The sequence below is a fragment of the Mesocricetus auratus genome, unplaced genomic scaffold (genome assembly GCF_017639785.1).
Source record: "Mesocricetus auratus isolate SY011 unplaced genomic scaffold, BCM_Maur_2.0 Super-Scaffold_100010, whole genome shotgun sequence".
NCBI classification, from domain to species: Eukaryota; Metazoa; Chordata; class Mammalia; order Rodentia; family Cricetidae; genus Mesocricetus; species Mesocricetus auratus.
Window position 1 is genome coordinate 17628653 of NW_024429194.1, and position 70961 is coordinate 17699613.

The window sequence follows — 70961 nt, forward strand, 5'->3', positions numbered from 1 at the left end:
ATGGTCCCTTCCAAATAAACAACCCAGAAAACTTTGCAAAGGTATGAGACAAGCAGGATGGCCAGTGACAAAGAGGCAGGAGTGGGGTGAGGGCAGCAAGGGCAGCAGTGGGGGTCTTCAGGCAGGAGGGCTGGGTTATATGATGAGGCTCCCCTACTCACACCAAGGACATCCTGGATGGGCCATGTCTTCTCATGGGAGGCCCATAAGACTGGGGACAAAGCACCAGTGGATGCGAGCTGACCCGTGGGGCCCAGTAGGTTGCTGTCCATCTCACTCTGTAAGAGGTATAGGGGCATGGCGGCTCTGCTTAGGTGCCTGGGAGAAGTCAGGGTTTACAGAGATCCTAACAGACAGTCCAAGTTGTGGTAGGGGCTGTTCTAGACACTCCTGGTCTCTACACACAGAAATCAGATCACCTCCCCCAGTGTGACAACCAAAGCATCCAAGTACTGTCAGATGCTGAAAGCTATTTCTTTAACTGAGCTCAGTCATTCTGACTCGTAGTCACGGCTTATGGCGGATCCCCCCAGTGGCTGGGGATGAGGGAGTGGGTCCCCCGGACTACTGCACAGCGAGTGAGCTGCTGCATTCAGCAGATGACTCAGGGATGTGCTGGAGAGAGGTTAGTCTTCACTTACCCTAACCACATCCAACCATGGCAGGAACCCAGACATGGTAGACACAGAACAGAAAAAGGCCCAGGAGCAGAAAGCAGGCCAGGTCTCAAGAAGCTGAATGGAACAAAAAGATGCAGTATCCTCCCACAGTAAGGCTGTGGACAGGAGGCTACAGAAAGGGTCCATGGCTGGGGCCCCCTTCAGGCCTTGGCTAAGGATGTAGCAGGCTGGCTTGACCTGTTCTAAAGCAGCAGGCAGACTCCTGTTAATACACCACCTGCATCCTGGGATCCACTCAGGACTCAGGGTCGTAGAGATCTCAGAAACAGACCCCAGTTCTGTCCTTTCACGGTTTGGGGTCTATGAGTCTGAAATCCAGGGGATAACAGCTCTGCCTCTCCCAGCCTCTGGGCCCTGGCTTCCTTGGCTTGTGGGAGCCTTGTTCAAGCCTGCCTCTGTCCTCACATGGTCTTCCCTCCAGATCTTTGTTTCCCCTCTCCTTGTTACAAGGATGCCTGCACTGGATTCAGGGCAAGCTCTAAACTCAAGATGATTTTATCCTGACATCCTCAACTAACTCCATTTCCTAAGCAAGGCTTGTTTCCAAGCCAGGACACCATCTGCTTTCAGGGCTCCTGGTGTACACTGCTCTTCCAGTCACAGAAGACAGCATCCTGCTAGTGGGGAAGCCAGGCAGGGGCCACAGTCTGGCAGTAGTGACAGCGTCCCGCTTGGCTTTCTTGTTCTGCTCAAGGGAACGGCTCGTAGTGGCCATCCCTTCCTCCATCTGAGACATTTACAGCACAGAAAACCAGAGGGGAAGTGAGCATCAAATCTAAGCAGTAAGTCACACAGAGGCCCAGACGGCAGAAAGGACTTACCTGAAACATTACATCTTCACTACGGCCACCCGGGAGCTTCTAGACCAAATGCTGAGCGCTAACCTCATCCCCAGCACTCAGAATCCAATCTTAATTGAATCCACACCACACCTAATCACTTTAACTATGATTTTCCAGCAGAAAGTGTTGAGAGGAACACATTCCTTTCCTCGTTTTAATCAAATTTCTTAAGTTTCAGTGAATGAGCTAGTAGAAGAACTTCTGAGAAAGGAGCAAGGACCCACCTCCAAATCTCTCCCCTGACCGGTTAAAGAGGTGGGAGGAGCCACCTCCAAATCTCTCCCCTGACCCGTTAAAGAGGTGGGATGTGCAGGAAGACTGATTCTTCCTGTGGTTAAGGGGGCATCAGAGCTAAACTGCAAGGAATCAGCAAGTCCTGTGGAGCTAATGGCTACGGAGAGAGCAGCTCAAAACCCAAAGTCAGAAAAGCAGGAAGTATGTAGATGTTCTACAACAGACATGTCCCCAGAGAGCAGGCCAATGACAGGATGATAGGTGTCCCATGGGCACCCAGGGATCTGCAGGCAGCACAGCCACTGTTTGCTTAGCCCAGAGCCATTTTGCTGCCTGCTGTCCACACCCTTGCCCTATGTATGGCTGTTCTCCCTTCTCCTTCGCCTAATTCTAGCTGGGCCATGACTCCTTGAAAACCATTCCATGCTTTCCCAAAACCTGGGCTGTGATACTCATTGCAGCATCCGGGCAGCACCAATGTAGTTTCTACCCCGTATGGTAGCTGTGCTTTGCTCCCATTGCTCTGAGACCCAGAAGCCAACACCAGCTAGCAAGACCATTGTCCCAGCACGAAGACACACTCAGCAGGATGGGCCATGCCAGTGAGCGGGAGCAAGCTTCAGTAAGTAAGAGTAGCTGAGGTTGGACCACCCAAGGATGCCACCACCCCAAAGCCTCTGCTGTGGGTGAGATGAACCTGAGGGCTACCCCATGTACATCAAGCACCCCTGACCACTTCAGCAATAGTCAGTCAATGTTTCTGGTCAAAGTTTATCAGATTTTCTTAGGCATGGCTGTTCTCATCTGCATCATAAGGAATGTCTGATATAAAATGTTTAAAGCACTGGTATCCTAAGACCATCTGCATATCAGTATTTATATTACAATTCCTAACAGTAACAAAATTGCAGTTATGATGTAGCAACAAAAATAATGTTATGGTTGGGGGTCACCACAACCTGAGGAACTGTATTAAGGGGCGGCAGCATTTGGAAGGTTGAGAACGGCTAGTTTAGAGGTTGATAGTCAACCCCAGAATGACACAAGTCATTGGTGCAAGCCTCCGTGACTCCATACCTCTTGTGTCTGTATGTCTGTAAAGTGAGTATCACACTGACATTACCGACTTCTGCTACCAGTTCGAGAAACAGCCAGGCTCCCTTCTGCCACCTTTGCAGAAGCAATCTCCGTCTATATGGCTGAGTCTGAGGAACACCTGTGTGGGAAGTAGCATTCTCTCTTCAAATGAAAGTCTTAGTTTTATACCCTGGAGCCTTCCATAGTTGACATTTTACCCTCTTGGCGCCTTTGCCATGACCCCAGTACGAGGCTCAATCTGAGCATCTCTTTAAGGGTTCCAATCTTCTGACAGCCGCTTTGTCCACAACTTGAAACATGCTCACACTCCTTTCCCAGCCAAGCAGCACACTGCTTCTTCTGCTCTGCTTCTGGTTCTTGTTCTTCCCCGCAAACTTGGGTTCAAATGACCACCTTGTCATCGCCTGGAGCTATGCCGTCTTGAAATGTTCTCTGCCAGATTAACTAGTCCATTGCTCTTGAATTCAGCTTCATTCAAATGTTTAACACGTAGGCAGAATGAAGCCAGATTCTTCACCTAATATACCACTTGTAAGCTCAGACCCAACTCCTCATAGCTGTTCTCACCCAGAACTTCATGAGCACACACTTAAATGTCTGTCTTTCTCTCAGCACCCTGGCCTTACCAAATTCCTGACAGAGCCATCCAGTAATCTCGGGTCACAGCATACTAGGGCTTCCCCAAGCCCACACCTCCAAACTCTTCCACACACCAGCTCCAAAAAGCCCAAGTATCACCTGGTGAAGCTAAGTCACAGCAGCAGCCTCTCTTGTCTGGAACTAATTCTCTGTACTGGTTTTTGTCCAATTTCTGTGACAAAATACCCAGCAGGAGCAATTTAGGGGGGGACGAATTGAGATTTCTCATGATTTCAGGAGGGTCTCTGTTCAGGGCCTAGATCTCTGAAGGCAGAAGGAAAAACGCCTTATGGTAAAATAGTTGACTTGCTCACATACATTGCAGTGAGAACAGAAGCTGGGATTAAAGGAAAATTAGGGGTTGAAATGTAAAAGTCTGGAGCATGGAGGAAGGTGAATTAAGGGGGTCTTATCTGGGTATGAGATAACTAAGCTAATTAGACAAGGGGATGGACAAGGCTACAGGCAGGGAAGACAGTCTACTGCCCAATCCCCCACCCCCACCCTGCCACCACCCTTAGGAACACACAATACACCATTGTCCTTTCAGATAGCCTTGCTTCTAATGCAGATTACGGTGACTAACTGTAATACAAGTATGGATGGTTTCTAAGAACAAAGAGTCGGTACACCATCTCGTAGACAAGGAAGTAACCAAGAAATATTGCCGCTACATCTTGTTAGAGACGGTAGGGTTAACTCTCTGGCACAGTGAAACTGCAAATTGATCAAGCAGCTATGAGAACATAGTCAAATTAGCATATATCCAGACACCTGCAAAACCGGTGGTGGCAACATCAGCCAGGGCTAACAGCCAGCAGACAGTCAAGGCTGGAGACGGGCTGGGGAGGATGGGGCTTCAACGACGCTTCACCCTGTGGGCAATGCAAGAACAGTGCACACTCATCACTGTGGTTGGGCCTGGGGCATGTGCAGAGTGTGTGGGCCAAGCCAGCAGCTGCTTCACAGTCCCCAGAGAGCCAACCGCAGTGTAGATTACCTTAGCTGCTGTCCAGTTTCACCCCACAACTCCTAGACAAAGAGATCTGATGGCTTTTCCTTTCCTGGAGACCTCTCCCAGTCCAGAGTTTCTCTTGTTTTTCCTTTACAGTTTCTCACTCTTCTGTAATAATTCTTGTATTGGTTCCTTTCCTGCTGCTGTGAAAAAAACACCAAGACCAAGGTACCTTAGCAAAGGAATGGTTTATTTGGCCTTATGGTTCCCGAGGGTCCGAGTCCACTGTGGCGGGGAAGCAGCAGCACTGGCAACCAGAGCAGCAAGCTGAAAGCTCACAACATGAACCACAGACAGGAAAGTGGAGAGAGCAAACTGGGAAGGGCTCTCACAGTTCACCCCGCAGTGAAGTTCTTCCCTAGCGGGGCACATCTCTCAGACTTGCCCGAACAGCACCACCTTCTGCAAACTAATTGTTCAAGTGACAGAGCCAATGGGGACATTTTCATCCTAACCACAGTTCTAAAAAAACTCTCACTTCTCCTTCACATACTCCCATGAAATTCAGTGTCCTTAGTCTTCATTGGTGTGAGACTATAAACTTTGATCTTTGATGACTGTGACAGCTTAGCATCTTAGATCTCTGAGTCACGCGCAGGTGGGCTTCTCATTCTGAAAATCCCTGTATCAACATGGCATACTTCATGGCAGCAGGAGCAGGAGCCAACAGGTCTTTTCAGTTAGGCAGAACAGGAAGGACAGACTGCTTGGTGTGTGGGGAGCTGGGCAAATGAAACCTTCCAAGGCCTCCTCTACTGACCTGCTCTGCCAGCCAGACCCCATCTTCTGAAGGCACTCAAACCAGTGTCACTCAATGGGGACCAAGCCCTGAAGATGTGGGCCTGTGAGAGACATTTTAGATTTAAACGATAACACATGTGTTCCCCACACTTGGGTAGCCCTGGGGGGGCTTGTTGGTAGGGCTCAGGTTTCTGGGTCAGTCCAGGCCAGGACTTTGTGGAAATTAGATTGGATGGCATCTGGGCTCAACCAGGCTGCTAGTCAGGACTGTGGTCTAATCTGCAGGCTCATGGGAAGGGATTCATTCCCAAGCTCACTCCTGGGGTCACTGGTGTAGCTGTTGTCAGGGCACTTTAGGTCTTGGAAGCCTGTGTTTCTCCACAGGGCAGCTCATAACACAGCAGCCTGGTTGCAGATTTGCATCAGAAAAATCCCAGCACTAAGGAGGGAAAGACAGGCAGAAAGCTAGACTTAGAAGTGACAGTCACCCCCTTTCCACTTTGGTAATAGAATGTGAAAGATGGCAAAATAAAAATAGAACCACTCTGCCACATGAGCAAAAAAGCAAATGCTCATGTTTATCACAGTGCTAACACACACACACACACACAGTCACACACACAGTCTCACACACACACACACTCACATATACACATGTGCACACATAGTCATATACACACAATCACACACACAGTCACACACATACAGTCTTATATATGCACACACAGTCACATATACACAGTCACACGCACAGTCACACACATAGTCACATACACAGTCACACACACAGTCACATATACATAGGCACACACATAGTCACATACACACAATCACATACATACACAGTCACACACACAGTCACACACATACAGTAACACACATACAATCATATATACACACAGTCACATACACACAGTCACACACAGTCACATACACAGTCATATACACACACAGTCTCACACACACTGTCACATATACACAGGTGCACACACACACACACACACACCAGTATTATTCAATCATGAAGAAGAATGAAGTTATTTCATTTGCAGGAAAAAGGATGTGGCAGACTGGAGATTGTCATGTGACAGATCAAACTAAGACAAACTTGGGAACTAAATGTCACATGTTTTTCTACCATATAAAAGTGAGGCTGTTGGAGATGTCGGGGAAAGGAGTGTGCAGTGGGCTGTGGAAGGGCACCAGAGGAAACAGCAGATCGAAGTACATAATATTCATGTATAGAGAAGGCCCTGGGAGGCCTAGCACTTTGTAGAATTAATTTTGGCCAATGAAAGCTGTGAGGTTGTGAAAACGGAGTTGCACACAGGATTGCTCAGTAGCGACTTCCACAAATACTCTGCCAGAAGCATTTTACCCACGAGGCTGCTGTGGTGGTTTGAATGAGGATGGTCCCCATAGGTTCATATATTTGAATGCTTGGTCCCTGGTTGGTGGAACTGTTTGGGAAGGATTAGGGGCGTGGCCTTGTTGAAGGAGGCGTGTCACTGGGGGTGAGCTTTGAGGTTTCAAAAGCCCATGCCATTTCTAGTCAGCTTTCCCTCGCCCTTGTGCCTGTGGATCAGATGTAAGCTTCAGTACCACGCCCCTGCCACCATGCTGCCTGCCACTGCGGCCATGGACTCACTCTCTGTAACTGTAAGCCCCGATAAACTTGTTCTTCTATAAGTTGCCTTGGTCATAATGTCTCTTCGCAGCAACAGAAAAGTAACTAAGATGGCCACTGCAGCCCTATGGAAGAAGCCATTCTGTGAGGACATCTGTCCACCTAGCAGATGTCTGCTTGGTGGCATACTAGTGGCACCTTGGTTCTTGATCACTGGGAAATTATTTCAGAACATCTTGTTTTGCCATTAAAAATGCCTCTTCCCCTCTGCTTTTAAACACATTCGGTCCACTGAGGCATACTGCAATGTGCTGTAGTACCCACATCAACACTATTACCAAATGAGACCGATTTCTCTTGATTTTAGCACCACGTCCTTTACCGCTTGACAGAAGCAAGCCATGTCCTGAGCACACTGAGGGCTTGAACACTATGGTGACTATTCGAACATGTCCTACCCTGGTTTTTATGTAGCTCACCCCCAGCTAACAGCTTCCTCCAAGAGTGGTGAGCTCCTAATACTAGAATATTCCTGAGAGCACCAACATGGAGGGGTATAGACACCATGGGCTTAATGTGTAGCTCTTTCTCTCAAAATAGCCTCCCCACTGTCTTCATTCTCGTGTCTTAGAACCTCCTGTGGGTCCTGCTTGATGAGGGGCTGTATGACAGTGGCTTGGTGGTATTTGAACAGGAAGATCTTCCAGTGTTCCATTCCTTATTATCATGAGGCAAAAGGTGTGAAGATTTTCAATTTTCTTTTTAATCAAGACAGCATCCTCTGAGGAATACCTGCCAGGTCATTCTGAAGAATGCTTGAAAAGTCCCAAGTCCTGGGGAGACTTAATTAAACCTGTGAAAACACAATGGGGACCACCCATGCCGCCTGGTAACAGGAGCAAGCTGGTCTCCAGCTGCCATGAACCCCAAATGTGGTCCCTGTCCTTCAGACCTCTTCCCCAACTTGACCTTTCCTCTCACTCCCTGCCCCAACGGACCCTATGACCCTCCATCCCAGGATGTGCCCTGCCTCCCTGGTCTAGCCTCTCCTCCCTAGTCTAGACTCTCCTCCCTGGTCTAGCCTCTCCTTCCTGGTCTAGCCTCACCTCCCTGGTCTAGCCTCTCCTTCCTGGCTGCTTCTCTTCTCTCAAGGCTGGAAATTACCCCCACTAGGGCCACCTCTGAACCCCAGAACACTGTCTAGGGCCCTCATGGGGACCAAGAAAGAGCTCAGACTGAGCATGGACCAGGGTATAGAGGGAGGCATGATACTAAAGTAAATATCTGTGAGATAAATGGAGCCCAGATGCCCACCGGCAGGAAGCACTGGGGTAGTGTAATGGGAAGGGTACCAAGACAGGCCTGGGCATCAGACCAGGTGAAGACAGAGTGATGATGGGAGCTACAGGTGCTCTATGGCATCTTCACTACCACACCTGAGGTCTTTGGACATCAAACAAGACCTCATGTGCTACCCAGGGAGATCACATATCCCTGACAATCAGGAGAGGAAAAACCGTATCTCACATGTGTCTAGAGCCTGGTTGCTTGACTAGCAGGAGACAAAGCCCTGCCCTCTGGGTGACTGAAGTATTTAGCCCCAGAAAGTGATGGTGAGGGGACATGAAGGCCAGGATTGATAATAGTCCAGGACATTCCAGGTCAACATTGTGGCCAACCAGCTCTGCTCCATCAAAGAGAGAAGAATGTTCCAGGCCCCACCATGCAGCTGTCTCCCTCAGTCCTTTCAGCACCGCCTACAGAGGCTCCAGGTCCTGATGTGGTCTCATTCCCAAGCACAGCTCCTACCAGCACATTGTCTGCACTGTGCCAAACAAACAAACAAACAAACAAACAAAACCAGTTGAGTGTAGTCCAGAGTCAGCACTGATCCCAGAGGCCAGAGCAAACCTGAGAACCTCAGGGCTCCTCAGGGTGCCTTTGGCTTCCAGCTGGGCCCTTCCCTCTTGGAGTCTGTTTTCAGAGAGGACGTGTCTTCCATGGCATTTGGGGCATGGTCTCAGGGGCATCATGGCAGATGTACTCATGACTCTTGGTGTGGGGTTTTCTGGGCTGCCGAGTGCTGTGTGACAGGATCTGGAAATAGCATCATTGCACATATTATCACCTGGAAAGAGGTCACTGGATGAGGGTGACCCTCAGGCCCTTTTAAGAGGAAGCAAATTTGTCCACAGATCTACACAGACAGAAGAACACCAAGGATTCTGGGAAAGCCCCAGCATCACTCTTCCCTGGATTCTCTGACAGTTTCTTTCAGACTTCTGGCCTCCAGGACTGTGAAAGAATAAATTTGAGTTGTTTTAAGTCATCCCGTCTCTGGTAGGCTATGGCAACCCCCCAAAAACAAATACAAATATCAATGGTGGGTTCCATCCACAAGCACAGAGAGCATGAGTAAGTCGGCAGGGTATTGCTAGCCTAGAGGCCCCCCAAGGAGCATTTCAGGAGGATCTGGCCGAGTGGAAGTTGACCAAGGAGGGTAGACACAGAGACATCAAGGCAAAAACAAAAAAAAAACAAAACAAAATAAAACTGTACACCCCTGAAGAGTGAAGATGTAAAGACAGATGGAAATAAGAGGAAGCAGGAGCAGTAATTGTTTTTGTATTAGTCATCTACAGCTGTGTAACAAATGACCATCAACTTAGCATCATGAAACAACACACACTTACACTCTATGCAGGTGAAGGTTCCAAGCACAGCTTAGCGGTATCCTAATTCAGACTCAGTGGAATCCACAATCCAGGCATCACCTAAGGCTGGAGTCAACAGAGGCTCTTTGGGAACAATCCACTTTCAAGCTCACACATGACTGCTGTTAGGATTTAGGCTCTTGCTGGCCACTGGATATGCCATCAAGCCCTTTATATACAGATCTTTATATAGGATGGCCACTGGAGAGTGCTCAGAGGAGGTGTGGGCAGCATGGGGGGGCATGCAGGCGAGAGGGAGGGGGAAAGCAAGGAAGAGTGGGAGAGGAAGGCTAAGAGAACCTCCAGGGATGAGCCAGTCTTCACATGAGGATTATACAAGAGGAATACCACAGGCAGGGTCAGAGGCAGGCTCTGGGAAAGAGGACACCCATGGGGACCCTTCCAAGAGCAAGGGATATTCGGCTTCTTTACAATAAGGGGAGAAATAAGGCCACGAACAGAGAAACAACAATCAATGCAGATCTGTCTGCAAGCCTATTTTTTTCAGTCAATATGTTATGGATCCTTCTTTGTGCGGTTCTCACTGGTGAAAACAGCTCCATAAATCTCTGTCTGGGCTTCCCACAAGACTGTCAGCATTTCCAGTCCCAGGCTCAGCAGGGACAGGCCATCACCCCTCAGGTCTGCCGCATGTACTGTCCACAGCACTGTGAGAATGCGCTTTCAAGGTGACAAGCTCACCCCTGTCTTGGGACGTAAGAAAGCCACGCCTCCCAGTTTTCAGGACTCCTCCAGAACTGCAGGTGGCGCTAGAGAGGTCAGGCAGACATTGGTCCCTTTCCAGTGTGAGCCCCTTGTTGCTCATGTGCTTATGCCCCCAAGTCCTTCTGTTTCCTCTGCACTCTAATTGGAACCTGTGTACCCCAACCTCATCACCCCACACCTAGGTCCCACCCTGTGGTCTGGAACTTCTTAAAGCAGCATGGAGACCACTCAGGCAACAGTTTTGGATAGTCCCTGACTCAGTCTAAACCCTGACTAAACCTTGGCCGCAGCTTTGGAGAATGGGGTATCTGTATTCCCCAGTTGCCTTGAGTTATTGGGTGAGTGCCCCAAGATGTTCACTTCTGTGTTGTTTATGATGCCAGCAGAAGTGGAAACACCTTGTCAGCATTTCAATTATCCTTTAAAAAAATAAAATAAAATCAGGAAGCCAAATGAACAAAGCACACTTGAATGCCACTATCAGAAAACATGATGTCATAACATACGTAGACCACTCAGCCCAACGGCCTCTTCCTTTTGAGTGAACATTTGAACCATATGCTGGACCTTAAAGCGAAGCGCCGGCTTTGAAAGATGTAAGCCTCAAAACCACGCACCCCACAAAATGGAGTTAATTCAAATTCAGCAGCAGAGGGAGATACAGGTATTTGGGAATTAAGTAGCACACTCAAACAGCCCATAGTGTAAAGAAGAAATTAAAGGGGAAGAAATTAAAGGGGAACGAAACAAGTATGGAAGCCCAAGCTGTCTGCACGCACTTTCGGGCCGTGTGCAAGCACTGCTAAGTAGGACTTTTGAGCACCAACTGCCCAATACAGGAAAAAGCAATCGTAGACTGATGGCCCGTCCCTTACATTAAGAGACCAGAAAAAGACTAAGTGAGCCCAGTGTGAACAGAAAAGGGGGAAACCAGGATTACAATGGAAATCAATGAGCTAGAAAACAAAACAAAAAAAATAGAGGGAAAAATCCATAAAGGCAAACACTGGTTCTTAAAGTAGATCAATAAAAGTGATAAAACATCCAGTCAGATGTATCAGGAAAAAAGGGAGAAGACACAAATTACCAATGTGAATAATGGGGAGGTGGCATCATGACAGATTCCACAGATATCAGAGGATAATAAGGGACCACTGTGGCTAACTTTATGCTGATAGATCTGACACCTTAGATGACATAGACAAATTCTTTGCAATTACCAAAGCTCACTCATGGCAAAAAAAAATGCATTTGAATGACCACTCCTTAATTAAATAGATTGAACATACAGGGAAAAGTGTGTGTGTGTGTGTGTGTGTGTGTGTGTGTGTGTGTGTGTGAGACTCAAATCCAATAGCTTCATGGAGGAACTTAGCCAAGTGTGTGGAGGAGACATAGTATCTTTCCACAAAACTTTTTCAGAAGACTAGGGGAAGTGAAGGCAATATCATCACAATACCAAATCTGAGGTCACATTAAAGGAACCAAACCTAGTGTCTCCCAAACGTTGGTTTAACACTTTGAAAATTTAACTGCAAAAGAAAGAAATGAACAAATCATGTTTATGCCAACAAATGTTGATGATTTATTTAGTAAAATCCAGTTTTTGTGATCGATAAAAATTCTGAGGTGGTGCACTCATTCAGGAGGCAGAGGCAGGCAGCTCTCTGAGTTCAAAGCCAACCTGGCCTACAGAGTGAGCTCCAGGAGAACCAGGACTACACAGTGAAACTCTATCTTGAAAACCAAAAACAAACCCAAAAAAATCTCTGAGAAAGCTAGTTGTAAGACACACCCATACTGAGGGTATTTAGCTAAAAGAAACTGCACAGTTTCCATCAGGCTTCATGTGGAAACCAAATGTTTCCCCCGCTAACACCGTGTGCACATATACCCTGCTCTAGTCCGTGTTGCTTTGTTTTTCTCCACGGTACCCACACGCAGCCACTTCACCTTTAGGGCATCTTTGTCCCGTCTTTGGACAGCTCCCACCTGTCTCTGCCTAAGTCCAAGGCTGTGCTCACGGTCTGAGCTCTACTGATGTTAATCAGTGTCCGAACTAAAAGCGGGCTTCTAGAAGAGCTACTCTAGTATGAAGCTAAGAGGCAGAGGGCTGGCCATGCCTTTTTCCCCAGTGCATGGTCCAGAAGCAAAGCCCTTCCTCCCACCCTTTCCAACTCTCCCCAAGACAACAGATCAAAAATGGGGGCAGTAAATGTGGAAAGGGGCAGATTTATCATCATTTTTGTGTTCACTGATCTTTTAAGAAAAACAAGTAGAAAAGTTTAATAAATCAGAATTATTATGGCTTAACTTTCAAACGCCAAGAGTTAGTAAGGAACAAACAAAGCTAAGCATAAAATTGTCCACAATCAGGGTAAAATCTATCCCCTGCCTCTTAGTAGTACTGGGCTTTGAACCCAGGACCTCACACAGAGTAGGCAGGACCTCTCTTCTCAGCTGCACCCCAGCCCCCATTTCTCTAACTTTCAAAGATTTATTTTATTTAAATTTTGTGCATGTGTGTAGGAGATGGCACATGGTTGCGGTGCCCATGGAGTCCAGGGGCATTGGGTTCCCAGGAGCTGGAGTTACAAACACTTGCAAACTACCTAGTGGGGGTGCTGGGAACTGAACTCAGGTCCTCTGCAAGAGCCGTAAGTGGTCTTAACTGCTGAGCCGTATTTCAGTTGCTATTTCCTTAATTTTTATTTCAACTCTTAGTTAACGCCTAAATAGGATCTTAAATATTTTTACATTTCTTTTATGTGTGAGCATGTGCACATATGAAGTCTTTGGAGCACTTGAGGAAGTCAGAGAGTAACCGGTAGGAGTTGGTTCTCTGCTTGAACTATGTGGATACCTGAAATTGAACTCAGGTCATCAGCCTTAGTGGCAAGCACCTTCACTCACTGAGCCGTATTGCAGGCCCCCCCATAGGCTCTTATAGCATTGTCCAAAGTTGCAAATATGGAGGACGGGAGTTCAGTTACATAAAATAAAGTATACATGCACAAAGAGTGTCTCGGCAAGTGTTCATGCCATTGCCCAGACATGGATGGGGTTTAAGAAGAGGATTTCCATTTTTTTTTATTACACACTCCCATAAAGTTTGAACATCTTGAATGAGGCATGTGCTACATTTACAGTCGCTGGGTAAAATCACTTTTCCCTTGTAAAGAGAAAACTCATCAGAAGGTAAGTGAGAGAATAAAACAAGTATAATTATTCTAGACCTCTCAAACAGGCTAAGGAGGTAGCCATATGAATGACGTAAGAAGCAGGAGACTCAGGACTGGAGAAATGGCTCAATGGTTAAGGATACTGGCTGCTCTGCTGGAAGACCTGGGTTTGATTCCCACTACCTACATGGTGACTTGCAATTTTCTGTAACTCCAGTTCTAAGACTTCCAATGCCCTCTTCTGGTCCCCATAGACACCACAGGCACACACGATGTAGAAATATACACGCAGGCGAAACACCCATACACACATTTTTTAAGTAGAAGACTTCTTGTGTATCAAGCCTCTTCATTGGTTTAGTGATGTTTGAAATACACATATTGAAACCCTCACTTCAGGATGCCTGGCTTGCCCTTGGTAAACAGTTACAGGGGTCCAGTCAAAAGTGACAAATAAGGAAGAAAACCCAACCCTTTCCAAGGAGGGAAACAAGGTCTTTCTTCTCATCTGTTGATGGAAGTTGTTCTTGCCCAGGAGGCTGGTCCAGGAAGCAGTGAGTGGGGGACAGCAGAGGATGGGGTGTGAATACTGGGAGGTCTTCTGGCTTGAGCACATCCATTAGAGGTGTTGAGATTGGAAGCCTCTGGGGCCAGCAGCTGACTATTATCCCAGAGGGTCAGGAGCTAGATAAGGTTGTGTCAGAGATTTTGGTTTTGGTTTTGGTTTTCAAGACAGAGTTTCTCTGTGTAGCCCTGACTGTTCTGGAACTCACTCTGCAGACCTGGCTGGCCTTAAACTCAGAGATCCACTTGCCTCGAGTGCTGGGATCAAAGTGCACTCAGAATTTTTATTGGGCATCAAAACTGGATTTTACTAATAAACCATTAACGTTTGTTGGCATAGACATATGATTTGTTCATTTCTTTCTTTTGCGGTTAAATTTTCAAATGTTAAACCAACATTTGAGAGAGAGAGTAGTTGGTGGTTTCCTTAGTGTGACCTAAGATTTGGTTAACCACAGATACAGTTTAAAATAAAAAACAATTAACTTAGTTATATAAACAACTGCTTCCTTAGCTCTCAAAAAAAATCAAATTCTCAACTGACTCAATACTGTTGACATAATAAAATGGCAAAACGTATCTCATCTTAATAAACAGTCTTGAAATCACATTCTAACCACTTTCCACTGAAGACAAGAAAATCAAACATTTGGCATTTTCAGGAAATATCTGATCTCACTGCAGTTCTATTCAGAGCAGAAGGAAGGAAGCTATATGACCACCCAGTAACACACCCACCTCAGAGATTGTCCCTCCGGCCATTTGTCCTGAAGTTGCATGTGTGGGCTGAGTAAACCCTATTAAGAATTTAGACACCTGCTTAGAAGCACGTCTCTTATCCTGCCCAAGGGCTTCAAGAAGAGCGATTGACTCTGGCCCCTTATCTGGCCATCACATCCAAGTTCTACATTCCTGGGCCTCAGAGATGCTATGTAACTTGTCACCCAACTGACCAGGACACCTTTGAGAGTGAGGGGCGACTCTTAGTAAACAGGCTAGCCTCCAGCCTACAGGTCTGCCCACGGGGGCAGAGGTCTGCCTCCAGCCTGCAGGTCTGCCCACGGGGGCAGAGGTCTGCCCACGTTTCCATGTTGTTGGAGCCTCTGCTTCATCCCTATGTCCCTGCCACAGCTGTGTTTGGAGCAGCCCTGTGGAGGAACTGGTCACATTACTGGGACAGAGGTAGGGTTGAGCATATTGAACACGAGTGCTCCCTCTTCTAGGTCCCCAGGACCTCCCCACCCTGGTCTGCCATAGTGGAGCATAAAACACACCAGCATGGGGCTAGATGCTGACTCCTCCCTAGTTCAGATGGGGCTCTGTTCTCAGGCCTTCAGGTCTCAAGGTCTGACTAAATGCAGAGAGAAGTAGAGGCCAGAGAGAGCCTATGGGCCCATGAATAGCTGCGTCCTCTATTCTGCTGAAGTTCTCCTCCCAAGGTGATGGTCCAGAAAACAGGGATTCTGGGGAGGGGTAATTATGTTGTGGGGGGGGCGCCCCGGGGTAGCATCCGGCCCTTACAGAGATAACTCCAAAGCTCTGCCTTGCTACCACGAGGAAGCAATGAGGAGATACTGATTGTGACCCAGGAAGTCAGTCCTCACCTTTCCTGGGTCTTGTACTTTCTGGGTTCCAGCACCGTGAGGAATGGATTTCTACTGTTTTTCCCCATTTTTGTGACTTCCCTGAACTAAGAGCCCTCCTGGGCGAGGGAAAGAGAGCAGCTGCCTTTGACACTGCAATCCCAAGTGATTCCCAAGAGGCTGGGGCCCTCCTGTGTACCCACAGGCCCTCCTTTGTGCTCATGGTCCTCTTAAATGGTCTCTTGTGACACCAGGCCTCAGAGAGAGTCCTGATTTCTCCTGTACCCTGTTGCGATGTCAGGAAGTTGCTCATGTACTGGTTACCGAGTTCCAGGGCTCTCTGCAGCGTGCTTCGAGGACTGGCTCCAAGAGGTGAGGTAAGATGCCCAAGGGTGTATCACCAGTGGCTCCCTCACTCAACAGACTGTGTGCCCCACTGTGCCAGGAAGCCTGGATCTCATGCCCACCTGAGATGCGATCATAGGAGATAGCCTGGGCCATGCCTACATCCTCATCCTGGGAGCTGTGGTTTATATGTCCCAAGCAGATGTCCCTGATGTGGTGGGCCTCAGCTCCTTGGAGGAACAGAAGCATCTCGTGTACCGTGTTCTGGGCACACAGCCCAGGTGGGACCAGTGGGGAACATCTGGTGCGGGGCTAGCCCAGTCTGCTCCCTCTGACCCAGGCCCCACAGACACATGCCTCCAGAGCTCCCGGCGCTTCTGAGTCTGCTCCAATCCCTTTCTCCTGCTGGCATTTTCTCATTTGAAGAGGTACAGTTTCTCACACCCCAAGCATGACTGGCACCTGCTGAATAGGGGTGCCATGAGGATGCTAGGGTACCCTGGGGTGCATCCACAAAACTCAGTTTCATCCCTAGTATATGTGTGCATGAGGAAAGCCTGGGCTGTTTCCTGGGGACCCCAGGCTAGCGTGTCCCATATCAGAGTCTTGCACAAGACAGCAGTGACCCTAGAGAAGTTAAAGACGTGACCTCAGGCTCAGCATGCTGTAGGTACTTGGACGTGGCAGACTGTCACCTCGTTATCCCAGGTGACAGAAGAAGGCAACCTTCAGGCCCTGACCTGGTCTGAGGTCACTCACCACTCTGACATTGAACTGGTTTTGCAACCAATAGTCTGTGCCTGGCCAGATGCCTGGGGACATCTGTCCTAGGATGCTTCTGCCGCTCCTCCTAGGCCACTGTGGCCAGGCTCTGCTTTGTGCTGCGGGTGCCTGTGGACAGACCTGCATTGGAATCTCTTCAGATCTCAGGAGGCCATAACTGGCTCCTGCGTGTCACAGTGTGGGGGGACATCCTTGCCAGTGAAGCTGCTTGAGAAGCAAAGTCACACACAGTGTACTGCTGTGTGGTCCCTGCCAGCCAGCCCTTCATTAATCACCAACTGGGCTTGACACTGATCTCTCACCCCAGGCCCCTCAATCGTGAGGGGCTGGAGTGACACGTGCCACTGAATGTAGTGTGCCCTTAGCAGAGAGCTGTCCTCATTCTCTTAGCAGTCTCCACCTGGGATTTATGGCTCTCCTCCCTCTGCTGGCCCCAGGCCACAAGAGCAATTTCACTGTGACTGAATTTGTCAAGGCTGGTGGCGGCCTGGGAGAGAGAGAAGGCGGCCGCCATTAAAGTCACTTTTGCTCCAGGGTCATCCTCAGAGCCTGGCAAACTCAGGGGGACCTGCTAGAAAGTTCTCCAATGATGGGATGGGGAGTGGACGGCCCGAGAAACTGAGGCTTATGGAGAAGGACCTGCTCTGGACATGTTGGAACAGGAGGCCAGGAGATTTCCTCCACGTTTAATGTTCACTGGCTCCTTTCTGGTCATTTATCTGGGGCTTTAGAAAGGCCTGCCTCTGCATGCATGCCATGGGCTGCCACCACACTATGGTACTGGTTCCTCTTTCCCCCTTGGCCAGCAGGTGGCTTCCCTGTTTATCCTACCATGGAGCCTGCAGGAAAGATTCAGGGTTTATAGCTCAGACAGGTCCTCCCCTCCTGATCGCTCAGAACAGCACCAGTTATGGAGTGACCTCACCATGGGGAGTCACTGAATCCAGGCCTAGATGCTGACACATTGCTCCTGTCTGAACCTCAGAGTCATGATGTTTTACAGATGTCCCTGTGCCATTTACTGTCCTTGTCACTGTGACCAAATGCCTGACAGGAAGTAACTTGAGAGAGGAAGGATTTACTGGAGCTCACAACTTGAGGGTTCAGCCCTCCCCGGGTGTAGGAGTGGCTCATGGTTGGAGCTGCAGAGATTGCTCATTTGGGCAGACCAGGGAGCAGAGAGAGACTGGACAGGAAGTGCTGATGGGTGGGGCTAGCCTTTGGGGGGGGCACAGTTTAACCCACAAGGAGGAGGCACTGTCTGTCCAGGGTCTCCAGGACACCTGGGTTCAGGCACGTTCTTTTTTTTTTTTTTTTGGTTTTTCGAGACAGGGTTTCTCTGTATTGTTCTGGAGGCTATCGGTCTAGCCCAGCCTCGAACTCACACGTTCTTGACCTGGGTAATATGATGCACACAAGCTCATTATCCCCTTTCCCTCAGTGTCATTTTGAGCCCATCACCCACTAAGGCTGTAATCTATCTAGATTACAAAGAGGCAGGCTCTTATCTCAGGAACCCTCACTCTTCCAAGCCCACACTTTCCCCACCATCTCTTTCCAAACTATGTCTAGAAGGTTCCAGATGGTGTCTCTAATTCTGGAGGCCCCGTCTGTAACCTTGCTGTAGCACTTTTATCATTCTTCCCTCTCTAGTTTTTTTTTTTTTTCTGGCCTTGGCTTCCACCCTGCATGGCCTTCACAGGCCCTGTAGCCTTATCTCTCACAGCATTTGTCCCTTGTTACCGTCAGCCTGGATGCATTAGTGACTCAGTCTAGAACAAGCGCAGAATTCTTGGTGTGGGCCGGGCATGAGGACTCCTGTGGCATCCAGGACATGGGAGCCCTGTCTGCATGAATGCCATGGCACTGCCCGTTTCTCACGGCTGCTTGGCCTCATCCTTCAAGTGGAATGAGCCCATCAGTCACCACACAGACCATCAAGTCAAGACAAATTAGCTAAAAAATCAATTTTCTAAAAGACACCTTGCTGATGGTCAAATGAGTGATGGGCTGTGGCCTAGGGTACCTCCTCCCGGGAGCCCGCTCTTTGCGCTGCACAGTGTGGGTGGCCCAGTTAGGAAGAATGAGGAAGAAGAAAGGTGATCCCCACCCCGCAGGCAAAGCCAGGGCAAGGGCCCACCATGGACACAGGTTTCCACCTGGCAAAGGTTGCTGGGAGTCTGGAAATAGCACCAAGGAAAACCATTGGCATCAGATACCAGACTTCTAGACGGCTGCCAGGAGAGAAGACCCTGGCCTTCACACTGTTCTGCCTTTTTGGTCAGAAGCCTGCCACAGACCAGCCCATTCTCTGTCCCCTCTTCTCCCAGGGGTCTCCTCCATCATTGTGAGCCACCCATGACAAAACACACAGCACTTCTTTCCTGGATTTTGTGTCTGTCCATTGAAACCCATGTGGACTCCCTGATGGACTCTGCAGGAAGCCATCCAGCTTCTATCGCTCCTAGAAAAGATGCACCTGCAGCAATAATCCAGTTTCTCCTGAATCTGGGGTCTCCATCCAAGCTCTTCTGCATCAAGCTGGCAGAAGCACCCCCCCCCCGCTGGGGCTCAGAGCATGGTCTCATTCTGTGTGCCTCCACGAGAAAAGAACTTGGATGGCCCCCATTCTTTCCTCCCAGGCTGGGTGGGTCCAGCAGCAGCTACAGCTCGGGTCAACAGAGGGCTTCCCTGATGATCATTCAGCTAAGCCATGGAGCCCAGGCTATCGTACCCATAGGCAGGACTGCACACAAAGCCTCAGCATGCTCTCTCAAGCTGCCTCAAGCATGGTATCGAGACCCCCCCGGGGGGGGGGGACAAAACCCTAAGCAGAGTGTCTCGGCTGTTAGAGAGGGGTTTCTGGGCTGTTTGGGGGTGCAAACATGACAAATGACGTTGAGCCTGATCCCCGCCACCGGGGACTCCCCCAGCCCTGTTCTGTGACATCCCACCTCTGAAGGTTTGAGGCCCCAGGACCACATTAGCAGACCATCTGCACTCCGCAGGGGATGCAATCCTCTAACATGGAGGGGATCAAATCCTCAGCTGGAATTTGCCCCACAACTTGGAGACGACTTTTGATTCCAACTCCCCTCCGTCCTCTGCTCTGGAGACCCCAGATCATCCATGTACTCATGGGACCAAAGCTAAGGGAGTATCTCAGTACCTGGGCGGGGAAAATGCTCATTTCAAATATCCTGCCATGATTGCACCCATTCTGGGTGGGTTTGCCCATGCGGGGGACTGTGGCTGGTCACTGCCCGAGTCCCACTGTGTCGAAGAGCAAAGAATGATGGGTAAACACCACAGGATCACTAATGGGTGGGTCAATATGCCAGGAAAATGTTCAGCTCTCCTTGAAGAGTTATACAGCACAGGGAGTGCACACTGGTGTATCGGGTAAATGTATGTATGTGCACATGAGCATGTATATGGATATGTATGTGCACACATGTGTGTCTGTGTATGTGTGTCTGCATGCATGTGTGCCTGTGCACACTCTGAGGCAAGGCCATTTGGAACAAGCTGCTTCCTTGTGGCCGAGATGTCCTGTCACATGGGGTTAGTGCTGATCTTGTGGGGCGGGTTCCATTGTTATGCGGGAAGCTCAGCTTTTCTCTCTAAAGACAAGGAAGGAACGGCCTGGGCTGGCTTGGCAGCTGTTGTACCACATTCCTGTGGCTTTTCTTCCTGGACACTGCTCAGAGTCAGAAGGGCTCTGAAAGGGCCTGCAAGATCAAAGCCAGCAGGAAGCCCGTATGGAGACAAGCCAAGTAGACTGGGGTGCAAACCCTGCACCCTAAGCTTTGAACTTTGTTTGTGGAGCCTAGAATGGTGATAGGGTGGAGTGAGCAGTTTGGGTCTCCTGTGCCCTGTACTCAGTGATGCTGACTCCAACCCCAGTGGTTCCTGAAACCACAGCAAACGCAGTCCTTTGTTCTTGGGGACCATGCCCTCAAACCCCGTGCAACCGCTCATTTGATCCTGAGCTCAGAGGTCTCCTGGACCCGAGTGACTTCCCCACGACCTCAGGGCCACCTCCCAGGCTCAGCTTGTGCTAGTCAGCCTCCCCACTGGCTTGGCTGTGCTGATCAGAAGGTTCCAGGCATGTTGTCCCCTCGGGTGTAAATATGAGGCATTCAGAGGAGCAGCTTCTCATGGCACAGGGTCGTGGATGAGGACAGCAGGAATGATGACTTCTCAGCACCTTCATAGCATGAGAGAAAATTCTACTGTCCCCAGGGCTGTGGGGACTTAACAGTTAGAGAGCAACTCTCCTAAAATTGCCACCATTTACCTGGCGGTGGGGCCACACACTTGGCAACTCAATTAACACACACAAAATACTTCTTGCCGGACACACGTGCCCCACAATACCTCACAGTGGAAAGGAGAGTGGGGCCATTGAACAGAAGTGCCATCTAGGCCTGTGGTTGTCCCTGTCCCCAGAGGGACAACAAAGGCCTAAGAGAACAAGGCTATCCAAAGATCTCCCGATGCCATGTTGAGTCACGTCTGAAGACCACAGCCTCAGAAGATGGCCTGTGGCCTCCATTCCACACCCTTCCGTGGCACTGAGGGCAAAAAGCAGGAGGCATCTCATTCAGGGTGAGGGTCCCTAGTTAGCATACTGTTGACACTTTTGTTATTAATCACAATTATCCACTTGTCCTGAGCTCCCTAAGAAGATTGGGGTTCTCACAGCTCTTTATGAACTTCATATACTCTGGAGTCTGGGAGTGTTGGGCAAGATATATCAGTAACGTGTGACATTCTAGTGGAGTGACACCAGACATCAATTTCACACACAACCTTTGCCTTTGGAGGAACTCTTCCCTTGTTATGAGGCTGTCTCCAAATGAGAACCCTGCATTTCCATGTCCTGAAGTTCCCACCACTTATAAAGTGAAAGACTCCCAGTCGCATGCTGGCCCATGGCATGCAGACGTTGTTGTTTTTGTGGACATATTAATGACCACTTAACCAATTTTTAACTATTTTCCAGAGTTCTCACAGTCCTGCCCCTTCCTATGCAAGTCCTCATGAAGTCGTGAGCTATTGCTTGTCTTTGCAAAGTGAAGTAACTTCAGGCCCGGCTCCACAGCACAGGGCTCAACCAGGACCAATGGCGCCTCACTCCCATCCCAGGCTAGGTCCCCCACCCCCTCAAGCCAGCTCGGTCAGGTTCGTACACAAACCTGTAAACAAGTTCCCAAATCCACACTGAAGGCCCCCAACACCCCCAGATGTCCATGCTAGCATATAAGGGACAAGATGGGACAGGATGGTAAGGAGATAACAGGCTTAACTGGTTCCCCTTAAATGCCAGAGGTTGGCCTTGCCAGGACTTTTTGGTTTTGTTTCGGAAATTTTACAAAGCCATGTGACTCATGAGCACACTGCATGACTCTTTGGAGCATCAGGCAGGTTTTATGTCTCACGAGGTCAGGGTGAAACTCCTGACCCTAGTCATCTATTTAAGTAAAGCGACCTCACAAAGGAAAAGCAAGAGCCTAAGACGCACCTCATGCTGTTCATGGCATCTTGATCAGAGCCGTGAACTAGGGGAAGCATCCAATGCCCATCTCCAGGGGACAGCTAAGGAAGCGTGCTGTGCATATGGTGGACCACCAATCTCGGTGTGTCCCCAATGGTGGGGTGGTGTTCCCAATCTCGGTGTGTCCCCAATGGTGGGATGGTGTTCCCAATCTCGGTGTGTCCCCAATGGTGTGGGCAACAACTGAGGCATCTAGGTTTGTGACTGAGTGGAGCCCCTGGCATCCAGGGCCCAGAGGACGTCAGGGGCAGCAGTGCGCTGCAGTGTACAAGGCAATTCCTCCACAGAGGACCTGTCTGCCAAGGGGATCCATGAGCCGGTGGGGGATACTGGTGGCCCATGGATCCCCTTGAGTACCATCACCCTCAGGAAAAGTGAGTGAACCTAACAGTATGTGGACCTGTCAGACATGCAAAATGGATCAGCCAGGGAGAAATGCACAGAGCACACAGCCAGGCCAATACCACAGAGTGTTTATTCAGATGGGGTACACGGGACATGGAAGGCTATGGACTGCATTTCTCTGTTTCCCTTTATAAGGATTTCTCCATTTGCAGTGTGCACACACACCCTCAGTCTGCCTCAGGGGCTAGAGGGTGATGTTGATGTCTCCCTGGGAGATGCGTGCTGCTTTCAAGGCCCTGGGCTGGGCAGGAGCCTCCCAGCCCTCCGCAGAGACAGATTTAGCAAATGCTTCAAAGCACATCCAGACCTTTAATTCTCAGACACGGTTCCTGGCTTAGCAGGGCTCTGCCCAGAGTGAGTCTCCTGATGCCCCGTGCTGAGGGCTCATAATACCTGCTTCTTGGATGAATCAACGGATCGCAAATCTAGGACAGTCAGCCAGAGTGAGACGGGAGACCTGCTCTTTCATCTCTCCGTTTCCACCGGTATCAGGAGAGGAGAGCCAAAAAGTCAGCGAGGAACGCGGTGGGTGGTCAGCAGGAAGCGTGGAGGAGACTGGTGCCAACGCCAGGCTAGACCTGCAGAGGCCGAGCCTAGGGGCCCCCAAGGGCAACAGGACAGACCACGCTGCCCAGATGCCTCAGTCAGGCTGAGAAACACGCTGAGTCCTGATTCCCATAAATCTGGCTTTCATGTGGCGTTGAATAGGACAAACAATGGATCTATTTCAGGCCACAGAGAACTGGCCCAGCCTGGGGCCCCTCTTGCAGTTGGGAGACTCAGCACAGTGGCTCTGGAACCCTGGCCCTGCTGAGAGCCCCAGGAAGCCAAACGCCACTGAGTTTTAGGTACTGAGAGTCCTGGAGTCTGTTGCTGGGCCGGCCCCATGTTTAACCACAGGAGGATGTGGCCAAGGTTGGCCACTGCGTATTTGCTCCATCATGTGGGTACTGTTGGCCCTTAGTCTGGGGTCATATCTCCTAAGGAGAGAACCCTCCGTGCCCCAAGGCAAACCAAGGCAAGTCTGTTTCTCCTCCTAGATAGCCACACCCACAAGCTGTCTCAGACCCAGGTAGGAACTTCAAAGGGCCGAATCTGCTGGCTGCCCTCTCCTGGTTCTGTTGTCAAAAGCTTGGGCCCCTACTCCAGAAGGTCACATACTGGAAGACTTGGGCCTGGCAGCCCTTTCCCTAAGGGAGATGAAGAAAGGGAGGTGTCCCTTAGTCAAGTATCCTCTCTGAAGGCAGACACACAGAAAATCCTACCTGAGAGCAAGTGTGGCTAGGCGGGGCATTGGTTAAGAGCTGCGTACTGGACCTGGAATGCTCAGCATCAGGAAGCAGAGGTAACAAGGCCTATTTGTGAGAAAACCAGTGACGTGTGGGCCAGAGACTGCTACCTTGGACTTCCATGGGTAATGGCCCATCAATCCACGTCTCCCCCTATGACAGGAAGATCTGTCCCCACAACAGGGTCTGCCTACTTACATTCCTACTTACATCCTGAGCTTGCAGGTCCTTCCCAGGACCCCTCCAGCCCACTCCACAGGGTCTGGATGCTCCTGGGACTCCTGTAGCCTACCCTACCAAGCCCTGGGGACATTCTTGTCCAGGTCCCAGAAAGCTTTTAACCTTCCCTATTGTATTAGAAACATGGCAGGTGAGTCACTTGAGGGGCTGGAGGAAGGGCTCGGTTATAACAAGCAGATGTTTTTTTTTTTTTTTCCAGTAGTCTGGGTGGGAGGGCCAGGTCTGCAGAAGGGTGTCTAGGGAAATGGGCCTGCACAGCCCTGGCTTGGTGCCACTCCTAATGCTCTGAGTCTCAGGTATCCTGTGCCCTGACTGGGATCTGTGGTAGATCCTTGGACCTGAGTCAGCATGTCCACTTTGGTGATGCCCCTGGAGGAAATGTCTCAGGCTTTATCTTCACAGCCCACAAGTCAACACCAGCCCTTCCTGAGTCCCTGGGAATCTTTCCCCATGAGGCAGAGAAATGCAGAGGATAAAGATTCCTGTGGGCAAAAACACACAGGTTATGTGAGGCCTGTCTCTCTGTTGGGGGTCCCAAGTGCCCGCCCACATGCTAAATATTCGTTGCTGGGAACCCCATTAGCCTCTCAGGGGGGGGGCAGCTCACAGCTGTTACTCAGTTGTGGCAAACTGAGTAACTTTCTAGTGAGATGTCTGGCTCAGTGGCTCATTTAACCCTTTGGGTCATCCCAGAGCCACCAGTTAGAACCCTCGGAGCTTCCTGTGTGCAGGGCAGAGCCCACAACATCGCCTGCATCCTGGCTTCAGCATGATCCTACCGTTCTGCCTGGGCTGGCATCTGGATCCACTGGCTATCAGCAGCCCAGAAGCTCCGGGGGATCTGGGGGTAGAGTATTGATTCTGGACTCTGACCTCAGGCAGCCCACACCTCCTTGCTGTAGATCACCCTGGCTCCAATCCCAACCTCCACTGCAGCTTCACCTCTTCCCCTGCTCTATGGGGAGCAGCGATAGATGCCTGCTTGCCTGTGTGCACTGTAAGTGGGTACATACCTGCGCATGCGTATGTTTGGAAGATAGTTTCAGCTAAACTGAATATTCGAGGCACAAGCAGATCTCTGGAGATGTTTGAGACATAAAACGTAACACTAGGGAAGTACTCATCGACTGCTTGGATTCAAATGTAACCATACATCCTGTATTTCTCCCAGTCACTCTGCTGTACCCACAACACTCCCCTCCCAATCCTGTCTCATCCCACCCCAGGTCAGGTCACCTTTGTTTCTGGAGACTCTGGGGTTGACCTGGGACCTGTTCAGAGATTATGTGGTCAGTTCAGGAAAGGAATGAGATGTTTTAAAAGAAGGTGGTCACATGCTTGAACATTACAGATCTGTAAATCAGTCTTATGACATGGAAGGTGGCTTTGATCCTTGGAGGACACAACCCTGTCTTGGGGGCCAATTGCACGGTATCCTGTGAGCATGGTGCCCCCTGGAGGCCGTCTCAGAAACACGCGCCTCAGAGTCCTAGTTTAGGTTCCTCGGAGCCCCTGCTGCAAGCAGCCTGGGACCTGCTGTCTCACTTCAAACCCTTCTAGATTCCTACTGTTTCCTGTCTCGTAAAGCTGTCCCACCCACATCGACTGTGGTGTGTAGGGACTTCCACCTCTACAGGCTTTCCACGTCAGCTCAACACTGACCCAGAAGTCTCCCTTTTCATGTTGATAATGTATCCGTTCAATTACGCTTTTTCATTAAAGCAGCAAGTCCTCTATAGGACACTGTGGATTTGAGAACAAACATAGGTGACATCAGAAGGCTGTCTCTCCCTTTGTGGGAGCAGGGGCTGCACTTCCTGAGGGAAGCATGTTTGCCAGTGCATGTTTAGAGGGCCAAGGGACAACACGGCAGCCTTCTGAGGCCCAGCTCTGTGTAGTCAGGTGATGTAAGACCACTCTCCTGGGCTGTGTGTCCAGTCGGAAGACTCCCCAGCCCTGCCTGTGAGTCAGACACTATTCTGACAGTCTCTGGGACACCCAGGGATTCTCGGGCTCCCAACAGCACCACGCAAGCAGGAAGACAATGTTCCTGACAGAGGACTTGGGGCAGAGTGACAGGCCAGGAGACGAAAGGAGAAGCTGAGACTGCACAAGAGGGAGGCAATGTTCCCAGCTGGGGGAGGGCAAGCTATGAGCCACCCCCTCTCAGGACTTACACCAGCCACAGTCCAGTAAGCAGGGGGCTGCCCTAAGATCAGTTACAGCCTGAGGCTTGGGGACATGGACTGTGTAAACATATTAAACCAGGCTGACTGTTCGGTGGGGAGAATATAGGAGGCAGATTGGCACGATGGACTGTGACCTCGGGACTTTAAATTATGAGCAAGTGTCTGTGCCCAAGTTGGGACAGGTCAAAGTTGATGATCAGCTACTCTGGGCTCTGCCTTCTAGGAGAACAGACTTGAGTTGGGCTGTTATTTGGGTATCTGTGAGGCTTGAGAACTAGCCAATAGATGATATGTAGTGTCCCAGGGATGAACAGCAGGGGGCGCCATATACCTCTTAATCATTCCCAATCTTGTCATTCCTTGCAACCACAGACCCCTTCCCAGGTGACAGCCATGAAAGGTAACAGGGTGGCCGTTGTCCAAAAAGACTGCCTTATACGGTCTAAGCATCTCCTGATGCCAAGCAGGCAGAGACTCCTGAGGTCTTGGATGTCCTGCAGGAGATCCTGCGTGGGGCAGGGGAGCAGGGACTGTTCCTCAGACACTGGATGTCTTCCAGGCTCAGGGCAGTGACTGGGCAGCCTTCAAACTTGCCCACCCTATATGGTATCCTAGTCCATCCCCTCGGGAGCTTGTGAGGGTACCAACCCCTGCCGGTGCCCAGAGTTGAATTTTAGAAGGACTCCTAGCTGCTATCAAAGGATGAGACTCATTGTTTTGGGATTCCCACCAAATGTGGATATACAAACCCCTGGGAGGCATTCGTTTTCATTGATCAGCCAATACATCTTTATTTGTAAGTGTTCATTGCAATGAGTCATTGGATGGTTCAAGGCTCAGAACCAGGGCTATGAGTTGGCCCACGCCAACATCCACCACATCTGTGAACCACTGGAGCACGTGCAGGGGCTGCACTGGCACCCAACATTTAAAAAAAATGAAGTGTACTTATTGTACTCGTGTTTGCAAGTGTGTCGTGGGCGTGGAGGAAGAGGAGTCTCTCCTTCCACCCTGTGGGTGGTGGGAATCGAACTCAGGTCATCGGGTTTAGCAGCAAGCACTTCTACCTGTTCAGCCATTTTAGCGGTCCCCCTTGGACTTACTTTGAGTGGTCTGCAGGGTAACAGGGAGAGAGAAACAGATGGGTGGTGGGGTGTTCTGGGTGGCAGTGGCCCTCCGGGTGGGCCAGGGAGATAAGGCATGTGAAACACTCAGGTAGAGAGAGAGTGTGTCGGGGGAGGGGGAGAGAGAGCGTGTGGGGGGAGAGAGAGTGTGTTGGGGGGGATGGGACGTGGGGAAGGATGTGTGTCCCGGGAGGTAAGGGGCCCTGGGAGATCGACTAACCCCTGTAAGCCAGCGAGAGTGACGGGGAGCTGCTGCTGGCAGGGCTGTTCCATTTAAGGTCTTCTTACGTAGAAGTAATGAACTGAGAGTAATACACACCCAGAAAGGGAGAAGGCAGACAGGCATCCAGCCAGTTTCCTTTCCCAGACCCATCACTGCTTACTCACAGTAGACTTTTCTAAGTTCAGTCTTGTGTTAGGAAACCAGCTTTGAAGGTAGCACCTATTTCCTTCTACGCCGTGTTTCTACCACGAGTGTCTTTCCGTGGCACCTTCAGAAACGGGCTCACCAGGGGTGGGCAGTCGACTGCCACACCCTGATGGGCGTCTGATGGCCAGATGCTCAGGCTCAGGGTGTCTGCGCCTTCGGGCTCTGACTGGACCCCCTTCCCTTGGCCAGGCTCCCTGTGCCCACAGCTGGGAGCACAGCTGTGCGGTCCCGATTGTCCTTGTGGATCACACACACGGAGGTGGCTCATGGACCCTGACGCAACCGCCCTGACAGAGCCTCACCTCTTGCAGCACGGGAACCGGGCTTCCGGAAATGAAACCCAGAGGCTTTCTGCTGCACGGCTGCGTGCCAATGTGACCGGACTATACCCCTCTCTGGGTTTCTGGTTGGATTTAAGCTGCTACTTGGGAAAGTGTAAGCCATGAATTAGTCATGAATTGTTTGGATGAGGGACAATTACAATGAACCTCGGGCCACACAACTCCAGAACAGGGTACCAGGATCCTTGAGAGTCCCAAAGTGTCAAAGAATAGAGATCATTACCCTGGAAGCAGACCTTGTATCCAGCAGGGTGCTAGGATCCCCCCAGGGGCACAATGGATCCCTTTAATGTGGACAAAGGCTTTGCACCCAGCAAGATGTTGAGACCGGGGGTGGGGTCACAGGGCTATACTTACTTGGACATGTGGACACAGGCTCTAGCAAGGGACAATCACAGTAGCCTGAGTTAAAGGGCCCCCGTTAGCTGCTGATATCCCCTTGGCTGGGCCAGTGCCTTCCCCATTAGAGTCTTGGAGGAAAGCTCTGGTATGGGGAAGCGGTCCAGCTTGGTTTCACAATTTCCGTCCCTGGCTGTTCTGCCGATGTCCTGGGTGAGGGAGTGTTTACAGGATTACTGGGAAGGCTATGGGATCACAGGGGATCCATAGCACAGGCAGGGATCTCAGCAGCTCCCTGTCACATTTAGAGTAGGGAGGAGGGACATCAGATGTACCCATGCTGAACTCAGCTTTGAAAACGGATGGGTTTTCTCTGTGGTCCGATTCCCCCAGCTGCTCCCCAGCTCCTCCCTCCAGCCAGCGGGAAAACAGAGACTCACAGTTCTCTGCCTGGGGATGAAATATTCAGTTTGATGGCTCAGGCGGGTGACTTCCTTCCCTGTCCCCGACCCTCCTATAAAGAGGAGCCTGAGCATTGGCAGTGGTCCCACAAGGCTGCAGATCAGGCCGAATAGACCAACATCAAGGTACCTCTGGGAGGGTTTGGACTGCTCTCTCTACAGACAGGGTGAATCTGCTGTGTGTGTGGTAGGAATGGGGATTGGGGTGGGGGAGTCATCTCTTAAATAGTCAAAACTTTTAAGATCCCACCCCAGCATGGCTTAGGGAAGCAGAAACAGAAGTAGCTATGAAGATGCTAGTGCTCCCAAGGGAGGTTCACTTCGGGGTGGCAGGATGGGTTAGTCCTGGGGGCAGCAGCAGTGTCGCTGACTTCCTCTTGCTGCAGGTGGTCCCGAGTACATACTCCCTGCACCTCGGTGAGGATGTACCGTGTGCTGTGGTGTCTGGCCCTTGGCATCCTACTGGGGATTCCTGCAGGTGAGGGGCCCCTCTGGCACTGGCCGGCCACAGCTCTCCTGCCTCCCCCTGTGTCTCCTTCACACTGCCCTTGTCCTGGTTTGCAGTGGTTAATGGACAGTTACCCTAGGTGATGAGTCTCCTTTGCTTTTGCAGGAGCCAAACCGATGCCAGAGGAAGCAGGTAATTTTTTCAGTCTCTTTCCTTTCACTGGCATAAGTTACTGGTACACACGTGTGGGTGGGGAGCAGAGGTTGCCTTGCCCTGGCAGACACGGAACAGCGGGAGGCCTAGCTCTCCTGGGACTATGACAATGCAGGTGCTGTTGGCAGCAGGGAGCAGTGCATGCTGTGGGGCCCAGGGCAGCATCAGGTTGGCCTTGTGGTCTGCCACATGGGAGCTGTCAGGCAGTAAGAAGATGAATGAGTCCTCAGTGTCCCACCCTCAGCCTGGGCTTAGACCCTGGGGCCCCTCATGAGTCCCATCTCAGCCCAATCCCGCCAAGGTGGTCTGTCCGGTGCTCTAGAACTCCGGTGCTGTGTTCTTTGAAGCCTCATCCGGCATGCTGCCTGAGTCCCTCACCCATCACCCAGCTACCCTCCCTGCCCAGCATCTCCCCAAACAAGAACAAGTCCCCACTTTGTTCTTCTGTCCCCCACTTCTCCTCTGTCCAGGTACCCTAATGGGCAAAAGGTATAATCAGAATGCAGACCCCATTCCTACCTGGGAAGGTGTCATCACAGTGGCAGGCTCTGGGGAATACCACCCACTTGCCTTGGCTGTATAGGGGGTGTTCTGGCAGGGGTAATGGGACAGGCCCTGAGGTGGTTACCTGTATCTTCCAGACCCCTACACCCAGCCACCAGCCATGCCCTACTGGCCGTTCTCCACCTCTGACTTCTGGAACTACGTGCAATATTTCCAGACCCAGGGTGCCTACCCACAGATTGAGGACATGGCCAGAACCTTCTTTGCACACTTCCCTCTGGGAAGCACCCTGGGCTTCCATGTTCCCTACCAGGAGGACTGAGCAGTGTCCTCCAGTCTGCTGCCTGCCTGGCTGCACCGGCTGGGGCCTAAGGTGATCCAGAGACACGGTGATGGGCAAGGGATGGGACTTGCGCTCAATAAACTCCCCGTGAAGATGCATGACACCCTGTGGGTTTCTTTCAATGAGCTGATGTGTGCTATATCACTCTGTGAATTAACTGGGCTTCGTTCTGATGGCTACTGGGCATGCCTTTAATAAAAACATGCATGATTTCTACTCATAGGAGTGTCAATCAGGGCTTTAATAAAAACATGCATGATTTCTACTCATAGGAGTGTCAATCAGGGCTTTAATAAAAACATGCATGATTTCTACTCATAGGAGTGTCAATCAGGCCTTTAATAAAAACATGCATGATTTCTACTCATAGGAGTGTCAATCAGGGCTTTAATAAAAACATGCATGATTTCTACTCATAGGAGTGTCAATCAGGGCTTCCATCCTTAAGTAACACCTTGGTCATCCTATCCTCATAATGACCTGGGTATGTGCTACGGTGGCCCCAGATTGTAGGTAAGGAATCTGGAACAAACACACCAGTTCCGTCTGACTTGTTAAGGCCATGTGCCTAGCTGGGCAAGCCAGACAGCATCCCAGGCGGCTCCTTCCCTTGGCTGCCTATGAACAGCAATCACGTTAGGGCCAGGCATCCCTACTTAGTACACAGCATATCCCTGAGAGAAGCAGAAATCAAGAAGCCATATCCCTGTCTGAGAGGGAGAGTGGTAGCTCACACTTGGTCTTTGAGGGTAAGATTCCAGGCCGAGGCTGCTGGGGGAAGGGGATTTCACCCTGGGTAGTCCTGTGGGTGTGAGAGGATGTGTTGATAGGCCTCCCCGACACATACAAGTCATGCAAGCCACGACCACGCTGGCTGATGCCCCCCCCCCACTAGTTGGGAGAGAAATTGAATAGGAGGTTCCTCTTGGCTGCCACGCTGTCTCTGCTTCCTTGGCTAACCTTCACTTGGGCATCTCAGGACAACACTGACTTGGCATCTAAGGTTTTCCAATCATTTGCTTACTTCTCCCAGATCCTGCACAGTCTACTTAGGGGTGGGGGGCAGTGACTTCCCAGGCCGCAATTGCCATGATATCTGTGCTAAGTCTGTTTCCCTGGAGCTGGTGTCTCCCGTGATATACATTCTCACTCTAGCAGCCCGGATCCAAACCCCTTGACTTCTCGAAGTTGTTAAAGGAAAAACAGCACCATCACCAACAAAACCCCCACAAAAAAAAAAACCCAGTCCCTGAACACTATAAAATCAGAGTAAGGGGGATCATCCAAAGCCACATGACAGGTATAAGAGCCACAGACTAGAGCTGCAGGGAGAGACTTGGCTCAACAACATCGGGAAATAGCGCCTGACAGGCGAGGAGTGGGCTGGAGGTGGATAGGAAATGACTCAGGAGTAACTCAGGGGTTTCGCTGCAGGCAGGGTCACACGGAACTGTCTGGGGATAGTGAAGGGTGACACGGAGGGCAGGCAGGTATCAGTTGGTTCCAGGCTTCTTGCTACATTAACTTCACAGGGGTATTTGCTAAACCTGGATCTTACAAGGGAGTGCACAGAGGGTCCTAGAGGAACATCCAGGAGCCTCACTAGAATCTTCTAGACTGTCTGAGTATCTCAGGCTTTCTCTCCCAATGATCCCCCTCCAACCCTTTCTCACCTTTCTTTCGTTCTTTAAAAACCATGGCACCGTACAATATAGCACCCCAAAACGTACCCACCTCTCAGCCTCTCAGCGAACAGTCCAGTGATATAATGGACACCCCCGGGACACACACACACACACACACACACACACACACACACACACACACACACACACACGCCTCTAGAACTCTTCACTTTGCAGATCTGAAACTGTCCACTCAACACCTGCCACTCCCAAGTCATCACACTGCAGCATTTCTAGGGGTTTCACTGCCCTGGAGATCTCGCATGAGTGGGATCACAGCGTTTATTTGATTTCACTTCACAACATCCTCAAGGCTCATCTAAGCCCATGGGTTAGAAATCCCTTCTTAGGTAGGACTCCACAATATCCTACCACGTGGATAACGGCTGTTTTGGTGTTGTCTGCGGTCACGCATCCATGGGTACTGGGCTGCTTCCTCTTCTTGGCTGAGGAGATCCTGAGCGATTTCCGAGAGAATCCAGGCTGGGAATCTAGGTCACGGCCACTGTGCACAACTTTTGGATTTCTGCAAACCCTAGCAGCCTGGGGGTCCAATACCCACTCCTTCTCGCTACCCTGTTACTGCCCGCGGTTTCTGTATAGTAGCTATTCTGATGGTTTTGAACTGCATCCCCGCTGGAAAACAGTCTCCTTTCTCCACCGGCCACTCGTGCTCATGGGGTGTTGCAGGTCCTAAACTGGTAATCTGTTAGGCGGGAGAAAGCTCAGGTGCCCAGGAGCCGGGTCGGCGGGGCACCACCGAGGCGCGGTCCTCCGGCGTCTAGACCAGTTCGGAGACACGCCGGAAGTGGACGGGGCTGGCCGGAAGTGAGCGCAACGCCGCCGCTCGGAGATGAAGCCGGCCGTGGATGAGATGTTCCCCGAGGGAGCGGGTCCCTACGTGGACCTGGACGAGGTGGGGCTGCGGCAGTGCGGAGCGGGGCGTGGGGGCGGGAGCGCAACTCGCAGACACGCGCGGGAGCCCGCGCCCTGGGGGAGTCCAAGGCAGCTGGCGGCTGGGGAAGCGGGGGCTGGCGGTGACAGTCGCAGGGCCGGGGTCGGTGTTAGGTGGATTGCAGCGAGGAAGTAGGGTTTGCTCGTGGGCAGTTCTCTGACTGGGGCTCCTGATAAATCTCCCCAGGAGAGAAAGCCCGAGCGAGACCTAGGCCGCCAGCTCCAAGCGCCGGGGAAGGAAGGGCAAGGGGCGGTGTGTGGCTTTCGTGTGCTCTGCGCTGGGACTCGTGTGTAGACGCACGGAGGTTTGGAGCGGGCTTCTTTCTTCCTTTGGCCTCCGTCATGGCCACGGAGCGGTTTTACCTGGGACAGGGGCTCCAGTGGGGTGCTTGTGATCAGGAGTGTCAGTCAGCCCCTGTGTATCAGAGCCTCTTGCTCCCCGGCAAAGCTCAGCGAGTACAAGTGCAGCCCCTGCCCGTAGAGAGGTCAGGTATGGCCAGGAGAGGCCGACTGCAAAATCCTTAATAGCAAGGGCGTGTGTGTGTGTGTGTGTGTGTGTGTGTGTGTGTGTGTGTGTGCGCGCGCGCGCAAAATCCTTAATAGCAAGGGCGTGTGTGTGTGTGTGTGTGTGTGTGTGTGTGTGTGTGTGCGCGCGCGCGCAAAATCCTTAATAGCAAGGGCGTGTGTGTGTGTGTTGCCCTACAGAAGTATCCACGGGATTTTGGTTGGCTCAGTTGAGGCTCAAGAGAGGAGCCTTCCCTGAGCCAAGTGGTGAAGGGTGTGTCCTGTTTTCGTGTGGACATGGATGACAAGAGCCATGGGAGCAGAGGGCATGGAGGGGCGGGAACAGGCAGGGCCTCATCATGAAGCCTGCAGAATGAGTGGGCCCTGCGATCCAGTGCTGAGACAGTTGCGGTCAGCCCCGGCTCCTCAGTAGCGCCCCGGCAGTGTGCCAGCCTCACAGTAGGAAGACTGCCTGTGGAGGTGGGTCCCCACAGGAGGGTGTGGAGTTTGGGTTTGTAGGGAGGCAGTAGAGAAATGGAAACAGGAAGAATTAAGACTTGAAGAGGTTCTGAGTGAGGTGGGGGAGGGGGCTTGGTCAGGATTTCAGAGGCAGAATCTGTGTGACTTACTGTGGTGATGGGGTTGGGGAGGGAGCAGTTTCTAAAGGGAACAGAGGAGCCGCTTGAGAACCAGGAGGGGGTTGAGCAAGTGGCCTTGGGGCATTAGGGCCCAGGCAGGAAGGGGCCAGCTGTCCAGAGTGCTGCTGCCTGAAGTCTGTGCTCCCACCTTCTGGGTGACTAAATGGCACAGAGTCCCAGGAGCATAATCGTATCTCATAAACCAGGTGGCTGCCCTGGAAGGTCCTCCCAGAGCGGCACCCCAGACCTCGGGCTGGGGTGTCACTGTCCTATTGGGAACACTGCCTTCTCAGGGGAGGGCCAGAGTAGTTATTTGACTTGGTGCTGCGCTTCTGTATCCTGTGGCATGGTGCGGAAGGGACTGAAGACTCCAGCAAGAGCGCTACTCACTGCAGTGCCAAGGAAGACTCAAGGGACACGGGACCTCGAGAGACCTTTAAAATAATTTGCTCAGCTTCCCCATTCACACTGCCCCCTTTGTCTGGAAAATTCTGGCTCTAGCTTGAGCATTCTTCCTGTCACTCACTGTTCCGTTCCAGGGAGCAGGGATGGGTATGGTAATGAACCTACCACCTGCTTTTAGAAAACAAACACGCAATGAATGTCCTTACCTTTCATTCTCCAGGCCGGAGGGAGCACCGGGCTCTTGATGGACTTGGCAGCCAATGAAAAGGCAGTTCATGCGGACTTTTTTAATGGTGAGTGTGGCAGGATTGGGTGCCAGGCTTAACCTGAGTTTCCTCTGCAGTGGGCAGCTTTGTGTCATGGATAATTTGGATCATGGAGCAGTGTAGCCCAGATCTTATTTCTTCTCAGTACTGTGCCAAGCGTGTGGAGTTGCCTGGCTGTTAGCTCTGGCTGTCAGCCCTGGGAAACCATGAAAGAAGTCCCTCCCCAGCTCACTGCCCAAGGTTGACTTTGAGCACTGGTATGATAACATATGCAAATGGACACAGTGATTATAGCCTGTATCCCAGACCTGGGCATAGGGACCTGCATGGCTCTGTCTCCCTCTACTGCCTCCTATTGGTGGCTTGTTTCCTGTTCTTTCCCAAGTCACACCTGTTTGCCCACCTGGAGTCTCGTGTCCTATGCTGCCTATGCAGAGAAACAGCTGGGCTCTGCTTGAGCTTGCCCTGTGTCTGAAGTCATGGCTCAGAGCTTTCTTGGTTACAATATTTTACCAAGCAAATAGTGAGAGCCGACTGTATGTGACAGGGCATGTTTGGTACCTCTTGTTCCTCTGATTTCTGAAGGCCTCATTCCTGCTGGTTAACCCTCACATAGGATTCACATGGCAACTGGGAATTCAGGATACGTTTCCTCCTGGGAGGGTAGTAGAATTTCTCCCCTTTCGTCCCACCTTAGCTCTGCGGTGCATGGTCCTCCAAGAACCAGACTCACCGTGCCGTGTTCTTTTCTAGCTTCCTTGGGTCCCCTGGAGTCCTGGGCCCAGATGGGTTGGGGGCTCATTGGCATGTGACTGCTGCTTGAGTGGGGACGCCATCTGTCGCATGGTGCTTTCCTCCCTGGGGACACGGCTTCTCCTCCACTGGTGTCAGAAGTGGGGAGAGGTGCGACACATAACACTGGAGACTTGGAAGACATTTCTCTAAATTCTGTTGGGAGCCGATGGTGCAGGGCTAAGACTGTTTCCCTGCGGCACTTTGGGAGGCTCCCGACTGCAGGGTGTACCGCACTGTAGGGCTCATTCTGTTGAAGTAGGACTCCTTCAGAGTCCCGCTCATCTGTGTCAGCTCATGGTACTTGAGGGACCATCTGTGCACTGTGTTCACGGCATGTGACTGTGTAGGCAGCAAGTGGCCTGGCCTGCACTGTCAGGGAGCTAACATGGACAGTAGATTCCCAGTGAGCCATGCCGGACAGGGACGGAATATGAAGGGTCCCTGTCTGCTCCTGCCTCCTCGCTGCCTGGGTTGGAAAGTGGGTGCTGTTCTACAGTTTGTGCCAAGCCCCATTTATTGTGGGAGGCCTGTGAGACTTCCCAAACAGACTGGCGTTAGAGCTGCTGTCTAGTAGACAGTGGGTCCTACCAGTGAATCTGATGCTCTCTTTTCCCTTACTGCGGTTTATAAGCAGTGAAGGGTCGGTACAGGCTGCAGACAGGCGGATGAGGGCCCTAACAAGCTGGGCAGGGTTGTGTGTAGAGCACTGTCACAGGTTTTTCCAGGTGACAGCAATGATGTCAGGACAGTAATCACCTCAAGAAACAGTAGCTCATGCCAGGTCAGGAGGTGGGGAGTGGAGCAGTCCTTCCCGGCCGGAGCTGCGCTGTGGACATTGCCTTTGCCCCCAACGGTCTAGTGTGGGAACACAGGAGGCTTCCTTCCTGTCAGCTTTGGCCACTCAGGAGATGAACTCTGCACACTTGCACTTTCCTGGTGCAGGGATGGCACTGCTGTCATCACACAGGTGACCCTGATGTCCTCACACAGGTGACACTGATGTCATCACACAGGTGACACTGATGTCATCACACAGGTGACACTGATGTCCTCATGCTCAGTATGGTCGCCAAGTTTTAAAATTGCTGTGCATGTGTCCACAGCACCCCTGTGTGATTTTTAAAGTGCCTTGTAAATTAACTTGTGATTAAGAATACACTGTAGACCGTACTATCCCGAGGTCCGTCTGCTCCCCTGGCTGGATATGGTTGAGAGCCTGCACTGGGGAGTCTTACTGTCTACCACTGTTGTCAAGTTCATCTTGAAGCATTTTCCCCACTTGCTCATCCTGTACCTGTTGGTGTTATTTTTTATTTCACAGATTTTGAAGATCTCTTTGATGATGATGATGTCCAGTGAGGCCATCCAGTTATACATGCTCCACATTTGTGACGTGTCTCGAATTTCTCAGGACAGAAGCAGATGATCGTAGAGACCTTGAAGAGATCACTGGAAGTCAGGACCTGGTCAGCCACAGGAGGGGGACTGTCTGGACCAACTGGGTGCTGCTGTCTCTGAGAATGCTAGCCCCTTGTCCGTGTTTAAATTAAAAGACAGTACCAAAACATGCAGGGTAGTTTTAATTCCTGTCTTTTGTGTGAATGTTGCAATCTCCCCCTCCCCCGTGTGACACGTGTCTGCCCTCATAGCAAGTACAGCATGCCGCTTTCCACTGCAGCGAGTGGGGATGTACTGTCTGTCAGCGTGGGCTGTGCAGGCGTGTGCGTGATTTGGAGGCCTGATGAAGGTGCCCGTGCACGGTGGAGACCCTCTGCACCACGTTTGTCTGCACCCTCCTTTTTAGGGCTCCTCCCAAAGGAGGTTGCAGTCTGTGGGACAGTTGTAAAAGACCTGTTAGCCAACGCCACAAACGGTTGAGACAAGTGAGGTCACTGTTTTGTATTGGTCTCACAGTGAAGGCTTGAGTCCTTTACCCAGTTACATGTTTACCTCATTCAGAACAGGAGTCGCCAATCCCTATTGTCCTTACTGGTGGACAGGATGCTGGTGTCTGAGGTGTCTTCTGGGTTGAGACCCCCAGTCTTCAGCAGGCAGGAAAGAGGTGAAGGAGAGAGCTGTGCAGTAACTACTCAGTGTGCAGAGAGCCTCGTAAAAGACACGACGTGGCCCAGAGACTAGTGCAGTTGGAGCTGCCTCAGGGCAGTGATCTGCACGTGTGAGCCTGTTTCCCTTCACAGCAGACTCCGGCTCCTTCCGTGCTGAGGAGAGGAGGGCGCGCCCTCCCCTCTGACCAGTCAGGGTCAACTCCAAGTGAAAGGAACTTGAGCGTCTGTGCTGCTGCTGGCGTCTGCTCTTTTCAGTGACACACTTTCAGGAAGGCTGTGCCACAGGGGGACACTTGGGGGCATTTTACCTGGCCTCACACAGTCTCACAGCTAGCCAACAGCAGGCATGCCTCTGCTATGGGAGACGAAAGTACAAACATTCCATGAGAGGTGAGACCTTTTCTTACCCAGGGCAGGGGAGCAGCAGGTGACCCCACTCAGTGGCAGCCATGATTTCTTTGGGGAGTGTTTGCTGCTAACAGAGTTTTGTGGTCCTTGCCAGCCCCTGCCTGAGGTGAGGGTGCTAGAGAAGTCCTGGGTGGGTCACGTGGCCTTGACCGTGGTGCAGAAGAAAACTCGTTTGGTGTCACAGTCTGTCTGTGCCACAGGTAAGGGCTTCCCTGCCTGCAGCTTTGACGTGGGTTGGGTAAAGCACCCATCTCCCTGTGGACTTTGCACCAGGATCAGCACCGTCCGTGTGAGTGGGAAGACTAATGCGTTACCAGCATGTGGGAAAGTGCACGGGAGAGCAGACCAACCTCAGAGCTTGTTTTCATTTATTTGGCCGTTTCGTTTTTGAGACAGGATTCATTAAATGTGCCTGGTTGTCCTGGAACTTGCTGTGTAGACCAGACTGGTCTCAGACTCACAGCGATAGCATCCTGAGTACTGGACTAAAGATATGTGCTACCATGTACAGCAAGCATCCAAGTTTGTGACAAAGGAAAGCTGAGCCTGTTGCTCTGCTAACATAAGCCGTGTTTTTAGAAGAAGGCCCTTCCTGGATTTAGAAATTCCTGCTGTGATTACTGCTGGGAACCTAGAAGAGGTGCTGAGAAAAGTCTCAAAGGCCTTTTGTCCCTCCAGAGCCCAAGGCTGGGCCTTCAGGAACTGTATTGTCCTTTATCCACCATGACCTACAGGACACAGGTGGGGGTGTCAGCCAAGGTCAATGGAGCCACACCCCTCTCCAGGGAGCAGGATCAGGACCATGAGGCACCACGGGCCCTGTGTCCTCTAAGTGTCCATCCCTGCATCAGCTAGTGCAGGTTTGGGGCAACCCTGAATTGTCCCAGCTACACCGCAGGTTCTGAATAATGGTTCCCTGATGAACAGAATACAGTTGTAACACCTGTTAGGTGCCTTGAGGAGTCAGTGTTGTGTGTGGTCGGGTGGTTGTCGCCTCAAGGGCAGCAGCCGGGAAGTCTAGCGACAGTGACTGTATTTGAGGGAGGACCTTGCCCCCTTTCCCCAGCATCAGGCCAACCATCCGACATATGGTAGGGTCTCAGCAAATGTCTGCTAAATGTAACCACACAACAGTGTGCCTGATGTGCATGGGATTTACAAACCACGTCCTAGGTCCTAAGGAGGAAAGAGATGCCAAGCCTTGTCCCAGCAAGAGCAGATTCCATCTGTGGTGCCTCTTAAGTCACCTCCCAGAGGCTCTGCCTCCTAACACTTCTGGGGTGGGGTCTCGGCGTCAGTGGGGTGGAGATGGAGCACCGTAGCAGACAGTTGACCTTGGAATTGGAGACTGTGCAAGCATGGACAGCCTGACACCAGCCTAAAGGGGACAAGGAACCTACACACACCTGCAGTGTGCTGCCTGGTCCAGGACATGTGAGAGGTGCTGGTTAGCAGGGTCCTGAAGCTCAGTGCCTGTGTCCAAGCCCATCACTGTCCCTGCGATCTGAAGCTGGCCTGTCCCCCTGAGCTAAGGTAACAATACCATTTTCCCTGTGGCTACAGAGTTGGCGATAACTCGGGTAACATTCAGCAGCATCCTGCACATGGCAGCCAAGCACTGTGTAATAGCTGCTGCCAGCACATTTATGTTTATGAGTACAAGAACTCCATGCTTACCCTTGGCTTCCCTGTAAACTCCTGAACCCTGAGAAATCCCTGTCCTTTCATGGGACACTGACTTGCCATTTGACCCAGGTTGTCCAGGGTTCTGAGGTGCCAGACCCCATACTGTGTTTTCTCTCCTCAGGCCAGATGGTGGTTGGTTTGGAAGTCACTCTGGAAGCAGGTCACAGAACCAACAGATAATATTCTTTAGAAAAGTAGACTTAAAGCGGCACAGAAAACAATAAAAAGGTGTTTGCAGAACAGCCTGTTCATATGGCAAATACTCAAAAACGGCTGGTAAGGTGTAAATGTTCTGAGAAGATGAAACACCATCCATTGTTGTTGTTAGGGAGGGGATGAAGTTATGAATCTTCACGCAGCATCTGCACGTAGGAAGCTCAGGGAGAAATGGACAGCAATGCTATAATGGCAAGACACTAGTTTCCTTACCACAATGGCCAGGTTATCTGGATAAAACAACAAGGAAAGCCAACCTAGACCGGATATACCCGAGAGGCATGCGCGGAGCATCTCACACAGCAGCAGCGTGGACACATCCTTCCCCCATGCTGAGAGAAGTGTCTTCTGCAGGTCTGTGTGGAAGCTTTGCGCAACAGTGATGGGCACCAAAGGCGTGGTGCCACTGACACAGCGTTGCAGGAAAGGGACATTTCTTCCAGAGTTTCACGTAACAAAGTGAACCAAAATGAATGCTCAGCTGCTGGATAAGTGACATGTGGCCACCCTGCACCCACTGAACAGTGAGCTAGACCGCTCACTGTATCACAGAGGGGACTCCTTGGGCCTAGGGTGGCAAAGGGGGGATACAGAGGGAGATGCATTACGTGACATTTTTACTTGTTTACATGTACTAAAGTGTACACTGCATAAAGGTATATGCTTCTTGGGTGAGCATATATAAGGTATACATGTACACAAAATTCATTACTTGTACAGCCCATGTTAGTCTATGGGCTGTGATCACAAACACACATGCGCTTATATGTGTAAATGCACACTAATGTGTTATTGAAGTTTTTTCTCTTTTGGGGGCCCGCTGTCCAGCTCCCAAATGAATCACTCACTGAGGCTTGTTCTTAGTTACGAATGCCCAGCCTTAGCTTGGCTTGTTTCTTGCCAGCTTTTCTTAAATTAACCCATCTACCTTTTCCCTCTGGGATTTTATCTTTCTTACTTCTGTATACCTTTCTTCTTACTCCGTGGCTGCTTGGGTGGCCCCTGATGTCCTCCTCTCCTGTGTTGTCTTGCTCCTCTCTCCTTGTCCTCCTGCTGCTCCCCGTCCTCTGCTCTCCTGTTTATACTGCCTGGCAGCCCCTCCCATCCTTGCTCCTGCCCCTCTAGTGCCCGTTCAGCTCTTTATTAGGACCACCATGTGTCTTAGACAGGCACAGTAACACCGCTTCACAGAGTTAAACAAATGCAGCACAAACAAAGTCACACGCCACACAAATGTTCCTAAAAGGTCATGCTTTCAGCCCCGAGGAACCACGCACAAACCCAATGTCAGGCATAAGAGCTTGAGCTCAGGGAGCAGGGGCAGGGGCTCCCACCTGGATGGCACAGGTGGCCCCATGCAATCAGAAGATGCCTTAGGAGAAGATGCTTAGTCCGGAGGGAGGAGGAGGACAGAAAGCCAAGGTGAGTGGCCACCTGGGGTGGGCCGGGCAGTTCTAGGTAGCACCCAGGCTGGGCCTATGTTTTCTTTGGTTCCATTGATAGCTAGAACAGAAGGGAAGGCTGACCATCGGGGGCGAGCTCTAGTATGTGCTGTGGCTCAGCACTCAGCGGGACTTGAAGAGGTACATTGGACAGGCACATTTTGTCTGCAGGTGCGCAAACCCTCTGTCCTAGCCAGTTTTGTCTGGATGATCTGGCCATTGCTCTGGAAGGGACCTGCAGAAGGAGGAGGTGCTCTGGAAAGCGGTGCACTGGACTCCTGTGCCCAGTGTTGTCTGCTCTGCTCACACTGTGGCAGTACAGAAACGACTTTCTGAACTGCAGGTCTGCACGTTGGGGCTTTCTGTATGGAGGACCAGGGATATTTGTTCTGGTCAGCAGTCTCTGGCTGGGTGTTTTGTTTTGCTTAGATTTGCTTTTGTCTATTTTAACTTCAAATTTTATTTTGCTGAGACTTAATTTATACTGTTATTTGGGAAGCTCAACCTTGTGTCCCCAACTGTGCCGAGTGCAGTGGCATAAATGTTGGAATAGCCTGTAAGAACTCTCGCTGAGGTAGGAAAACCACAAGACTCACCATGAAAGTAACATTTGGGGCAATTATAGACTTATTTATTTATTTATTTAACATCTTACTGATGAGCATGGCTCCAAAAGATGTCATTCGTTGCAAGTCAGAGTGGAGTCTAGCATTTGTCCTCAGAACACTCCAAGGAAGGGCACGATGGACTCCCTTTGCAAATGGGCACCCAGCCTCGTGCTGAAGTGAGCAGTAGGATAGACTGTCTTTGGCTGCAACGTCTGTCTCCATAAAAGACTAAGGGTCTGCTCTCAGTCAGTGACCTGAGGCAGGGCATCTGCCTCCCCTACCTGTGCTCTCTTGTCTTCACTAAAATGACTGCAATACCGACTTCAAGTCACTGACAATGTCTGCTCAGCTCTATCCTCTCGAGGAAATGGGCAAGCGAAGACTCCAAAGAGGTGTTCACAGTTCATATATCTGACATGCTTTGTCAAGAACAGTGTGCCTGTGTCAGAAACTATAAATCAAGAGTAAGCATGTGCCAGCTAATGAAAAAGTGGCAAAAGATGTTTTGTATATAACTCATTTATATTTATAACTCCATATACACGTCCAGAGAGCTTCTGCATGATGCCCAGACCCATCAGCACCAGCCAAATGCAAAATAAATTGACAGTGAGGGTCTAGTCCACATTGATTTCAACAACCTAAGTATAAAGGTAAAAAGATGGCACCAAATATAATGATGGAGTCGCCCTTGAACTTCCACAGCTGGTAGGAGTTTCATTGCCTATGATCAAATTGAGACGTTTCAGTTGCTTATATAATCTACAGACCACTTTCCCGTATTTTCCTAAGAGAAATGAGGAATGTTCGTGCACTACAGAGATTTCCCCAGGGTGTTCCACAGGATAAACGTGGAGCCCTGAAGAAACCAGGGCCGGGTTAGGTGTCTTCTGATGAAGATGTTAAAGAAAGTCAACAGCCTTTAAATAGAGGTGCTTGACCTGAACATTCCCTTGGAGGTATTATCTCCAGCCCTTTCCTTTCATAGATCATAAAAGTTAATCGGAAGTGGATCATTGATGTGAAGCTACATTACTAAAACAAAACAAGCAAAAAACAACCAATGGAAAACAAACAAAAAATAAAGCTTCATGGCTGTCTTAGCAGTGGACAAGATTTCAGGACTGAAAATAAAAAAAAACAAAAACAAAAACAAAAACAAAACAAAAACAAACAAACAAAAAAACCCTGGTTACTTCAATCTAAAAGTTAACCCTCTTCAAAGAACACACATGTTTGGCACAAGGCTGTGCCCTGTGCTGGAGTCCCTATGTAATGAGCCTCAGCTGAGCTTGGTAGTGAATGAGCCCAGACCTTACATAGCTTGTAGCCTGGTAGCAGCCCGTCACAGGTGACCAGCCATGCCATGTTTGGATGGGGGTGTCCGTCGGACAGCAGGTGGGTCCTCCAACTTCTCCTGCTCTCTGACAATTGGAGCTCTTGAGCCTGTTCTGGCTTTGAGGGTGTCCCCTGTGCAAATGCTCAGTTAACCTCAGCTCAATAGAAGATTTTCTAATTTAGGAAAGTATAAAAGCAAAAAATATTTTCACTACTCTATAATATCTCAGTAAGAAAATAAACACCTCCATCCCATAGGCTCAGTACCAAATATATATATATATTACACAGGATAGCCAAAATTTTAAGTGTGGCAGTTATAAATGTCAGGTTACCCCCACCCAGCCAGGAATAGGATTTATCAGGTTATTATAAAGCCAGATATGCCCTTCAATAGGGAGAACTTTTACTCTTAGACATTTATTGAGGAAAAGTGGAAATACTGTCACAAAAGGCTTATGCATAATACTCACTATTTCATTAGTGTTCAAAACTGAGAAGATGCCCACCACAGATAAGAGAATTCACAGAATGACACAAGTACTTGGAACAATACACTCTGGAATGACCAATGTGCTTTGGAAGGAATTTATAAGCTTCTATAATGAGATGAGAATAAAAGCACAGCTTTCTAGAAACTTTGGGGGCACAGAATAGGCAGCAATAAGAAGAAAGTTCATAGCATGAGTGTTTACATTAAAACAAATTAGAGAGATCTCAAATAATTAACCCAAGGACAAGCCAAACCCCAAAGCCGTAAATGACAAGAAATAATGATGACCAGAGAAGAAAGAAGCCTAGAAGAAATGAGGAAAAGAAGAACACACTCCAACATCAGAAAGGTCACCTATGACAATGCCATAGCAAACAGTTTACTAAATGGAGGAAACCCAAAAGCCCATTCTCCTTTTATTAAACACCACTTGAAATCTTAGCCAGAGCAATAAGACAAGAGAAAGGAAGAAACAAAAAGGATACAAATAGGAAAAGAAGTCAAATTATCCCTATTTGCAGAAGACAAGCTCCTATAGATAAAAGACTCTAAAGGGTCCAGAAGAAAATTCTTAAAACTTTCAGCAAAACAGCAAATATAAAGTCAACATAAAATAATCAATAGCTTTTCTACATAACAGTAAAACAATCTTATTTAAAAAAATAAAGGAAAGCCTATACATGGCAGCTTAAAAAATCACCAAAGCTAACTAAAGAGGTGAAAAATCTCTATAATGAAAACTTTAAAACACCAAAGAAAAGAATTGAGGAAGACTCTGGGAGATCGAAATCCTTGCATGTTCACAACTTGTCAGAATTAAAGATATAAAAATGACCATGTTAATGAAAGCTACACAATCCTCATGAAATTCCAATGATGTTCTTCTCAGAACTAGAAAAAGGACATAAAATTTGGATGGAAGCCAAAAGACCTTGACTTGTGGAAGCCACCATAAACTGAGAGCAATTCTGGGGTCGCCACAGTTACTGATCTCAAAGTATACAACAAGCCACAGTGACGAGCCCAGTGTGGCGCTGGCACAAAAGCAGACAGATAAACCAATGGAACAGAATAAACACAGGGTTAATAAACCAATGGAACAGAACAAACACAGGGTTAATAAACCAATGGAACAGAATAAACACAGGGCCAGACGTCAACCCGGTCAGCTGCCTTCCACCCAATCTCAAAAGACAAAGATACCTACACATGCTATTTGTCAGAAGACAAAGATACCTACACATGATATTTGTCAAAAGGCAGTCTCTTCAACAAATTGTACCAGGAAAGCAGGACGCTCCACATAAACCAACAAAATCTCTCATATCGTACCCAACTCAAATTCAAAATTAATCAAAAACTTTAATATAGGAAACTTCAAAATGGCTAGAGAAAAGTCTGGGGAGACACTTCAAGATGTAGGCATAGGTAAGGACAACTTTTACAAAGAATTCCAGCAACACAGGAAATAACCCCAGGGATGGACAAGTGGGATTTGATGAACTTCAACAGCCTCTGCACAGCAAGCAATGAGCAGACCGAAGAGATGGCCTCAAGAAGCGGGGAAGAATCTGTGGCAACTGCACACCCCACAGAGGGTTGATATCTAGAATCTACAAAGAGATCCAAAATCCATCTAGTCAGCAAACACACAAAAATGGAGCAGACAGTTCTCACAGGAAAAGACTCAACTGGCCAATGAATATTAGGAAAAGCAGTCAACTCCTTTAGCCAGCAAGGAAAGGAAATTAAAACTATGTTGAGATTTCATCTCACCCCGCAGAATGACTGTAATCAAGAAAACAGAGGTAGGGGAGGGGGAAGGAATGAGAGGAGAGGAGGGAGGGGAAACTGCAGTCGGGATGTAAACTAAATGAAACCCTTGAATAATAGACGAAGAAGAACAAATTCTGGGAGGCTGGTGGGGGAGGGGAGGGGAACACTTGCACGCCGTGGGTAGAATATAAATGGGTGCAGCCGTTATAGGATGCATGGGGCTTCCTGGAAACTAAACAGAAACGCTACACAGCCAGGTAGATCCCTCTTGGGTAAATAAGCATGGGCTCCAAGTCAGTATACAGTGAGGTACCTGCGCATCTGTGTTTACTGCTGAGCTGTTCACAGTAACCAAGGTATGAAAACAGTCTGGATGTCCATCAAGAGACGAATGAATGAAAAAAACTGGGAACATGCACAATGGAATTTTATTCATCTGTAAAGAAAAATAAAGTTATGACATTTGTAGAAAACTTCATGGAACTGAATATCATTCTGTTAAGTGGTATAAGCCAAGCTTGGCTATTACAGTTTTCCTCTGGTGTGCAGAATACATAATGCATACATTCGTATATACATACATATATAGATGTGTGTATATATACACACATACACACGATTACATACATGTGCATGAAAGGGGGCCTTTCAGGGTGGAGAGGGGAACATGTGTAGGTGATAGGATGTATATTGGGAAAGCATAATGGGGACTAAGGATGAAAGGGACCAGCTTGGGGGACTGGGGTGGCATGGGAGAATTGAGTGTGATGATGTGTATGTATGTGTGTGTGTGTGTGTGTGTGTGTGTGTGTGTGTGTGTGTAGATATTATATATAGGTCACCTTTCTATTTTCATATGTACATAATATATAATATATATGAATATATGTGTAAGAAAATATCACAATGAAATCCTTTTCTTTGTATACTAATTACAATTTAAAAGACATAAAGCTAAACAAGAATCATCTTCAAAACTGAGAAGTGGAAGCAAACTAAATGTTCATGGCAGTTGGATGAACAAATAAAATTATGTTAACACCATATCAGATGCTCTCCAGAGCTTATAAATGTCCAGGGTCAACTTTACAATTATGCTTTATGCATAGACCGATTTCTACAACTGATAGACTTAGCCTTCTACTATAAAGCAGGCACTGTATTACAGTCAGATAGTTTTGCTCAACTGCAACCTTGTAAGGTAGCTCACCAATAACTTTGCCAAGTTAGAAATGTTAAATGCATTTTTAATTTATGACATGAAAAGCTTGGGATGGTTTAGTAAGGATGCAAACTTTTGTTAAACTGGGTGGGGGGCTCTGTGATGGAATCAACATAATATAATCTTTTACAGAAAAAGCAATCTGATGTTACAGTCCATTACATGCATACTTAGGAGAGTATTATTGAGAAACAAAAGCCAGTCACAGAGGAAGAACTGCACGCTTCTATTCACAGCCAGCTGCGTGACACGAAGTGTGCAAAATGAGTGTGTGTGTTGGACTCAGGGAGGGAGTTCACCTTGCGGGGCAATGTCAGGAAGTAGTGTGAGCACACCGGAAGATCTGAGCCCACACTTCCTTTTGACCTGGTTGTACTGACCTTGCTGAGCTATTACAGATATGTTCCGAGTGTTTTTTTATATACTGCAAGTCTCTATATTTGTATATATCACTATATATACATATACACTGTTTAAAGTGCATTTGTATGTGAAGTGGATGTCTACACTTCCTCACACAAGTCTTCTAAGAAGCTGGGAGCCCTATCTGTAGATTGATCTCTGAGAGCCAAGGGGGAGCAGGAGCCTGGGGAAGGATGTAGCTTAAGAGGAACCACCCCCAATCCCGCAGATTCCAGCTAGAATCCTTTAAAATTTTAAAATTACTTTTAATTATGTGCACATATGTGTGTGCATGGGTGTGTGTACGTGAGTGCAGGTGCCCAAGGAGGCCAGAGGTCAGACACCCAGGAGTTAGAGTTTCAGACTCAACATCCATGTCACACTCATAGGTGCTGGGAACTGAACGCAGGTCCTCTGAAAGAGCAGCAAGTGCTCTTAACCATTATCTCTCCAGACCTTTCTTAAAAGTGGTGTCATTTGTTAGGTATGAGACAGCCCTAGCTGATCTAATCCTTCTTGACCCCCGCCTAGCTAGCCAGAACGACTTGGCCATTGACTAAGCTATTGTTTGGAAAGATCTCCTGGCAGTATTGTGTTAGATGGGCTGAAAAGCAGCAGATGAGGAGAAGCAGTTCAAGTTACCTGTCATAAATGACCAGTGGAACAGGCATGTGTTGGAAGCTTAATTGGGTAGTAAACATTTTGTTTACTGCCAAACTTAATCAAGATAAAAATGTACAACTTCTCCTATGGAAGAAGCCAGGACATGACCCAGAGAAGCTGAGAAGCAGTGTAGAAGATCCAACCCTGCTTTGACTTGGGAATGGTTGAAGTTCTCGCTAGGTCTTCTTGTGAATGGAAACCTCAATCCTTTCAACCTCTAGTGTTCTGCATGCAGAGTAAACTGCTCAGTCTTGTAGCTTACAGTAGGTCAATGCTGTGTCCATGAAATAGTTTAAAAGAAGACCAAAGTCAATGGTAAATAGATTTCACATATATTCTTTTCCATTTTGGAGACAGGAAGGGGGTGATTTTCACTGCTCAATGATCCTCATAGAACCCTTCCCTCCAGCCCCAGGACAGCCCCTCACTGCCCACCTTCCCTCACGAGGCTGTGTCTCTGTCCCAGTCGCCACAGAGCGTCCTTCACATCCTTGTTGCGCAGACTGTAGATGAGGGGGTTGAGCATGGGGATGACCAGGGTGTAGAAGACGGAGACCACCTTGCCCTGTTCCATGGACGTCACAGCTCCTGGCTGTGCATACATGACAAAAAGAGTCCCATAAAACATGGACACAGCTGTCAAGTGAGAGCCACAGGTGGAGAAGACCTTGTGTCTCCCAGATCCTGAGTGCATCCTGAGGATGGTCACGGTGATGTAGCCATAGGAAACCAGCACAGCTAAGCTGGTACTCACGATGATGAACCCACAGAGACCGAAGAGAAAGAGCTCATTGAGAGCTGTGCTGGCACAGGCCAGCTGGAGCAGCGGGGGCACGTCACAGTAGAAGTGGTCAATACGGTTGGAGCTGCAGAAGGGCATCTGGAATGTGAGGCTGGTCTGCACAATGGAGTTGAGGCAGCCTCCACAGTAGGTACCCAGAACCAAGAGGGCACGGGTCATGGGGCACATGGTCACAGGGTACCTCAGGGGACTGCAGATGGCCATGAAGCGGTCATAAGCCATCACTGCTAAGAGGAAAGCCTCAGTAGTAGCCAACAAGGAGAAAAAGAAGAACTGTGTGGCACATCCTGCAAAGCTGATGACTTTGGATGAGGAAAGGAAGTTGGCCAGGGCTTTAGGGGCAATGACAGAGGAATAGCAGAGGTCAACAAAGGACAGGTTCTTGAGGAAGAAGTACATGGGGGAGTGCAGGCGGGCATCCAGGGTGATGACCACGATCATGGTGAGGTTGCCCAGGACAGTCACTACATACAGGGCAAGGAAGGCAGCAAAGAGCAGGGCCTGGGTCTCTGCACCTCTCCCAAATCCCACCAGCACAAACCCCTGCAAGGACACTGCTGAGGGACTTCCATTCCTGTGGATGGGTGTGGCCATGGGTGGGGCCAGATGCAGAGAGGTAGATGGAGGCAGTGAGAGGGAACAGAACTCACCAGTGCCCTTGGATGTTCCACAAGCTGCAGGAAACCTGAAAGTCCACTGTGCAAAAGTTCACTAGCTGCTCTGATCTCCAACCAGATGGGCTGGTGTGGCCTGATGTCGCATCTGCTGCGCGGCCTGTGTCCGAGAACACGTGCGGAGGGTGTCGGGGATTGACAACACAGAGACTTGTTCAATGATGTAAAGAAAACTTTAAGCAGGCCCCAAAAAGGTTCAAGAAAACTTCCTAAAAAAGGCTCCCACCAGAGAAGCTTCTGCTCTCTCCCCTCTACCCTGGCTGGTTCTCCTCTGACCCCAGAAACCGATCTGGGCGTGGCAGAAGAGGCGGTTAGTCTCTGGACAAGGTCGAGCTCAGGGTGGTTTCTGCGGGCAGGCCTTTTCCAGGAACTTAATGCCCCCAGGCATTGTATTGTTTTTAGTAAACATGTTTTTAGTAAACATTGTCTTACAGCTGCCTACTCCCAGGCAGAAGGGGAAGTGGGTCTCTGCTCAAGGTCTGGTGTTCCCACAATTCACCCCTTTTTATTTTTAAATGAGGCACTCCTGGCTTAGGTCAAGTAGGGTCACCCTCCCTTTCCCGTCCTTGGGGGACCTTGAACCCCTGTCTTAGGCGGGAGGGGTCTTCCCCACAAGTTGCCCGTCGTCGGAGACACCCCAACTTTAAATCATCTGTAACCAACCTTCATGGCTATCGGGATTGCCATGGGCTAGGCTAAGCAATACTTGGTTACGGATCTCTTGCCTCTGGAACAAGGCACGTTTGAGCCCGGCATAAAGCCAGAATGCCTACCGCCATTGCCACCATTTCCAGGACCCCCATTGACATAGCGCCTCTCCATCACCGTACCCATCACCAGATCTGGGCCATAACATTCTACCAGCCTTCGTCTGTTACAAGGGTAACATGTACGTGATTTACATTCTGTTACAAGGGTAACCCGCATGTGACTTAGATTTACAATTTGATAAAGTTACAATTGTTCCAAGATCTGCTCAGGAAAGCATTTAGAAAGTGCACTTGCACAGATACATTAGGTACAATAATTGATGTTACACATGTAGCATTATGAAAAATATGAACAATAGGCTTGTTGCACTATCCACAGAGCACCAATTTGTTCCTGTGGTGATGTAGTTTGTTGATTCAACGTCAGCTGATTATGCGACTTTAGTCAAAGTCTCCTTTTTGTCGCATTAGGACAAGTTGCATCTCTCTAGAAAAATACACTGGCCTAGTCGTGATTCCAGAAACAGGAACCATCAAGTCTGATATTTTAAGTGACCATGTCCTGTTCAATTACTGAAAAGAGGCTTTTGCCCCTCATCACAGTCCATACCAATGTCCAAATGTTTTAAATGGGTCCTTTTTTCTCTGTTGGCTTCATGATGAAAACTCATGGGTCCGGAAAGTTGATGCAGCAGGTCTGTTGAGAAACTGGAAATCTCGAACCGACTGTTTTCTTTCTTTCTTGGGCTCTAGATTCGATGACAGCAAGGTTCAGGAACACTGATTTAGGAGATCTCACTCAAACTGGCTTAGGTAGGCTCCCATGGACTCAGGTCCAGTTTTTCTCTGCTCCATGTCGAAGCTTTTATTCTTTTCCTACAAGAAAACACAAACATGCCCTCGACCCCAAATTAGGGTCTTCTCCACTGTTTAGTGCATGGATGTCTCCATTTGACCTGAGCAATGGTTGCTCAAGTTCCATCATGCCAGAATCTGTCTGAAGCTCACTGGCATTCACATTATAAAATTTTTAAATGAGGAGTGTATTATTTGATGAGTCATGTGGGGACTGGGGACATTATTCCCCCTTTTTATTTTCTAAAAAATTTTCTTTTTGAACTGTTGAAGCTGAACCATAACAGTAGAAGGATTTGTCTACCCTCCTTGGTTAACTATCTAGGTAAATTGGGATTACTACTTAGATTATTTGTAGATGCCCATTAAAAAGGACATATCCATTAAATATTTCCCAAAAACTTCTGAAAATCACTCAAAGATTGTAAACTATACTGTGTCCAAATAACTTTTGAAAATTATTTGAAGTCTGTGAGCAGTCTTTCCCAATCTAACCTATAGAGCTCTCACTAGCTGACAAGGCCTCATTTGTATCTTAAATTTTTCTGTTAAAACATTAACAGACTGGCTGGATGTTCCTTTTGTCTATATTTAAAGCAATCTAGGTAGCTTCTTAACTATTTTTGAAGGGATTTAAGTATCCTTTTAATCATATAAGCAGTTCACACTCACGCATTCACAATCACATTTCATACATACCGGTGTGGCCACACCATACATTCAGAACATACATGCATCTTTCAGTCATCCTTTTTCCCTAGGTCATGATTAGTCTGTTGCAATGAAGCTTCCTTAATTGAAATCTATGTAAAAGAACAACTCCAGCCAATCCTTGAACTAAGAGGTTAAAAAGTCCTGTATGTTCTCTATCATTCTTCCATTTGAGCTACAGTCATGGGGTACAGCTGTACCTACTCCTTGTAACTCTGTAGATGTGAGGTGGAGAGGCCAAGCTTTTGGCCATAAGTTTTTAGAGATGACTCACAAAATAGAACTTAAAGGTAAACAAAATTTTCCATTCTATATACCTTTGTCTTTTTCTTTTTCTTTACTTAATACCAGTACCTTTTTACTGTTAAAAATTTTTTGTTTCACCCATTTTTTTTTTAAATCAGGGTTTCTCTGTATTGTTTGAGGCTGTCAGTCCAGCCTGGCCTCGAACTCACAGAGATACGCCTGCCTCTGCCTCCCCAAGTGCTGGGATTAAAGGCGTGTGCCACCACCGCCCAGCTTGTTACCAAATTTTTTTTCTCTGTATTATTTGGAGGCTGTCTTGGAACTTGCTCTGTAAACCAGGCTGGCCTTGAACTCAAGAGATCTGCCTGCCTGTGTCTCCCGAGTACTGGGATTAAAGGCGTGTGCTGCCAACGCCCGGGTATTCACCCATTTTTAATCCATTCTTCAACCCAGGATATTCCCTCATGCAAAAAGCCTTAAGATTTACACAATCCACCCTCCAATTGAGGACAATCTCTGGGTTCCCCTTTTTCCCCCCTGACCTTAGTGTCAGGCTAAGGCCTAGAGATTTAATCCAATCCCCCCTCCAACTGAGGGCAATCTCTCAGGGTCCCCTTACTTTCCTGACCTTTGTCAGGCGAAGGCCTGGAGATTTAATCCAATCCACCCCCCATCTGAGGGCAATCTCTCAGGGTCCCCTTACTTTCCTGACCTTTGTCAGGCGAAGGCCGGGAGATTTAATTCGGTACCCCTAGCTTGGTACCCCTTTTTAACACATCCACATAGCCTTACTGGCTAGCCTTTTAGATCTCTCAGTTCCCCTTTACTTTCCTGACCTCAGTGGATCAGGCGAAAGACTGGAGATTTTTTTATTTCTTATTTATTTTACCCTTTTTTATTTCTTTTTCTTTTTTCTTTTCTTTTCTTTTTTTTTTTTTTTTTTTTTTTTTTTGAGACTGGTTTCTCTCTATCCTTTTGGAGGCTGTCCTGGAACTTGCTCTATAGACCAGGATGGCCTCATTCCTTCCTATCTCTGCCTCCCGAGTGTTGGGATTAAAGGCGTATGCCACCAACACCCGGCTCTCTGAATATCATAGCAAACATCCTCCCAATCTGGGACATTTAAGCCTTCCCCAGTAATGAACCATGGGCTCCCTCGTTCAATCCATTTTAAAAAGCCTGCCATGGTTGTAGTCCCCTGTTCTTCAAGCAACTTTTTTACGTGATACTGTAATTTAAACTTCCAGGGACTATTTCCCATTGTTTCTTTTCCTATTTTCCTCCATCTGTCCCTAGCTGGCAAAAGGGACAACCCTGTCCACTTACCTCGCTTTCACGATCTCGGTAGGACCTCCAATTGTCGCGTCTGCTGCGCGGCCTGTGTCCGAGAACACGTGCGGAGGGTGTCGGGGATTGACAACACAGAGACTTGTTCAATGATGTAAAGAAAACTCTAAGCAGGCCCCAAAAAGGTTCAAGAAAACTTCCTAAAAAAGGCTCCCACCAGAGAAGCTTCTGCTCTCTCCCCTCTACCCTGGCTGGTTCTCCTCTGACCCCAGAAACCGATCTGGGCGTGGCAGAAGAGGCGGTTAGTCTCTGGACAAGGTCGAGCTCAGGGTGGTTTCTGCGGGCAGGCCTTTTCCAGGAACTTAATGCCCCCAGGCATTGTATTGTTTTTAGTAAACATGTTTTTAGTAAACATTGTCTTACAGCTGCCTACTCCCAGGCAGAAGGGGAAGTGGGTCTCTGCTCAAGGTCTGGTGTTCCCACAGCCTGAAAGAGGGACATTTCCTCTAGCTTACTTTAATTTGTGTCAAGCCCACTCTGTGAATTGGAATGAGCTATGTTCTAGGGATTCAAAGCAGCATCTCGATCCCAGCGACCCTCGGGGTACAAACAGCCTTTTAGCATCTCTGGGTTGCATGTGAGCTGCACATTCTCTGAGCTCATGCTTTGAGCAGTGGCTTTGGTACACCCAGCTCTCTAGACCCACCCTACCCTTTCCACATTTCACCTTACTGATGAACGAATGTTGATGAGGGTCTCCTGCCCTTCAAGCCTTGTGCTGGCTGACCCTTGCATCTGCAGGCTGAACCTGGAGCAGGGATCAGTCATCCCTACACTGAAGCTGCACATCTTTGTGCCTTGCAGAATGCTGGCCACATCTCAACAGCTCTGGCTCCAAGCCTGATCCGGAGTGGCAATCAGTGTGCGGAGACCACCTGACTGTTAGGAATTCATGCTTATGTCTAGATGTTGGAGATGGTGGTAAGGTTGTAGCTCAGAACCATGCGTGTACTGAGAAACCAAGACTGGAACCCAGATATATGTGGGACATGGTTATGGCTTCCAACCCCATTTCACTGGGAGCTCTTTGCTCTGCTCTGCCTCAACTTTGGAGGTTTCTAGGGTTTTGCTGTTTGCTATTGAAAAGTAGACAAGAAGGGCCTTTGACTACCATCCTTGGGGCACTCATGATCACCTTCTCTTATAGTGATCACAGTAATGACAGCACAGGGGTGTCCTATGTGAAGCTGGCTGTCACTTTTCTGTTGGTTTCCAGAAGGGATGCAAGAGGCTCCATTGTCCTCAGGTGGCTCAGGTGGCTCAGGGATCTGGGTGAGACCAATCGTGCACCTACTGTTTCCCCCCATTGTGTGTGGGTGCTGGGGAAGCCTAGTGAGACAACCATGCGCTGTATAACTCACTACCCCACTGCTAGTTCAACGGTGTACATGTACTCGCTTTGCAATCACACTTTTAGTTATTCCCACAACCCTCCCACAGCCGGATCACACGTTCCTTCACAGAGAGTGTGAAATGCCAGGAAACGTTAATGTCAAGGCTGCTCCTGGCTTCCTGCTAGAGGAAGGACAAGCATGACCTCTCCCGCTTGCCAAGGATGGAGGGTATCCTCAGTGGAAATGGCAGCTGGCCGAAGGCTGAAGATCCACTGTGAGAGAGCTGACGGCCACTGTCTGTAAAGAGACAACTTCTGCACCCCTTGGCCCTGCCCCTCTGGAGCCAGCAGCATCACTGCCTCCTGTGGTCTGGTTAGATGAAGAGCTTCAGCCCATCTTTCTGCAGAACTGAATAAAGGTAGAGCCCCCGCCCCACTGTATACTGTACGGAGACCAGGGATGGGCAGAACAGGACATGCCAGCTTACTGAGGCAGGTCCTGAGTGCACACTGTGTGCTCACACCGCCATTCTGCTCTACCCATGTGGTTTCCTACTCCTCACAGGGGACATACTGAACTTACCTTTCCTAGGTGAGAGTCAGGTCTACCCCAAGATCATACAGCCAACATGTACGCTCTCAGTGCCCCAGTACTAACGAGCCTGACTCTGTTAAGCATGGAGAAGTGCACAGCATTTGCTCTAGTCTCTCCTTCAGATCAGTCATGGCTCTGGGTTGTGGAGCAGAGTGAGGGGCACAGGTGGGCACCAGGGTCCCTGCGAGACTGTAGGTGTCCAGGTTCTGGCTACATTAGCTGTAGGTCTTCTGGAGAGGGTGTAGGTCCTGCTACCTGTCTTGTCCCCATAAGCTAGACAGTATGTGGAGGTGCCTGCCCTTTGGGGTCACTCTGATTGAGAGGATTCTCTGTACCTGGTAGAGCAGGGACTTGTAGCCTCCAGTGGCCAATTAGGGAGGCACGGGTCTCTGGCCACTGGAATTCTAATTTCCTGGGTTTCAGAGCTGCAGCGTGCCTGTGGACCATATCTGCCTCTGTCACGGAGTTTGTGACTCCTGGGAAAAGACCACAGACTCAGTCCAATTACAATTAAAAGATTTGTTGATTAGTTGCTAACAGGATGAACAATCTAGCTGTGAGAAGGGAAAGTGAGGGAAGGATTTTTCAAGGGGATGACCTCAAGAAGACATTCAATATCTATGCAAGTGTCTTAGTTTGGGTTTTTATTGCTGTGAAGAGACATCATGGCCATGGAAACTCTTATAAAGAAAACACGTCATTGAGGCTGGCTTACAGTTTCAGAGGTTCAGTCCATTATCTTCACAGAGGAGAGCATGGTGGCGTACAGGCCGATGTAGCGCTGGACCTGAGAACCATCTTATAGGCAACAGGAAGTCAAATGAGACACTGGGCGGTATCCTGAGTATAGGAAACCTCAAAGCTCACCCCACAGTGACACACTTCCTCCAACAAAGCCATACCCACTCCAACAAAGCCACACCTCATAATAGTGCCACTCCCCAAGAAATTTTGGGGGCCAATTACATTCAAACTACCACAGCAAGCAAGTAAAAACGGGTCTGTGATGTTGTGACCCCCCCAAACAGTCTTTGTGTATCTATATAAGCAAGTTACCAAAGCCAAAAAAGCAGTTATTCATATCACAACAAGTGGGTGGTCATGACTGTATATTTTTGGGTGGGTGTCACCTAGTCAGGGTTATTTGGAACTTAATTTCCAGGCATTAGCATCAGAGAGAGACGACTAGTGGCTAACAAGATGGATGCCTAGCATACAGTGGAGTTTCTTTAGCTATCACACCTCATTGCTACTCTCTGGTGGGCTGGCGGAAGCCTGAAGACCTCGGTGGAAATAATTCAGAGGAACTCTACGCCCTGTGTATCTCATCAGAACAGCCATCCCCGGGTAGGGTTGATATGGTTTCATGGCATAGCCCTTGCCTCTACTGCTCTCCCTGAATGCAACACCAGTCATCACAATCCTTCCAAGCCCTTCCTTGGCTCCCCTCAGCATTATTAGGAATCTAGGCAGATGACATCAATTTTCTTCCTTCATTGGTTGTGTTAAAATTCTCTTGTGAGGAGGAAGTTGAACGTTTACCTCTCGGTATCTTCTGAGTCAGGTCTGCACTACCCATTCCTAACCTGGAATGGAGCTAATGTATTTTTGCTAACAACTCTCTGGGCCAAATTAAGTCCACATCTTGGATTACAACACAGATAGATTTAACTTATTCTGTCCAATCTTCTGGCTAGGGCTATGGTTCCAAACAGCACTTCCTACAAGGATACGTACTTCTCTTTCTACTGTGACCCTACCAGTCCATTAGGTCACGGTCTTTGACAAATTCCCAAGTGCATCCCTGGACCATAGAGTTTTAATTCTAGTTCAGTTAATGAAGATCATATTTAAGCAGCCCACTTAAGCTGGGGTGGCCATCCCGAAGGCCATCCTAGATCAGTGGTTCTCAACCTGTGAGTCACATCCCCTTTGGGGTTAAATGGCCCTTTCACACAGATAACGTATCAGAAGCCCTGTATGTCAGATATTTACATTACAACTCTTAATAGTTGCAAAATTGCTGTTATGAAGTAGCACCAAAATAATTTTATCGTTGAGGTCACCACAACATGAGAAACTGTGTTAAAACATTTGGAAGGCTGAGTCCCAAGTGACTACTGGGTTCTTATCATACCACAGTCCATAGTAGTACTCCATTGTGTAAATGTGCCACATTTTCTCTATCCACTCTTCAGATGAGGGGAATCTAAGTTGCTTCCAGGTTCTGGCTATTACAAATAGTGCTGTTATCAACATTGTTGAACAGATGACCTTGTGGTATGAATGTGCATCCTTTGGGTATATGTCTAAGAGTGGAATTGCTGAATCTTGAGGTAGACTGACTCCCACTTTTCTGGAAAACTGCCATACTGATTTCCAAAGTGGCTGTGCAAGTTGGCACTCCCACCAGCAATGGAGGAGTGTTCCCCTCTCTCCACATCCTCTCCAGCATAAACTGTAGTTGTTTTCTTTAGCCATTCTGACAGGTACAAGATGGTATCTCAGAGTTGTTTTGATTTTCATTTAGCTGTTGGCTAAAGATGTTGAGCAATTTCTTAAGAGCCTTTCAGCCATTTCAGACTCCTCTAGTGAGAATTCTCTATTTAGTTCTGCACCCTACTTTTTAATTGGCTTATTTGGTGTTTTGGTGGCTAGCTTCTTGAGTTCTTTGTATATATTGGAAATCAGCCCTCTATCAGGTGTTGGTGAAGATCTTTTCTGTGGGGCTTTTTCTTGATTGATGAAATGTGGAATAGCCCCTCACACTGAGGGTAGTGCCATCCCTGGTCCTGTGGTGTGAAAAAGAAGGTTGAACAAGTTACAGAGAGAAAACCAACAGGACAGTGTGCCTTCACGGCATCTGCTTCCAGGCTCTTGCCTTGCCTTCCTGTTTTGGCTTCTTTCAGTAGACGGTGACTCAGGATACGTAAGTCAAATAAACGCTTTCCTCCCCAAGTAGCCTTTGATTATGATCTTTATCACAGCAACTGAAAACAAGCAGAGACACCCCTGCCAAGGTTGGCTTTGATCAACAAACTAATATACCCATATTGTAAACACATTTATAAAGTGCATTTTATATTCAGTCTCCTAACATTTTAGTACCTTACATTATTTTTTTAAATTTGTCCAAAATAGAAATGAATAAATGAGTGGCTCAGATCCTTCTCTGTGACTCCCAGTTCACAGCATCCATCAGAGCAAACCTGTGGATCCTCAGAGAAGAGGTGGCAGCGAGAGGAGACGGTTTTTGAGGGAGAACAGAGGATTGGCTGGTCAGAGAGCAATTTAGGTGTGGAAGGGAAATAATGGCGAGCATCCAACATCAAAGTGGGCGGATGTGAGCCACCAGGGTTACTCGAAATCCCAGCCCTTAGGAGACAGGTGGGAGGGCAGTGTGTTTGACACCGGCCTGGGCTACATAGTGAGGCCCTGCCTCCACCGAAAAACAGGAGACGTTCTGACAGCTATGGTTATGGTCATTTAAAATATGCACAAAACCAGAGTTTCAGATCCCACTCACTCACCCTCAATAGTAACCAGCTCAGTCAGCTTGGCAAGTATGATGGACTCTTTCCTCCCCCGGCACCCAGAGCCTTGCATTATTTTGAAACAAGTCTGAAGCATCCTATAATTTCTTTCACATGTATTTTTTAAACATCACTAAAATGTAAGGCATTTATTTTTAGAAAAGTACACAATAGCATTTGCATTCCCTAAAGGAAAATAATTCCCTGATGTCATCAAGTTTCCTTCAGCATCCACATAGAAACAACCCATTGTATAATGTTATTTTGTGCCACTATTCAAATAAATTTAAAATTTTTCTTACAAATTTTGATGCCTTCCTCATATGCAGGGACATCCTATCACTTTTTGTTGCTATTGTTTATGAAGAAGGATTTTGAAAGTGGATGTGTACAATTTCCCACAGATTGAACTTGATAGTGTCAGTCCATTAATACTCTGTTATACTCCCTTATCCTCTATGTCCCCTGTCAGTTGAACCTAGAGGTCTGATTGGAATTCAAATGCTATTGTCACCATATGGGCATCAATAAGCTGACAGCGTTGTGGGAGACATTGGGTCCTTCTCTCAGGAAAAATGTACCTGGCTGTCTTCTTTTGTATGGAAACAGCCACTGACAGCATCGCCCAGCTTCATTAATTCAACGAGACTTCTAAAATGGTGACAATTATAGTGCTTCTATGAAGTCAGGCTTGGCTATGCAGATAACTACTGTCTCTGAGAAACCACCCTTGTCTTTGGGCCTTAATCATTGACTGCCCTGTCCCCATATGTACTTTGATATGGGACCCTTTAATAAAGTTCCTCGTGTTGTGGTGACCCCCAACCAGAAAATTATTTCATTGCTACCCCGTAACCCTAACTTTGCTACTGTTATGAATTGTAATGTAAATATCTCATATGCAGGTTATCTGACATGCCATATGCAAGTTGGCTCTTAGTGCCCTCTAGTGGTCAGTAGTTTTTGTGTCAGCAAGACCTCAGCAGCAAGTCCAAGTGTTTTTCACTCTTCTAGAGTTGTGGCTTCACTTGTGCTAAAATTGTCTCCTTTTTACCCATTGAGAGTCACTTTAATTTGGCTTCATAATCAAATAAGTACAGTTAAGGTGTGTATTGATGCAGAGTGTAAGGGTGTGCATGGTGGCCTACTCCCATAGTCACAGAACTGTGGAGGTTTCATCAGAAGGTCACAGACATGCTCAAAGCCAGACTGGGTTACAAGTGAGACCCTGCAAACACAAACCAACAAAAGCCAAACAACGACACGGGGTTTTGTGAAAGCCAAATCAGGCTCTAGAAGAGGCACGGCTTTCATATGAATATTTAGAAAATAGGAAAGTAAATGCCTGAAATAGTTAAGCCACGAAAACTCTGGCATAGCTGCTTAAGTAGAGCTCAAGGGAAGATGTTCATCTATGAAGATATTTGTCATAGTAAAAATGTCTGATCAAAGTGGACAGGTGAAAAATTATTTTGTTGATAGTCAAGAATGATTTAAATATACAAGGCGGATGGCTGGAGATGTCACATCAACTTCTTTCCTGATGCCTGGGAATAATGGCAGAAAGTGCTGCACAGGCTGCTTAACAATTGCCATCCGTGGTTTTACTCAGCGGTGGGCACCACAGGCTCCCTGACCTGCCGGGCAAGATGAGACCACTGGTGCGATAGTGCCATGGATGTTATGTGAGAAACTACCCACATTCTGCTTGGATGTGAGACCCGCTCTAAGGAGGGAACTCACAACTGATACCATAAAACCTAGTGGAACCCACTCTTGTACATGTCCTAAGACCTCTAGGTCACAGCTACGGAGATTCAAGAGTGTACTGGCCATACCATGCATGGATGACAACATCCCACATATCCACTCCATCCTCTGGGTCTTATAATTCTTCCCTCTTTCTATACTGTTCCTTGAGCTTTAGAGGGGGTAATACAAGTTCCCATTTGGGGCTGAGCCTTCAACAGTAGCTTATTCTTAGTACTTTGACCAGCTATGAGGTCTCTGCAATAACCACTGTCCACTGCACATGATGTGTCTGTCAAGTTGCCTTCTAAATATTTAAATTCCTAGATTATAGGCAGTTAATGACTGCGGGAGGATGGTCTCAAGTGGTATAGTCTGTAGCAACTTGTCCACACTCCTGTAAGTAACCTCTTACGCATGCGCCTACAGTAACGCTAATTAAACTCATTTATTTGTCCCCTTAAAAGGATATAAAAGTAGAGGTGGCGATAGGAACGGGAAGGGTATCAATAATGGCAGGGAGAAGAAAGGACAATGGGGCTGATTATGATCAAAGCACATTATAAGCACACAGAAGGATGTATAGCGAGTGCATGCTGATGAACTCCAATAAGATACTTGAGAGAAAAAATGAGAACTATCCATCAACAAAGCTTATGATTAAAGAAGAAAGGCACCTGCAGACCACGGCTAATGTTTTACCACATCGCTCTCTGAAATGGACAAACAGGAAAACTGACAGACAGATGAATTAAAATGGAGTAAAACCTAATTACAGGGCTGCCTGATGTACACGATATGCACTTAGCGGTCACAGCGCTGTTTCCTCCAGGAACAACACAGCAGGCAGGTAGAGCCTCCCCGACCCTACCTCACACCCATCAGGGAATCCAGAAGAGGGTCCACTTCCCTTGCAGGTGAATGCGTCCTAGACAGGTAGGTCCTGACTCCACCCGGACCTTCCGAGCCCAGCAAGAACAACGTGCAGAAACTGACTGCACACAGCCTGGAGGCTCTTTCCCGAGAGGCTTGCCAGACAAGACTTCTGACACGACCCATAAACCTTGCTTCCAGTCAAATGCGGTTCTTAGATCTTCATGATCTTCTATTTTCACTCTATCAGCATGCCTTTCTCATCCCCAAACCCGAGCAGTTTTTAGAGTAATAAGCTCACTTTAGAGAAATAACCAGTTGACATATTTAATTAATTTTAAAACACTGCTTAGTTTTTGCACTCACTCCTGGGTTATGGCCTTGGAGCACCATACCTTCAAAGGCCAAAAATCACACATAGGAGTTAAGAGACACTTAACTCCTCTATTCAGATACACACTTTTAACCCCTACGTTCAAAATAAACACTTCACTCTGAGTGTGAATTTTGCTTCCCTCCCTCTTTCCCTCTTTCTTTCTTTCTTTCTTTCTGTCTTTCTTTCTTTCTTTTTCTTTTTCTTTTTGGAGACAGGGTCTCATTATACAGCTCTGGCTATCTTAGAACTCACTATATAGGCCAGGCTGGTCTGGAACTCTCAGAGATCCTCTTGCCTCTACCTCCTAAGCACTGGGATTAAAAGCATGCACCACTAAGCCCTGCTTATTTTGCTTTTTAAAATAGACCTCAGCATCTCCTCACCAGAGCTCACCCTGAACTGGCTATAGCAGAGTGAACGTCCTTGCGAAGGGCTTGTGCTCTGTGGCTGGCAGCATCTGGTCACATATCCTGCTGTCACCGATATCTTTAGGGGGTCACTCTGGGTCCTCTTGGAATGCAGTGCCTTAGACCCGTCACAATGGCACCTGGGATCCTCCGAGGTATTGTTGCTGAGTTTTCACAACTGCGGCTTGTCTGTTCAGAGGGACTCTCTGACTTTTGTCACTTTCGTCACTTCACCCCCCTTTCTGGCTGGAGGACTACCTAGTATCTACTGTGTACCAGCAGTGCTGGAGACAGAGACCTCCACGGAGGTCTCCATCCTCTCTTCTTGAGTCAAATGCGACAATCACCGTTTGGATGCCATCAGTTGAAGGACTATCCTAAGCCATTGTGCTGCCTTTGATAAAGCAGGAGAGCTGTCTGAGGCAGTGTCGGGCGAACGACCTGGAGGGGCTGAGCGCATTAACCACCACACTTCAGATCGAAGCCTTGTTTAGATGGAAAACTCTTGTCCTCCTCCTGTGGCCGCCAGGACTCCCATGGGCCCGGCCTCTGGTCCCGCACTAACTGCCTCACGCAAAGCTGAGTCTCACGTGTGGTGAGCTGGACCAGCCTCCTTCAGGTCCCACCTAGCTTCACAGTTGCAGCCTCAAAGTTTCCCTTCCTAGACTCCCATCCTCGCTATTTCTGGGTCCTAACTGAAGGGGACCATGGCACTTTCCTTTGTTGCCTTGTTATCTATCCTCTGTAGTGTGGCTCAGGAAGGAGTGCGCTCTCTATTCAGAGCCATTTTCTGTGGGGTAAAGTTAATGCACCTCCTCTGGTAGTGACCACACCTATAGAAAGGCGTACTCCTCTGTGTGCATCGCCCTGACATTCGAGGAGGAAACAGTTACAGGAAGTTCATCTTCTGGCTCACAACATCAAACAATGGCGCACACTGTTTACTGTCTTTCTTTTTAAGATTTACTCTTTTAAATCATTCCTACTTATGACGTTCACAGGAGATTCATCACTCTCTTTGATCCTGTCTTCCCATGGATGCCTTATTTCCTTCTCACAAATGATGAGCTTAGACTCTGTATGTTATCATTACCCGAGACTAGGAGCTTAGCTGCCACATGCATTCGATAATGCCTTTAACAACCAGAGTAGAGGAATTTGATGTGGTTGTGTGTGTGTGTGTGTGTGTGTGTGTGTGTGTGTGTGTGTGTGGCTTCTCCATTCTCCAGCACAGCTGAGGAAAATTAGTCACCTGATTAGTGGGGCACCCAGTGCCCAGGAGATGGCAGTGTAGGATAGGTCAGTGCTATGCAGGCGAGAAATAGAGAACCTTGGAAAGGTCTCATGATTCCTTTGAATATTTTCTTTTTTCTTCCCTCTCCTTTTATATTCACAGGGACAAGGCAAAACTCTGCACAGTCAAACATATCCTTCTAGAAACTCACTATTAGTCTGTGCTTCCACAGCTCATTTTAAAGGCAGATGGTTAACACTAGAAACTGCTCAACTGCTCTTTTCTATAACACAGTTTGGTATCAATATAAATCAGGAAGTAGAGAAACTCAGCTTTAATAAAATGGAACCCTGCTCTGATAAAACCCTGCAGTGAGATTTTACAAGAGGAAAGACAAAATGGTCTGAGAGTCCTGATGTTTAGATATTTGTGTCATTGTGTCAGAGCCCAAAGTTATGGGGACGTGTGAGATTTGCAGAACCCCGTGCTTGTCAAAAAAGACAGGGCAGACAGTGAAGAGATTGGCAGATATATAGGTAGATAGATATATGAGTGAATGAAGAAAAGAAGCCAGGAAGATAGGAAGTAGGAAACAACTTCTTGTTGTTTTCAGAGAAAACAGGATAGGTAGACATAAACACAAAATACGACACTGTCTCCCAAGGACACTTTCCATCTGTAACCCTAGCATAGTTCCTGATGACGTCACCAGCCGCTCTTCTTCACCAGGCTGTGTCTCTGACTCAGCTTCCTCAGGGCGTCCTTCACATCCTTCTTGCGCAGACTGTAGATGAGGGGGTTGAACATGGGGATGACCACGGTGTAGACGGTGGGAGACTACCTTGCCCTCTTCCATGGATGCCACACCTCCTGGCTGGCCATATATAACAAAGCCAGTTCCAAAAAACAAGGATACAGCTGTCACGTGGGAGCCACAGGTGGAGAAGACCTTGTGTCGCCCTGTCCCTGAGTGCGTTCTGAGGATGGTCACAGTGATGTAGCCATAGGAGACAATGATAGCAAGAATAGCACCCACAATGATGAACCCACACATGCCAAACATGACAGGCTCATTGAGAGTTGTACAGACAGGCCAGCTGGAGCAGCGGGGACACGTCACAGTAGAAGTGGTCAATACGGTTGGAGCTGCAGAAGGGCATCTGGAATGTGGGCTGGTCTGCACAATGGAGTTCAGGAAGCCCACACAGTAGGTACCCAGAAGCAGACGGGCACAGGTCTTAGGGCACATGGTCACAGAGTATCTTAAAGGATTACAAATGGCCATGAAACGGTCATAGGCCATCACAGTTAAGAGGGCAGCTTCAGTGGTAGCCAACACGGAGAAAAAGAAGAACTGAGTGGCACAGCCTGCAAAGCTGATGACCTTGGAAGAGGAGACGAGGTTGGCCAGGGCATTGGGCACAAAAACAGAAGAGAGGCAGAGGTCGACAAAGGACAGGTTCTTGAGGAAGAAGTACATGGGGGAGTGCAGGCAGGCATCCAGGGTGATGACCACGATCATGGTGAGGTTGCCCAGGACAGTCACCACATACAGGGCAAGGAAGGCAGCAAAGAGCAGGGCCTGGGTCTCTGCACCTCCCCCAAATCCCACCAGCACAAACCCCTGCAAGGACACTGCTGAGAGACTTCTATTCCTGTGGATGGGCGTGGCCATGGGTGGGGACAGCTGAAGAGAGAGCAGGGGAGGCAGCGAGAGGGAGCAGATCTCACCAGTGCAGTTGGATGCTCCACTGGCTACAGGAACTTGTTGGTGACATGCTGTCTTTCATGCAGACGTTCAGTAGCTGCTCTGTTCTCCTTCCAGATGAGCTGGTGTGGCCTGAAAGGGAACATTATTTCCTCAGAGCTACTCGTTTCATGAGGTTGTGCTGAGCCCTCCCTGTGCTGCTTTGGGCTGCTCTGAAGATACAAAGAAGCTTCCAGACCTTAGTGCATCTCAAGCATACAGACAGCTCCTCAGTATCCCTGTATCTGCTCCTGGTTCCTCTCCTCAAACTACCAAGGGACACTTCTGAGAAATGCCATTGATATGACTGTCTACTGAGTCCCACTGAGCAGACCCTCACCTTACTGATTCAAAAATGTTCACGAGGCCCTTCTGTCCTCCATCAAATTGGGCTGGGTGATTCTTCCCTTTGCAGGATGGCATTGGGACAGGGAACTGCCCTTCCCAAACTCAGGCTGTGCCATTGTGTCCATCACAGTTCTGTGACCTCACCTCAGCCGCTGTGGCTTGAATGCTGTCACACAGTGGCAATCACTGCACAGACTGCTGGCTTGAGGTGAGGGGTTCCTTCCAATATCTAGATGTTGGAGCTTATGGTCAGGGGGCAGCCCCATGTCCTGAGAGACACCAGGACTGGGGAAAGACATATTTAGGACAGGCTCATGGCCTCTAACCTTATCTCATTGACAGCTGTTCCCTGCTCCAACCTCAGCTTTGGGGTTCACAAGGTCTTACTCATTTCTCAGTGTCTTTGGGCCATTCATGGTCACTGTCTTCTTCTCATTATGTCCACAGTGTGGAATACATACAAATGTCCTGCGGGGTTAGCTATGATTGCTGCCGTTTGTCCCTGGGAGAAATGTGAGAGGCTGCCGGAGACAGGAGCCTGGCTAGGGAGGAATGGGATGTCTGTTCTGCATCATCCTGAAGATCAGTGACATCCCTCAGCTGTAGGGATGCAGTTGTTGTACCATCTACCATACACCACACACACTGAGGACATGGAATCTGGAGGGCCCCATCTGAGCACGCCATATACTGCATAGCTAACTTTCCCACATGAGATCGAAGGCGTGCCGGAAGCTGTGTGCTCACACCGGACACACCTGACAGGGATCTAAGACCTACCACATGGGTTTCCTTTGTGCCCAATGAGATGTGTGTGTCCATGCACGCCAGATGCTGTGTTTCCTGTTGGATAAAGTACAAGCATAATCTCCCCAGCTAGCTGAAGATAGACACCAAGGATTCTTTTTTCTTCTGTAGGTTCACTATGACCTTGGGAACAATGGGATGAGGTAGGTATGGGCAGAGATGTACACCCAGAGCTTCATGAGAGTCTGTACATGCAGGTCCTGGTTGTGGCAGGTCCTGTGTCTTATGAAGTGTGAGGTTGGGTTTCCTAGCCTTTCCCCTTCTCCAACACCTGTTATGGTGTGGGTGTCTGTAGTTGGGTTCCCTCTGTTAAGGAGGTTACTCTATATGGTAGAGCTGGGACTTGCAGTCTCTGTTGGCCAATTAAGGAAACACTGTCCTCTGTGGAGCCTGGGACTCAAACTACTGGCCTCCAGAGGTATACCACTGGCTCCGGACAATCTATGCCTCATAGACATCCTCTCTTGGTGAATTGGCAGAAAGCCTAGGGTCCTCAGGGACCTGGGGAAGCTCCATCAGGAGTATGGCAGATAACTCAGAGGGATCAAACCTAGTCCAGTGTCCCTCATTAAAACCATTACCCAAGTGGGGCATCATGACCTCCTGGCCACAGCATTTCCTCCTCCAACATCCCCTGGCTACATTGATATGAGAAAGGGTGTGGGGAGTCCTGTATAGGGCTGTTCAGTCTTCTCAGTCCATTGACCCTTCAGGACCATCACGAGCCTAGGTAGATGGTCTTAATTCTCTTCCTGTCCCCTTGTGGTTGTTGTTTTACTTGAACACACATCCTATTTAAAGATTAAAAATTCAAGCCAGAATGTAATGGTCCTACCAAGGAATAGCTCCTCTCTTTGGCTGGTGCTCTTTTGCTCCCTTGGTGGCTAACCATGTCTCCCACCCAAACCTTCATCCTTGCAGACTCCATCTGCTGTCTCTATGAGGCTGGATTGCAATACTCACCCATTCTGCACTTGATATTGCCCTTCACAGCTCATCATGGGAGACAGCGTGGCCAGTGCCTGGGACTGATGCCTTCACTGAGTTCCTCCATAGCCCTCTCTCACCTCTCCCCCCACCATTTGCTCTGTATCCATTCTACACAACCTGTCCTCTCCCTTTATTTTCTTGTGTTTGTGTGTGTTCCACTGACTTTCACTAGGCTTGCTTGCATGAGCATGGGTGGGTTGGGTTTATTTACTTGATCAAGGGCAACTTCCCCATGGCTATAACTGATTAATGTGACCTCCTTTCCCCAGAAATCATTAACAGCCAATAGCTCATGGGGGGGGGGAGTTCACAAGCTCCTCCTCATCCATGGTCAGTGTTGAGTGGCCCAAGCCTGTGCAGGTAGCCACACCCCCTTTTTAACTCACGAGTACAGAGGTCATGTCAAATCCAGAAGACATCATTTTAAATCTCAACCTCATCCTCTGGTTTTTATAATAGTTCTAGTTCTTTGTTGTTTTGTGTGAGGCATCCTAGAAGCTTGTAATAATGAGTTAAATTTTCTGCAGCTGCTTGGGAGGCGCACAATAGCAACCCTATTAATTTATCAGCAGACCTGACTCTAGTTTTAGGAGACTCCTTGCATTACAATTGCCTTCCTCTCAAGGTTCAGAAGCCGTGGCGGCGTCAGGGTGGTGCTTGGGGAAGGTGTAGTTTACAGATAGTTTTTAGAGCTAAGAGTGTCGGTATTTAGGTAGGAAAAAAGGAGTGGATGAAGACAGAAGGGATGAATGTGAATGACTAGGAAAGCACCTCATTTGGAGGTGTGAGAGGTCATGGAGAGGTCCCTGGAGTAGAAATGAAGTAAAGAAGGTTTAGTATAGGAAGGCAGGGGGCAGTCGTGCTGGTGAGACAGAAGTTAGAGCATGGTAGTTTACAATCAGCATCCAAAACTGTAACTAGGCACAAAGATCATATAAACAGAAATGAAAGTACCCTAAGATCTAAATATATAGAAATACAAGAAGGCATCAACGTGAAATAAAAGGTCTGACATTTCCCCTGGGGATGATGGAGTTTTTCCCTACTTAGTCTGTTCATCTGCCAGTCCACACAGCGGGACAGAAGGACCTCTGTGTCGTCCACCAGTCTGCACACGTGGTCACATATGACCAATGACTGTGAACTCAAACTACTACATTACTGTGGTAGAATATGATTTGTAGGTGTGTGACTTTTATTTATGTTGCTTTTGTTTAACTCTATGAAGATGGGTTACTGTGTCTGTCTAAAACACCTGGTGGTCCTAATAAAGTGCTCAATGGCCAATATCCACCCAGCTACACAGCCATCCACAGAAGAAGAGTAAGATTTATAGACGAGAAAGATAAAAGCCCAGAGGGAAAAGGTAGATGGGTTAATGTAAGTTAAGTAAAGCTGGCAAGAAACAAGCCAAGCTAAGGCCACTCATTCATAACTAGGAATAAGCTGCATGTGTGATTTACTTGGGAGCTGGGTGGTGGCTCCTCAAAAAGTCAAAAGAGTAAAAAGCAATTCAAACAATACCTTAGCACTTCGTAGACTGTTCTTTTGTGTCTTGCCATATTCTCAGTAACTAATATCACAGGCCATTCCTCTTAGTTTTCAGGGACTGTGTGGTGGGAAAATGTCCCATTTGGGAATCCAGCAGACGTCACAAATAGTCAAACACACAGCAGACTGTTACACGACCATTCCTTTCTAGTAAGGACAGGTTTTCTTCTATGTCCCCACTGAACAATGTTCCTCTAATCCTTAAGCCACTTCACTTCTCATCTCCCTCCTACATGTGTGGGCAGAGTCTTCTGCTCCATGGGTAGACAAAGTCTATTTGTTCAGCCTGAAGAAGGCTCAGCAAGCAAAACCCTTAACCATCATCAACAATTGTGATAAAAGAGTAAAAGTCTAGGGTGGGGTGAAGCAGAGTAGCAAAACCCGTGAGCGTTAGAAAGGGATAAAACAATTTCACTTCCCCAGGATTTGGTCTAATTCATACCTGATCAATACACCTTATATACCTCCTTCCATTATCATTTATTAAAAGAACTTCTTTAAAAGAAGTAAGGGGCCATCATGGTGATCAACTGTGGGGATCCAGGACCATCTATCCGGACACTTGGCTCTTATGTTTTTTGATTCTTCATCAAGTCCTGCCTACCCCAATTTCTATAAGAACAGAAAGGCAGAGGAACTCTTTGAGAACAACCTCAAATGCAGAATGTTCCTGGAGATCAAAGACAGCATAGTGATTCTTTTGTTACCACTCACCGAAATGGCCAAAAATCTCTAAAGTGACACTTAATGACAAACTTCCAGAAAAATTCCTGTTTATCCATCCGTCTCCATTGTTGATAGGTGTGTTAACTATGTAATTTAGATCCTCTAGAATTCCAGTAAGTTTACAGGAGATTTCACTCTGTTTCAATGTGGCTTGCTGTTTCTATCTTAGGTATTTGAAAGTATTCTGCTTTTTGTGCCAGTAGCATTAAAAAGTGTAGAGAGGAAGTGGGTCTTACTATTAAACAGCAGGTGAGCTGACACACATAGTAGGGAAGTCAGGGAAGGATACCAGAAAGAAAAAGGGAAGAGAACTTACTTAAAGAAATGCTGACAGGAAGTTTCCTATAGGGGGAGCTGGAAAGGACGCCCCAATTCAAGAAGCTATGGAGATCTTTCAGGGGCTAAAACTAATAGTGTCTACATAAGATAATTATAAAAATCAAAATATAAAATGTTTTCTTAAAGCAGCAGCTGAAAAGAGGCATTACATGCAAGGACAGACACAATACCACTGGCTATTTCTCAGCATTTACTCTCCGGTCTAAATAAAATAAGGAAGGCAAGGAGGCAAGGAAGGGTTTTTTTTTTCAGAGAAATAGATACCAAGGAAGTTTCTCATACTTGACCTAGCTTGCAGGAAGAGCTGGAAGAGGTTCCCAGGTGGAAATACTGCTAAGGAGCAGCACGAAGCATCTGAAAATATACATCTCCATTGGGAAAGATGAGAGGTTAGATGTTGCCGCCATGTGAGACAGCAAATGATAAGGGTCAGGAGACTGGAGAAAAGTGACTTCCAAAAAGAAGAAGATGGGACAATGTTGGAAATTACAAGTGGTCACTCACACTGGTGAAGACTGGAGAAGACAGGAAGAGTAGAGGGTACGGGTTACACCCACTCTTCAGCCAAAACCAACTGGGTCAGTGAGGGGAAGACACATGAGAGAACAAAGACTGTGAGAAGAGAAGACAAGAGGGAGAGAACGTCATTAAACATGAGATGCAGGCCACTCACAGAGCAGAATGTTCCAGAACTGTCCAGAAAAAGGAAGGCACTGATGCCAGGTGAACAAAAAATCAGGGAATAACGTTGGAGTCTGGAGACTTGAGAGTAGATCGCTACA

General features: G+C 48.5%; 3 protein-coding genes and 1 pseudogene across 3 annotated transcripts; 2 read left to right on the forward strand and 2 right to left on the reverse strand.

The window, feature by feature from the left end:
• Nucleotides 1-28942: 28942 nt before the first annotated feature.
• Nucleotides 28943-30760, forward strand: Otos (otospiralin). The gene is made up of 4 exons (XM_005082187.4): nucleotides 28943-29277; nucleotides 29538-29629; nucleotides 29765-29791; nucleotides 30454-30760. The coding sequence occupies exons 2-4, from the start codon at nucleotides 29575-29577 to the stop codon at nucleotides 30636-30638; spliced, it is 267 nt and encodes an 88-aa protein (XP_005082244.1). The 5' UTR covers nucleotides 28943-29277; nucleotides 29538-29574; the 3' UTR covers nucleotides 30639-30760.
• A 2345-nt stretch (nucleotides 30761-33105) lies between these two features.
• On the forward strand, nucleotides 33106-37473 carry Cops9 (COP9 signalosome subunit 9). Its single transcript, XM_005082188.3, has 3 exons — nucleotides 33106-33260; nucleotides 35066-35138; nucleotides 37228-37473. Exons 1-3 carry the CDS (start codon nucleotides 33198-33200, stop codon nucleotides 37263-37265), a joined length of 174 nt encoding a protein of 57 aa, XP_005082245.1. The 5' UTR covers nucleotides 33106-33197; the 3' UTR covers nucleotides 37266-37473.
• An 11177-nt stretch (nucleotides 37474-48650) lies between these two features.
• On the reverse strand, nucleotides 48651-49622 carry LOC101831790 (olfactory receptor 12). Its single transcript, XM_005082189.2, has one exon. It carries the CDS (start codon nucleotides 49620-49622, stop codon nucleotides 48651-48653), a length of 972 nt encoding a protein of 323 aa, XP_005082246.2.
• Nucleotides 49623-64303: 14681 nt separating this feature from the next.
• Nucleotides 64304-65507, reverse strand: LOC101824902 (annotated as a pseudogene).
• Nucleotides 65508-70961: the final 5454 nt, after the last annotated feature.

Coding starts and splice junctions, on each gene's coding strand:
- Otos (XM_005082187.4), top strand. CDS start 29,575: ATGTACCGTGTGCTGTGGTGTCTGGCCCTTGGCATCCTACTGGGGATT. Junction 29,630..29,764: donor CCTACTGGGGATTCCTGCAG/GTGAGGGGCCCC, acceptor TTGCTTTTGCAG/GAGCCAAACCGATGCCAGAG. Junction 29,792..30,453: donor ACCGATGCCAGAGGAAGCAG/GTAATTTTTTCA, acceptor TGTATCTTCCAG/ACCCCTACACCCAGCCACCA.
- Cops9 (XM_005082188.3), top strand. CDS start 33,198: ATGAAGCCGGCCGTGGATGAGATGTTCCCCGAGGGAGCGGGTCCCTAC. Junction 33,261..35,065: donor CCTACGTGGACCTGGACGAG/GTGGGGCTGCGG, acceptor TTCATTCTCCAG/GCCGGAGGGAGCACCGGGCT. Junction 35,139..37,227: donor TCATGCGGACTTTTTTAATG/GTGAGTGTGGCA, acceptor TTTATTTCACAG/ATTTTGAAGATCTCTTTGAT.
- LOC101831790 (XM_005082189.2), bottom strand. CDS start 49,622: ATGGCCACACCCATCCACAGGAATGGAAGTCCCTCAGCAGTGTCCTTG.